The 60,948-nt window shown below is 34.8% G+C and overlaps 2 protein-coding genes and 2 pseudogenes across 2 annotated transcripts; 3 read left to right on the top strand and 1 right to left on the bottom strand.

Annotated features, from left to right (window-relative positions):
* Positions 1-2,871: 2,871 nt before the first annotated feature.
* LOC115977329 lies at positions 2,872-7,863 on the top strand (annotated as a pseudogene).
* Positions 7,864-12,395: 4,532 nt separating this feature from the next.
* On the top strand, positions 12,396-18,383 carry LOC115977316 (annotated as a pseudogene).
* Positions 18,384-39,768: 21,385 nt separating this feature from the next.
* Positions 39,769-46,032, top strand: LOC115977308 (protochlorophyllide-dependent translocon component 52, chloroplastic-like). Its single transcript, XM_031099095.1, has 7 exons — positions 39,769-40,459; positions 41,798-41,985; positions 42,345-42,434; positions 42,513-42,696; positions 42,832-43,020; positions 44,956-45,143; positions 45,519-46,032. The coding sequence occupies exons 1-7, from the start codon at positions 39,935-39,937 to the stop codon at positions 45,772-45,774; spliced, it is 1,620 nt and encodes a 539-aa protein (XP_030954955.1). The 5' UTR covers positions 39,769-39,934; the 3' UTR covers positions 45,775-46,032.
* Positions 46,033-53,603: 7,571 nt separating this feature from the next.
* LOC115977301 lies at positions 53,604-58,218 on the bottom strand. The gene is made up of 8 exons (XM_031099085.1): positions 58,068-58,218; positions 55,528-55,711; positions 55,179-55,423; positions 54,856-55,065; positions 54,629-54,721; positions 54,425-54,526; positions 53,980-54,333; positions 53,604-53,853 (listed from the first exon to the last, which is right to left on the bottom strand). The coding sequence occupies exons 2-8, from the start codon at positions 55,694-55,696 to the stop codon at positions 53,770-53,772; spliced, it is 1,257 nt and encodes a 418-aa protein (XP_030954945.1). The 5' UTR covers positions 55,697-55,711; positions 58,068-58,218; the 3' UTR covers positions 53,604-53,769.
* Between the last annotated feature and the right edge of the window lie 2,730 nt (positions 58,219-60,948).

The raw sequence follows: 60,948 nt of genomic DNA, 5'->3' as shown, positions 1-60,948 counted from the left end.
AAACAAATATTACTATAAAAAGTAAAAACACTATTTTCGAGGCCTTAAGGAAGAAATTCGCCTAAATTTTGGCAGCACTTATAGTAATGAGTTTGGATCAGAATGTCATTTTCCTTCAACCTGCTAAATTTCATGCAATTCCGACATTGTTGCCCTAGTGGCCTCTACTGACTCCCCCTTTAAGTTTGCATTGCGACTTCCTACGCCTTTGCTACTCCAAAAAAGTATGTGCTGTCTATTCTACATCACTACCCTTGGAGAGAATGGTTGTTGATTCAATTTCAAAACCACAAGCAAAGCCAGTAATCCACAGCCGCGCATTCACGTTTCACAATACTATGTCTACTTAACTATTAAGACAAATAATTCAATAGCTACTACCATTTCTAATAAAGCTTTCTGCATTTTTTTATTATTACTCAACAATTCAGAGCCTTAAGTTCAGTCACAAACTTCCACCATTCTAACAAAGTTTTGAACAGCCTCAAGTTTCTCACTTTTCTTTAGTTTTGAGCTGTGAAAGAAGCAGCCATGGAAGTTCTGAAAGCTTCCTCTTTTCCTTCACTTCACATGTACGTATACCACACTTCATAAAACCCAATTCATTGGGGAACCTTTTTTCATTTTGGCATTTGGAACCTCTGGTTACCAAAAAAAAAAAAAAAAACAATTTTGTGTTCAATTCATTTTAGGACCTTTGGCAGAGCATTAGAATATTCTCTTAGAATCTTCTAATCAATAGTTAGGCATTGCTTTAGATAGGCTAATAGTGTGTTGATGCACTGACAAAAAAGTGAACTAAACTACATCAGAATTTTGTATCTTTTGATATGACCCCAAGTGGATATTTGTATGGTTGATCTCTTTTAATATTATGATCTTTAAAAAAATGTAACCTCTCCTGAGACAACCATCAAGATCCAACAACATTGCATTCCAATAATGATAGTCACATACTACTTATTATACATTTACCATATACAAACTCCTTATTAAACATTCACTGTATAAACATTGTCACATGGACTAAAATTGTGTTTTTTTTCACAATTTTAAATTTTAAAACACAATTTTTTTAAATGAATAGCGTAATAATGTGCATGTAATAAGATTTTTCACATTCCAAAATTATACCTTGTAGCGGATATATATAGTATCTCTCTCACAACAAGTAGACCCCACCTATGTGTGTGACCAGTAGCGGAGCTAGGATTTTGATTCAGGGGGGGGGGGGAGATCAAAAGACAATAATAATAAAAAACCTAAAATCACTAATCGATATTAATAATAAAATTATAAACAAACAGTAATTGTCATACAAAATCTATTAAAATTAAACAATTGTAAAACATCTAATTTATAGTGACCGAAGATCAATCATCAAAGTAAGAAATTAATCTATATACATAAAGTTTAGAGATCTAATTTGATTCCTCAAAATAAATTTCAACTTTTCTCTATTCTTCTAATAATTTAAAATTTTTAATTTATGGTAGGAACTCAAATTTTGAAACTATGAAAATGCAAGAGATGAAGGAGAAAAAATTAATGGACATTTTAATGCTTTAGTACCACACAAGACATTTATTATTATTATTATTATTATGTGAAATTTTAGTTCCATGAGCTGAACTTGAAATGGAAAGAAGGAAAAAAGCAAGAATTTGCTGCAAACTAAGTTGTAGAAACTCTTGCAAAATGCACATATGTCAAGTAGTCACATGTGTGCATTTTTGCAGGAGTTGCTACAACTTAATTTACAGCAAATCCTTTTCCAATTTGGATAAGTGAAAAAAAAAAAAAAAAAAAAAAAAAAAAAAAATATTTTGTGTCAAGTGTTTGAAGTGGGAGAAGTTGTTTTAGTAACACCACACAGGGGCGGCTTGATGCATTTGGGGGCCTCAGGCGAAAATTGATCATCTTAATTTAGATGCAAAATTACTACTAATTAACATGAACTACATAGAAATTTTTTTTTTTGGGAATTTTTAAGACAGAAAAAATTTGACAAAATTTTTCATACTTGTTGATGTGGTAGATTAATAGTGGTAAGTAAAACAGTGGTGTTAGTGGTAGATTTAGATGAAAACTAGTAAAAGTTTGCTAATTAAACTCTTATTATTATTCTTTTTTTTTTAGAAGTGCAACATTCACAATATTTTTTACAACAAATCCTAGATTTTAAACTACTTTTTGTTTTTATTTGAAAATATCACTATAATTATTTTTTTGCCATCAACAATAGGTTGTAATAACTTGCTACTTAGCATTAGTTGTAAAAGTATTGTGAAAAATATTGTGGACGACGTTGCATTTTTCTTTATTTTTTTATTTGTTTTTCATCTAGTAAAAAAAATTATTTTATTTATTAATTATAAATAATCCTATTGGTTAAAATTTGGGGGCCTTTTTTTTACTTGGGGCCTTAGGCGGCCGCATTTTTTGCTACACCATAGAGCCGGCCCTGACACCACAAAATCTCATAATATTTTTACAATAAATTGAAGTATTAGTACATCATTGATCAGAATAAAATAAAATAAATTATTCTAAGATCTATCTCAACTAAAAACAGAAGTATTGTAAAAATATTGTTGAGGGAAAAATTTTCTTTGTTTTTCCTATTTTATGTCAGTAACATTACTCCAGCATATATAATGGACTTTTTAGGAGGAGTAGGGGGCAGGTGACCCCCACGCAGCACGCTCCCCTCTGGCTCTGCCCGTGTGACCCAACTACTATGAGATATGTTTCACATACTTGCTGCAAGGTATACTTTTTCCTCCCGCAGATGTAATACAACACCCCACTGACACTCACCCCTATTTGAGGAGCTGAGGAGGGTTATTACATTCACCCAGTGCAATTATCTCCCTATCACATGGAGGTGGACCCACAATGCACGAGGAAATAATACATTCATTTTGTGCATGGCGGTTTGTTGTACCCACCGCCATTTCTTGATTAAGGTTGTTCTTGTGATATAAAATAAAAATCCCTAGCGACGGCTTGCTGTAGATTCAGTTTCAAAACTACATGCAGGGCCAGCCAGCTACACGTTCACATATTCCTACCATTTTCATCTACCTGACTATCATACGCAAATAAATCAATAGCTAGAAATATTCAAATAAATTTTTCATCGTTTTATATTCAACAATTCAGGCCTCAAGTTTAGTCCACCATTCTAATAAAGTTTTGAACAGCCTCGAGTTTCTCACTTTTCTTTAGTTTGAGCTGTGAAAGAAAGTAGCCATGGAAGCTCTGGGAGCTTCCTCTGTTCCTTCTTTTCACATCCGAACGACACTTGATAAAACCAAATTGAGAAAGCCCATGTTCTTAAATTTTCATTTCAATCAAATACCCAGTTTATCGTTCTCATTATTCCACAGAAAACAATCGAAATTCAAGGTTTTTAACACCATATAATCCACGGTTTCAACAGAACCCACAAACCCACCTGAGCCAGTGTTTGAAACTCACGGTCAAGGTGAGAAATTTGATTGGTATTCACAATGGTGCCCTGTTATGCCAATCTTTGACCTGGACAAGAGGAGGCCACATGCAAAAAAGGTGATAGGTCATGTTGTGTTTGTGTGATGGGATAGGAATGAAGAAACTTGGAAAATGTTTGATGATAGGTGTCCTCATAGGTTGGCTCCATTGTCTGATGAGAGGATTGATAATTGGGGCAGGTTGCAGTGCGCGTACCATGGTTGGTGTTTTAATGGTTCTGGTAACTGCAAGTTCATCCCTCAAGCACCTCCTAATGGCCCTAAGGTAAAAGCTCTTGAATTCAAATCCCCTATGATAAGAACTTGGGATCAACATTTTGCAAATGCTTTTGCTGTGTTGTCATTCCTTTAACATATTTGGATAGGATTCTTGTCACATATGAATGGAAATTTTGGTATATGTTACATTTTATCCAATGTTAGGCTGTGACAAGATTCAAAATTTCGACACTTTACCAGTACCTCTCATTCCCTCCAAAGAACAATCAGGAAGGTAAAGAAGAAACCTTGAGATTGGATTTTTCTAGTTTGTATAATTGGCCAAGAGGTTTGTAACTCAACTAGTTGACACATTTTAGTGTTTCTAAGATATTCAGGGTTCAAATCTCATTTTTCCTTTGTAACTATTAAATTATTGCCTAATGTAATATAAGCCTAGTTATCCACTTACACTAAGTCAAAATTAAATGTGACATTCATATCCTCTATCTAATGGCTACTCTCAGCCTTCGTATCAACTTTCCATTAAAGTAAACGAATAATTTAAGAATAAAAAACTGTGCTTCACCAGAGTGAAAGGATATAATCATATCTGGTTGATTGGTATATTTTTCTGCTTCATCTTGTATACTTTCATCCATTTGTTGAATGTTTGTGAGGGATAAAGATATCTAGCACTCAACTCTTGTTATACTGTCTGTTCTACTCAATTTCTACTTGGCATGTGTGGCCCTTTTTTGACATTCTAAAGCTCTCTCTTAAATCACTGTTTTGTTTTATCTTATTTTATTTTCTTGTATAAATAGAAGGAACATAGCATGCCAATGTTTTAGCAGGAATATTGTACAATAGCAGATGGAATTTGGTTATGGGATTGTATGATGTAATTTGGCATCAATTGAAGCTAAAGTATTGTACATGTGCGATATCAATTAGCCAATGCAATTGGCGAATAACCTTCCCAAATAATTATGCAGGTGCATGCAGCCAAGAAAGCATGTGTAGCTGCTTATCCAAGTACTGTGCAGAACAACATAGTTTGGTTTTGGCAAAACTCGGATCCTCGATACAAAGATATTCTTGTGGAAAAGAAACCCCCCTACATTCCAGAAATAGATGATCCTTCATATACTAACTTAATGGGAAATAGAGATATTCATAATGGGTATGGTCTGCCACTATCTTCTGACAAAAACCTGTTATCTTGGAAAATATAAATTCTATTTTTTCTACTTATGAAACCATATCTGGCCTTTTTTCCTGCTATATGTTTTATAACTTTCAGGCACCTGTAATGCTGAAGGAAAAAGTATTAATATTTTATAATTTCATTTTGGCAAATGTCATAAGAAAGTTCATATCATTTTGATTGATTGTAAATGGCTTCTTCTTTCTTTTTATTTGGCATAAATATCATATGGAAGGTTTTCAAATGTGTGTATCACGAAAAGTTGGGCTCCTGAATTTGGGTTTTGCTTCTTTTTTTTTTTTATATCTTTCCTCCTTTCTCTTTAGCAGATCTGATTGGGAATATATTGATTTTTTACAAATTCAGATATGAGGTATTGATTGAGAATCTTATGGATCCTGCTCATGTTCCTTATGCACATCATGGAGTAAAGGAAATTCTACCATCCAAAAACAGTTAAGTTTTGAATAATCCTTATGTTCTGCCAATAAGTTTTGATTTCTTTATTTATGACTGAAACCAAGTTACCTTCACAGCAAAGGCTGATAGAGAGGGGTGCACACCGATTGAATTTAAGATTGAAAAGTTGAACGGCAATGGGTTCAATATAGTTCAGTTTCAGGAATGGAGCAGATGCACATTTATTGCCCCATACCTGGTTTATGCATCTCTTAAGCCTGAGGATCAAGCTAATGGATCTGAATCATCAGCTGGAACCAGAAAGGTTATCTATTAGATTGATTAATCTTTTATACATAGATGATAAACAAAATTTTTGGTTAATTCTTACTTATGTATTTCATTTTTCGTTCCTTAGTACTTCTATTTATGTAAATCTTGGTTGATGCAGGATACATCTGTGCAGAAGGAATTTTTTTTTAAAAATTTTTGCATTCCAGTTAGTCCAGGGAGTAGCAGATTGATATGGAGCTTCTCAAGAAACTATGGTCATTGGATTAATAAAGTTGTGCCACAATGGATATTTCATATGGAACAAAACCTGGTTATAGACTCTGATTTATATCTTCTACACATTGAGGTGACTCCCATCTCTTTGTATGTTATTGCAAGTTTCTTTTCTTTTCTTTTTTTCTTTTTTCAATCTAGGTAGCTGGTTTATTCCTTTATAATCACTTTTGCTTTTGATGGGTTACTATCGAAGTTACTGGTATAGGTTCACCAGATCAACCTTACTACAGATTCATGGGTTCTGCTATTTTAAAAGATAACAATGTAGGATATTATTCTCAAATATTTTACGAACCCAACTTGTAAGGTTTCCAAATGTAATTTGAGATTGAAAAAGAAATGACACTGAACAACAACCATATATCCTGTATTTCTTTCATATGTATACATATGATACTTCATTGATTAAAATATGTAGGATCTTCAACGTTTCAATTTAGTTATTATTCTTCTTGATTTTGCTATTACATTAACTAAGTTTTGAATTAGAATTTGGAAATATTATTATTTACTAGGCAGCACTAGTAGCTGACAAAATCAATTTCCAGTTCTATCTTGTTTCATAGGTTATTGCTTGCAGCAGAACAAAATTTCTTTACTATTATTATTTAATAAACACTGCACAGAGATGGTTCAATTTTTTAGAACATTCTTTCCATGTAAATGTCTAATGATTCTAATACAACTTCTTATATTTATTTTTTTCTGAAATTTAACTTTTTATATGAGGATAGAAACTAGAAATTGCTCACTGTGATTTACCCGGCTTTGATGTGTAGTTTAGTGTTTTTTTTAAACCAAATCTCTAGTATTTAGTCCAATCTCCAGCAAGAAGAGAAGCAAATTAGCTGTGACTTGTTCTTTAAATGTATTATATCACATAGATTTTAGTAGTGGCTTCTGACTCCTGAGTTCTTTCTATAGAAGCATAAGATAATGGATGTTGGTCCTGCCAATTGGCAGAAAGCTTGTTTTGTGCCAACAAAATCAGATGTGGAAAATGGCTAAACAAGTATGCTGGTGGTCAATTTGATTGGAGAGGCAAGTATAGTGGAGTTCTTCCCCCAACTCCTCCTAGAGAGCAGTTGATGGACAGGTAATTTATACAACTACCAATGTGGGTTCAAGCTAGAACTTGATACTTTTTTTGATTATCTTGAAATAGTATCATCTTTTTAGAACATTAGACAAGAGCATGGTAGATTTTTGTAGATGCATATAATAAATAGCTAAACATGTTTCTTGTTATCGGCAAGATATCATGTGCAAACTTTACTTACATCAACAACTTAAATAGTTGAAATTATCGTAATACCTTGAGACTTCTTTCTTTTTCTGTCTGTGGAAAGCGAAGGACACTGGCTGGAAAATATGGCCTAATTTGAGACCTTTTAGAAGATATAGGAAATTCCTAATCTGAACACTTCACACATATTCACCACTTGTCTCATTTTTGAGAATTGGTTCATAGAAATTATCTTTCACAATCTTCTTCAGGTACTGGTCCCATTTGGTGAACTGCACTAGTTGTAGTGCAGTATACAAAGGTTTCAATGTACTTGAAGTTGTCCTCCGAGTAGTTTCTGTTGCTTCAATTGCTATTGTTGTTGCAGCCAAGCAGGGTACAATCTCAGCAGTTGTGAGAACCACGATGGTTTTGATGTCAGTACTATTCTATGCATCTTCAAGATGGTTGGCTCGCTTCATCTACAGAAACTTCCATTACCAAGACTACGATCATGCTTTTCACTGATGGTCTAACTTACTGTCCAACCTTGAAACACCATATTCAATGGTTTAAATATGGCTTCAGCATAAATGTGTGTACAGTAAAGGTCAATGAAACTTGCATAAAGAAAAATATCACATTTCTAGTGTTTCTGTGTTTATTACTTGCTTGATGCTCGCCAAGAGTTCTGCAATTCAATGACATTACCCAATTATCTCCCAATAAGTAGAACTTTGGTTCAATCCCCCCCCCCCCTCTTTTCTTCCTATTTTCTTCTTATAGAAAACTTGATTGATGCTCTAATACATGTTTGCTTTCACGCAAAAAAAAACTTCATTTTTTAGTCCTCACTATTTAGATTTTTGTGTGTATGTGTGTGAGAGATGCGGGTTTTTTTTATAAAGTGATTATATAAAATATGCTTTGTTTTTCTTTGTCTGCTTTCTTCTTTTCCAAATATGTTCTTCTTCTTCTCCAGATCTATTCTTTCTTCTTTGTTTTTCTGTTTATATAAGCTTTACGGAACTTGAGTACGAGAGACTCAAGTTCCATGTGGATATTTATCCACATTAGCTTATAGAACTCAAGTCTTACAGACTTGAGTTCCTTCAATGAACTTCAGTCTCTATGACTCGAGATACTATTAAACTAATATTAATATGTTTGTTTTTGAGGTCACATAACGAAATTGTTGGTAAAATCGTATTAAAAGCCACACACACACAAAAACTCTCAATTCTCATTAGTAATTGGAAAAAAAATTCCTTAGCTAAAAAAAAAAAAAAATTATTTTGAATACGGCTTGTGTCCAATAAAGTGATGGAAATGTTGAGACTCGGACACATGTCCACATCCTAACTTGTTCATTATTGCACTTATGCACTAGACACTAGCATAACAGTTTGTACGAATTGAAATTGAAACACGTTTCAAATATCCTTAAATGCCCTGACAAGCAAAGTGCCAAATCCACTTGTGCAGAGGCTTGAAACTTTGAATAGAGATTGACTAGCCATCCTCTACCCATTGATTCAATTTCAAAACCACAAGCAGAGCCAGTGAGCCACAGCCACACATATAGACATGGCAATACGGGTCAGAATTTTCTTATCTCAAAAAATAGGGATTGACCGAGCTGACCCAAAAAATACTTGACCTGAACTCAATTTTTATGCGGGTCAATTCGACCCGACCCGAATAACCCGTGACCCGACCTGTTAAAAAAATTCACTAAAAAAATATTTTAATTACATTCTGATACTAGGTGCATAAAGCACAAAGTACCAAACTAATAATTAATATATTATAAAAAAAATGGCTATTTAATTCATCAAAAGTAGCACCAAGCCAAAAAAAAAAAAATCATCAAAAGTACCAATAGGAGCTAGCTAGCCTAGCTTCTGTGCTTGCCTTGCCTACAACACATTACAACTTACACAAGAGACAAGACAAGGGCTGGCCAAGGCTGTCAAGAAGTGAAGTGTCATCACTCATTAGTAGTAAAGACAACCATTTAAATATATATATATATATATATATATTGTGGGAGGGTTTCTTATCTCAGCCCCTAATTAGCAGGTATTGTCCGCTTTGGCTATGCCTCACAGTTTTGCTCAATCCCACATCAGGGAGAGATGCCTCCCACATGTGCCTTATGTAGTAGTGGTACACATGTCTTGGGCTTAAGTTTATAAGGCACATATAAGGCACATGTGGGAGGAGTCTCTCCCTGATGTGGGATTGAGCAAAACCGTGACGCATAGTCAAAGCAGACAATACCTGCTAATTGGGGGCTGAGACAAGAAACCCTCCCACATATATATATATATATATATATATATCTCATTCAGGATTCAACTGAGCTATATTAGAAGATAAGGAAGATGATGTAAGTGAATTGCATTTTGTTTGGTATACATTATGCTATGTTTTTTTAATAATAAAGATTGTAATGTTATGTGATATTATTTTTTATTGCAAATTTTTTTAATGATTAGAAATTTGATCATTATGAAAGTGGTTGTGGTGCCAAAACAAAAAAATCTCAGTTGGACTTGCATTTAGAAGAGCCTAGACTTAACAAAAGGCAAAATTCAAAGTTGGAAGTTCTCTCTTGGTGGAAAGAGCATTACAATCGGTTTCTAGAGCTCTCTTTAATGGCATGGGATGTCATGAGCATTCTGATAACCACTGTTGCTTCTGAATCAAGTTTTAGCACTAGAAAAAAATTCTTACTCCATATCGATCATGTCTTTTACCTAAGAATGTGAAAACTACGTTGTGTACTAAAAGTTGGCTATATGGATTTGAAGGTAATTTAATTTTTTTATAATCATAATTATACACTTTTAATTCTTTATTGATTTGCTTTCATGGTACATTAAATTATTTAAAATATTGTATTCTAGATGAAGATGCTGACGAAATAGGCCAACTTGAGCTACAATTTGCAAGTATGAATATTTGCAGTGCTGAATCTGCTACCAACATTGAGTAGATTGAGATTGAGGTGTAATTCTTATAAAATATTTACTTATTCTTCTTTACTTAATATGTTATGTTTATTTTTTAATATTTTTTTTGTTTAGTTTATCTTTCTGAGTAATCTAACTTTACTATTATTTTAAATGCAACAGGAACATGTGCATTTAAGAAGATCGATAATTTGCTACTTTGATGGCTTACTTGTTTTGTTTGTTTTAAGATCTATCTCTTTTTGAAGATGCAAACTTGTAATTATATGCATTTTGATAGTAAACTATTAACATTGAAGACTTTTTCCATCACGAATTTATGACTATAAATAATTTTTGTCATGCTCAAAACTATCAAAATTAGAAGGATATTAACAAGTAGCATTAAGTGCAATTCATTTGCTTAATTGATTTTATTTATTCTCTCTAAGCAAGTTGTCATTAATCTGTTTTTGTAATTGAAAAAAAAAAAAAAAAACTTGTTTGAAAAATACGAGTAAACCCGACCCGACCCGCAACCCGATTGATCCGTTTAAAAATGACCTGTGACCTATTTGACCCTCAAACCCGATTGACCCGACCCAACCCACCCATTTTGCCACATCTACCCACATACTCTTTTCAAGGTCCAGCTCCCCTCCCATTCAAAATTCTTCAGTTTTATCCAGTTTTTACCCGGATAAAGGACACGTGGCACATAAAACATCTAAAGGTCAAAAAAATGCCACATCAAAAAATTATTTATCTCCATCTTACCCACCCCTTTCACTCAGCAGCAACCTCCATTCACAAACCCACCTCCCCTGTACACCAACAATCTTGGCAAACAGATGTCAAGGAGCCATCAAAATGGTGTTGGAGGTGCCACCCACTAACACCCATGATGATTATCATCTCCTTAGAAAGGCCACTTGGTGATTGTCAATTTTCACTTTTTGCATATCACCAGCTTGCACTTTTTGGTCTCTGAGAAAGTGTAAGAAAAGAAATGAAATTGAAATCTTGAAACTTTTATCAAAAAATGGAAATTGAAATCCTGAATATGGGTAAGTTTCTTTCCTTTCTTACACTGCTTCCTCTCCACTTCTTCTCAAAGCCGCATAGAAGAACGTCCCAACTGTGGTCGGTCCTAGCAAAGCAACCATTTCCATTTAAGAAAACAAAAAATAAAAGTACAATAGCCGCAAAACCTTCGTAACATTGCTATTTGTTGCCATGGGTGTTAGTGGGTGGCTTCTCTGGCACCATTCCAATGGCTCTTTATTGTCCATTTGCCAAGATTGTTGGTGTACATAGGAGGTGGGTTTGTGAATAGAGGTTGCTGCTAAGCTGGGATGCACGGACGCGGCTCCGGACCCAGCACACTCGCATCCGACGCAGCAGGACGCGGCGACGCGGGAGGGACACCGCAGACTGTGCGTCCGTGCCGCGTCGTGCCACGTGGATTTCCCGACTCGCGCTGACATGGCTCAAATCGACACCGACTCGCGTCGATTCGGCTCCGACACATGTCGATTTGGGCCGAACCGGACGGATTCGCACCGATTCGGGCTGACTTGGATCGTATCGGCCGGATATCGGTGTGTTTCGGCCGGAAAAAGGAAATCGGCCGGTAAGGAAAAAAAAAAAAAAAAAAACTTAAACTTAAAAACACCGGTGGACTGGGTTGTTCTCTGTTTTTTTTTTGGAAGTGTTTTGTAACTCTCTTTTTGATAAATACAAAAACTCTTCTTTGTTTTTTGTGCCTCTCTCTTACCAAACGTGAGAGCCACATCTTCCTTTTTTTTCCCTTTTTTTTTTCTTTTTTAATGGGAAGCTACACGTGAGAGCCTCCTACTTTTTTTGTTTTTTTTTTTTTTACTTATTATTATCTATTTATTTTATTATTATTATTTCTATACTATTATTATTATTATTATATGAGTTTTCTATTATTATATAAAAAAGCATGCTTAGTAATATATTAAAAACATTTTTAATAATTTTTTAATCGTTGAGTCCCGCACCCGTACCCGCACCAGCACCCGAGTCCCAAAACGCACCCATGCTTCATAGCTGCTAAGTGAAAGGGATGGGTAAGATGGAGATAAATAATGTTTTGATGTGGCATTTTTTTGACCTTCAAATGTTTTATGTGCCACGTGTCCTTCATCTAGGTAAAAATCAGAGAAAACCGAAGAATTTTGAATGGGAGGAGATCCGGACCCCACTTTTCACATTTCTATATCTACTTAATTATCAACACAAATAATTCAATACCTAGTACCATTTCTAAACAAAGTTTTCTACTCTTTTTATTACTCAACAATTCAGAGCCTCAAGTTCAGTCACAAGCTTCCACCATGATAAAGTTTTGAACAGCCTTTTAAGAGGGCATTTGGATTCCAAGGAATCCTGCGTTCACGTTTTAGTGTTGCGTTTTCCTTTGTTTTTTTTTTTTTCTTTTGCCCGCATTTGTTGACTTTGGGAGACAAAATATACTGTTATGAACAGTATATATACAGTACATACACTGTTTATATATTAAAAAATATTAAAAATGGGTTCCACGATATTATTTACACATTTAAAAATTATTTTGCTACAGTGTTTCAATTTTCAGTTTCAGCAAAGATAAGTTCGATCCAAACGGAGTCTAAGTGTCTCACTTTTCTTTAGTTTCAGCTGTGAAAGAAGCAGCCATGGAAGCTCTGAAAGCTTCCTCTTTTCCTTCACTTCACATACGTACCACACTTCATAAAACCCAATTCAGAAGGCCCATATTCTTGAATTTTCATTTCAATCCAATACCCAGTTCATCTTTCTCATTTGTCGACAAAGGTTTCAACAGAACCCACAAACCCACCTGAGCCAGAGCTAGAGCTTGAAACTCACAGTCAAGGTGAGAAATTTGACTGGTATTCACAATGGTACCCGCTTATGCCAGTCTGTGACCTGGACAAGAGGAGGCCACATGCCAAAAAAGTGATAGGTCTTGATGTGGTTGTGTGGTGGGATAGGAACGAGGAAGTTTGGAAAGTGTTTGATGATAGGTGTCCTCATAGGTTGGCCCCATTTTCTGAAGGGAGGATTGATCAGTGGGGTAGGTTGCAGTGTGTGTACCATGGTTGGTGTTTTAATGGTTCTGGTGACTGCAAGTTCATCCCTCAAGCACCTCCTGAAGGCCCTCCAGTAAAATCTCTTGAATTGAAATCTCCTGTGTTAAGAACTTGGGATCAAAATTTTGCAAATGCTTATGCAGAGTTCTGATTCCTTAAATATAAATATATTTGGATACGATTCTTGTCTCATATGAGTGATAAACTTAGTATCTGTTACACTTCATTCAATATTAAGCTGGACAAGATTCCAAATTTCGATGCTTTACTTATGCCTCTCATCACCACACAGAACAATCAGTGAAGTAAAGAAGAAATTTTGAGATTGGATCTTTGTATTGTTTGCATAATAGAAATGATTGTATTGTAGCTTTTTCTCATCATAACACAAAGAAGCTTAATTCACTGAAAACTAGGTCACGTTTTACACTTTACTGTTAGGAAGATGACTCTGGGAAGCCTCAGACTGAGTAGTTAATGTAACATATAGGACACCTCCTAACCCAAAAGACTAATTCCTACTCGCTCCCGGGCTTTGATCAAGTAAGTAGCACTTAACTGTCACAATGCAACTGAATTCCTCCTTGGTTCAAACTAAGCTCTTCAACTAGCCCCTTCAACCACAGTGCTTCCTTTGCAGCTTCACCTGCAGCCATGTACAATTAGAGACCTAATGTGAATATAAGTTCCGTCATCCACTTATCCTTTTTAAGGATAAAATGTGGCATTCATTCCCTCTTTCTAATGGCTAACTCTCTGCCTTCTTGTCAACCTTCCATTAAAGTAAATATAGAAATAAATTAAGAAAATATGAAATTGTTCTTGACCAGAGTTAAAGTTTCTAATCATATCTAGTTAATAGTTATATTTTTCTGCTTCTTCTTGCGTTTTTTTTCATTCATTTGCTGAGGGATTAAGATTTGATGTAGCACTTAATTCTTATTTTATAGTGACAACTGTTCTACTCAAATTCTGATAGGAATGTGGGGGCCTTTTTTGATATTCTAAAGCTTGCTCTTACATTACTGTTTTGTTTTATCTTATTTTATTTTCTTGTAAAAATAGAATGAACAGAGTCAAACATTCAGGAATTATTTACAATAGCATAGGGAATTTGGTTTTGGGATTGTATAATGTGATTTTGCATCAATGGAAGCTAAAGGATTGTACACATACAATATCAATTGACCAATGCAATAGTGTTTAACATTTCCAAATAATTATGCAGCTGCACACAGTCAAGAAAGCATGTGTAGCTGTTTATCCAAGTACTGTGCAGAACAACATTGTTTGGTTTTGGCCAAACTCAGATCATCAATACAAAGATATTCTTATGGAGAAAAAACCCCCCTACATCTCAGAAATAGATGATCCTTCATTTACTAACTCAATGGGAAATAGAGATATTCCTTATGGGTATGGTCTGCCACTATCTTCTGACAAAAACCTGTTATCTTGGAAAATAGAGCCTCCATTTTTTCTACTCCTCAATATCTGGCCTTTTTCCTGCTATATGTTATAGAACTTTTAGGCACATGTAATGCTGAAGGACAAAGTATTAATAACAAGGTTTATATAGGCTAATGTCATAAGAAAGTTCATATCCTCTTGACTGATTGTAATTCTTCTTCCTTTTTATTTGGCTAAGTATCATATGGAAGGTTTTCAAACAAGTGTATCACTAAAAGTTGGGCACCTGTAATTTGGATTCTGCTTTTTCTTTTTATATCTTACCTCCTTACTCTAGAAAACCTGATGGGGAATATATCAATTTTGCAATTTCAGATATGAGGTATTGATTGAGAATCTTATGGACCCTGCTCATGTTCCATATGCTCATCATGGAATAATGCAAACTCAACAACCAAAAGACAGATAAGTTTTGAATAATCCTTATGTTCAGTTAATAAGTTTTGCTGTCCTAACTGATGACTGAAACCAAGTTGCCTTCACTGTGAAGGCTGATAGAGAGGGGGGCAGACCGCTTGAACTGATGATTGAAAAGTTAGACATCAATGGGTTCAAAACAGATCAGAGATGGAGCAATAGCAAATTTCTTCCCCCATGTGTGTTTTATGCATATACTAAGCCTGTGGATCAAGCTAATGGATCTGAATCGTCAGTGGGAACCAAAAAGGTTATCCCTTAGATTGATTAATCTTTCCTATATAAATGACAAATGAAACTTGCGAAATTTTTGGTTAATTCTTATTTATTTATTTCGTTTTTTGTTCCTTAGTACTTCTGTTTTTGTAAATCTTGGTTGATGCAGGAAACATCAGTGCAGCGGAGTTTCGTTTTAATTTTCTTTTGTATCCCAGTTAGTCCAGGGAATAGCAGATTGATATGGTCCTTCCCAAGAAACTTTGGTGTTTGGATTGATAAAGTCGTGCCACGATGGACGTTTCATGTGGCACAAAACCTGATTCTAGACTCTGATTTATATCTTCTTCACATAGAGGTGATTCCCATCTCTTTGTATGTTATTACAAATTATTCTTTTTAATCTAGGTAACTGGTTTATTCCATTATACATTACTTTTGCTTTTGATGAGTTACTATTGAAGTTACTGGTAGGATCAGTGGGTCAACCTTACTACAGATTCCTTGGTTCTGCTATTTTAAGAGATAACAATGTAGGATGTTACTCTCAATAAATTATAAATCCAACCTGCAAGGTTTCCAGATGTAATTTGAGAGTGAAAGAGAAGCAACACTGAATATACTTCGTTTTTTTGGGGAATGATTTGAACTTAAGAATCAACCCTCCTTACCCTGCCCTTTACAACTTGAGCTAAAGCCAAAGGATGGGAAAAGATAGTACCTGTTTTTCTTTGGAAGATAACATCCCTGACCTTTTTTTCACATAAATTTAGTGTTGTTAATTACTGTGTGCTCAACTTATTAGTATAAAAATTAATTTAATAGTTTGGGTTAATTGCGTAACTCAAATACCCCTAGGAACTTAACTGCATAACTCAAATAACCCCTACGAACTTATCCTTGAGAAATGGTTAAATGCTTGAAGCTGCCCCTTTCTTCCACTTGGGCTGCAGAAGATAGACTGCATAAATCTCATACTGACAATATTAGGGGAATTTCTTAGGTAAATGAGATGACACCTACAATATTTTACTCCATCATGCTCTATTAGGTCCCCACCCTTAGAGGCCTTGTGTACAGGTGAACTCTCATAGCCTTCTTAATAGAGTGAGCGTTGCTAGAACCTTATTTGGCCAGGAGAGAGAGAGAGAGAGAGAGTTGCTAAAGGCCAACCTTTACAACCATCAGAGCTCCTTCTGGCTCACTTGTCTTTCCTAATCCAATAAGCAAAACCCTTAAATTTATCCCGGAGAAAGGAAATTAGTAACTATAAGTTTCTAGTGGTACCAGACACCCCATTGGAAAAGTGAACAATTACGTGAAGATTGCTGTTCTGACTGGATACTTATCATGGAAGATTATAGCACTACTCCTTTTACTGCTTATCCATTTCACTCTCCCAATGAATACATCATGGATCATTTCTTTAGGCTGTGTTTCCTCTGTTTCCCCATAAAACAACCATATATCTTGTGTTTCTTTCTGATGTATACATATGATACTTCATTGGTTAAACTATGTAGGATCTTCAATGTTTCAATTTAGTTATTAATTTTCTTGCTTTTGCTAGTAAAACTAAGTTTTAAATTAAAATTTGGAAATATTTACTAGGCAGTACTAGTAACTGTCAAACTCACTTTCCAGTTCAATCTTCTTTCATATATTATTAGTTGCAGCATAACAGCAGTTCTTCACTATTATTATTTTCTAGACACTGCACAGAGATGGTTCAATTTTTAAAAATTTCATTCCATGTAAACGTCCAACAATTCTAATGTAACTTTTTATTTGATAGGATAGAAATTGCTCCCTACATATTTTTCCAATATGAAATTGTGATTTACCCTGCTGTGATGTGTAGTTTTCTTTCTTTTCCCACCAAAGCTTTAGTCTTTAGTCAAGTCTCATGCAAGAAGAAAAACAAATTGGTTGTGACTGCTGTTCTTTAAATGTATTATCACATTGTAGTAGTAGTATCCAACTCTTGATATCTTTCTGCAGGAGCGTAAGATAATGGATGTAGGTAATGCCAATTGGCATAAAGCTTGTTTTGTGCCAACAAAGTCAGATGCCCTTGTGATCGGATTTAGAAAATGGCTAAACAAGTATGCTGGTGGTCAAGTTGATTGGAGAGGCAAGTACAGTGGGGCTCTTCCCCCAACTCCTCCTAAAGAACAGCTGATGGATAGGTAATTCATACAACTACCAATGTGAATTCAAGCTCCAATTGGATTAAATTTTTTGATAATCTGAAAATTAGCATCATTTTGGAGAACATATTACAAAAGCATGATAGATCTTTGTAGAAGCATAGAAGCTAAATGGTTAAACCTGTTTGTTACTATCAGCAAGACATCAAGTGTAAACTATGCTTAAATTAACAGCTTACACTGTTAAAAATGTTATAATACCTTGAGACTTTTCTTTTCAGTCTGTAAAAAGCCAAGGACACTGCAAATTATTGCGTAATTTGAGACCTTTTAGAAGATTCAAAAAGTTTCTAATGTGGTCAATACATGCATATATATCTTTTTATGTGGTGGTCCTTAGTACTGCGTGTCTCATATATGAGAATTGGTTAATAAAAACTATCCTTCACAATCTTTTTCAGGTACTGGTCCCATGTGGTGAACTGCCGAAGTTGCAATATTGCATACAAAGGTCTCAATGCACTTGAAGTTGTCCTCCAAGTTGTCTCTATTGTTTCAATTGGGATTGCTGCTGCAGCCAAGCAGGGTGCAATTTCAGCAGTTGCGAGAACCACAGTGGTTCTGCTGGCAGTACTATTCTATGCATCTTCCAGATTGTTGACTCACTTCATCTACAAAAACTTCCATTACCACGGCTATGATCATGCTTTTCGCTGATGCTAGTCTAACTTAGTATCCAGCCTTAAAACACCATTTCTGGTGGTGTAAATATGGCATCGGCATAAATGTATGTGCAGTAAAGGTTAATGAAACTGGCATAAAGGAAAATCACTCTTTTGGTGTTTTTGTGTTTATATCTTGCATAACAGTTGCGAGGAGTCTTGTAACCCATTGACATTACTTGATTCTCTTAACAACGAGAACTTGGATTCAAATCCCAGCTTATTGTAAGTAAAAAACTTGCTTAATGCTCAAATACAGGTGTACTTGCACAGCAAGAGCTTTAAACTTCTACCTGTATCTTGCATGACAAGAACTTTAAACTTCATTCTTTGTACTTGTTCATTACTATTAAGATTTGGGAACATCGTTTTCTTATACATATTAGATTTATTTATTTATTAACAAGGAAACAAAAATAAATAAAAAATCATTCTACATAAAGCTACAATCTTTCCAAATGCCTCCAATTTCTTCCTTGCACATATAATGTTCCGTTATATGGGCCTAAAACAAACAAGAAAACAATGCAACACTCCTTTGCTGCTCTATGAACATTGGAGATAGTATCTCATGAGACAGTTTTATGATACCATCTCTCTGACAATATGTAGAAGTTGAGCTTCATTTGAGTATACCACAAAACCTTAGATAGAGATCTCGTGATAATTGTTATTTAATATTTTATTAGCCTAATATTTTCATATATTTTCTAAGATCTTATAAAATGAGATTCCAATATATATATATATATATATATTTCAAACAATTTTCCTATTTACATAATTACCTATGATGATATCGTGCATATCAAAATAGATCGTACATAATTACTTGAAATGGGTTCAAGTTACATCTTGTGTAACTCTTATAGATTTACACCTTTTTTACACCATAGATTTTTAAGATATCTAAAAGTTAAAAAAAAACACTATTAAATGCTATTATTTTCCACCTTACTACCCAATTAATACTCCCTCCGTCCCAGTTTGTTTGTCCTCTATTCCGTTTTATATTTTCTATTATTTTATTAGCCTAATATTTTCATATATTTTCTAAGATCTTATAAAATGAGATTCCAATATATATATATATATATATATTTCAAACAATTTTCCTATTTACATAATTACCTATGATGATATCGTGCATATCAAAATAGATCGTACATAATTACTTGAAATGGGTTCAAGTTACATCTTGTGTAACTCTTATAGATTTACACCTTTTTTACACCATAGATTTTTAAGATATCTAAAAGTTAAAAAAAAAACACTATTAAATGCTATTATTTTCCACCTTACTACCCAATTAATACTCCCTCCGTCCCAGTTTGTTTGTCCTCTATTCCGTTTTGGGATGTCCCAAAATAATGTCCTATTTTTAAAAATAAAAGTTATTAGTTTACTAATATTCCTATTATACCCCTGGTCCCCTACTGTATTTTCAAAACTATTTGAAAAGAAAACTAACAAATACTTAAAAAGTCAATCTAATTGAGGCACCTTTTTAGTTGCCTCATTAAGAATAATTCTTTTTAAAATTTAAATAAAAAAAGCTGATAAATTTATTTAAGGGTAGTTTTGTAAACTTATATATTTTTATAAGGCAAACAAGATAATAAATAATGTTCCCTTAAAAAGTTTCACTTTTCAAACAGAACAACCAAATTGAGACGGAGAGAGTACTAGCATTCTCTCTCTTCTTATTTATTGCTTTCCACCAAATAATATTTTCTTCAACACTGTGGGGACAAAGGCCCAAATTGAATATTGGGCCTTGGATCTCGGCCGAGAGCAAGGGTAGTTCGAGGAGGAATAAATAGTGATGAACTGTGCTGGACTCAGCACCTTTATATCCAATATACAAAAGGGAGGATGATCCGGGGAGGATTGTCTCCTTGGATAAGCTAAACACAAATTAGGTGTAGGTCTAAATAGTCAAGGTGACCTTCCAGGAAGCTCCAACAATAGAGGCATGCACCAAAAACGTACAAGAAGGTTGGGAGCCCCAAAAATATCTCTGGGAAAGCTGTTATCACTGCATTTAATGCTCTACAACTAACCCTCTGGCCGCATTAATGATGAAGTGATCTCTGAATAGTATTCCCTCAATCTTATAACCATCCCCAAGGACTTCTAGAGGAAAGTGATGGGACAATCTCCAGGATAAGCTCTCAGTCGTACACGCGTACGGCAGAGATAAGAGGATGTGTAGTATAAATTAGAATGTAAAACCCAAGAAAATGGGGAAGAAAAAGAATCTGAGAACATTGTAGCAATCAAACCTGCACTTGTCACTTGTTTAACTAATTGGAACTAGAAATTACCTCCTTGGACATTGAGTATATTCAGTTCAGTGTCTTCTGTGCTTGTTGGATCATCTTCTAACTCCAAATTAGCCGTTGTCTAGTCCATTGGGCTTAGTTCTTTGACCCACTCTCTACAAATTTATTGTATTGGGCTCATTAGACCAATCTCCCTTATCCTTTGGGCTTGATCTTCAAAATCGTGTCCCCACAATTGGCGTCGTCTGTGGGGAGAATTTGTGTATCAGTGAGTGCAACAGTTAAACATGGTGGGATCAGGTCCACATAAAGCAGAGTCTGCAGGTTCTCAACGATAGGACGATTTTCTTAACCTTGAATGGGAAAGAGATTGGGAGAGATATCGAAAGGGTAATGTGCATACAGCCCATACAAGCCTAAGCCATTCTCAAGTGGGAAGTCACATGTCTCAAAGGCAAGACAGTAATAAAGCCATGCAGCAGGAGATTGATGACTTAAAAAAGAAGCTACGTCGTGCGCAACAGGAGCGGTCCCCTTCCAGTTCTAATATGTCCTCTAATGATGAAGGGGGTGATAATTATAGGCAAAGGCCAAGAACTCCGCCAAGTGAAACCTTTTCTTATGAAGAAGAGCACCACCATAAACGCAAACACAAAAGCCCGTCTCATAAAGGCCTAGGAAACAACGCCATGAGCAAGGTTTTGAATCAAATCTCTAAGTCACCCTTCACACGCAAAATAAAAGGGGCTAAGCTTCCTCGGCAATTCCATCAACCTACGTTCACCATTTATAATGGTCGAATGGATCCTGTAGAATATGTGAGCCAATTTAATCAGAGGATGGCCGTCCATTCCCAAAATGAGGCTTTGATGTGCAAGGTCTTCCCGTCCAGCTTGGGACCAGTGGCGATGAGATGGTTTGATGGCCTAAAGCCAAATTCTATAAGTTCCTTTAAGCAGCTCACCCAAACATTTGGCTCGCTTCATCACGTGTAGCAGGGTTCCTTGGCCTTTGGACTCTCTACTGTCTTTGTCTATGCAAGAGGGGGAGACTCTGAAATCGTACTCAAACCAATACTGGGAGATGTACAACGAAATAGATGGCAACTTTAATGACGTAGCCATCAACACTTTTAAGGTCGGCCTCCTAGCCGAGCACGATCTGAGGAAATCTTTGACTGGCAAGCCTATTACCAGCGTATGCAAACTCATAGACCGAATTGACAAATATAAAAGGGTCGAGGAAGACCAGCAGCAGAGGAAAGGAAAGGCTAAGGTTATCGCTCAAGAGATGAGGGATTTCAGGTCGGACCAGTACAATAATTACCGACTGAGGAGGGACTTTGCAAGGCAGTTCGAATCTGCCGACGGGCAGGCAATTAATGTTGTGTTCCAAGAGCCAGTACACCAGGTTTTGGAGAAGATCAAGAACAAGTCATTCTTCAAATGGCCAAATAAGATGGCAGGAGACACCATGAGGCGCAATTAGAACCTATATTGCCAATACCACCATGAACCGAGACACACCATAGAGGACTGCAAGAACTTATGGAATCATTTGGACCAGCTAGTCCAAGAAGGAAAATTAAAGCACCTCTTGCATCATTCTAGTGGTCAACAAGGCTAGGCGAATTTGGAGCGTCGGAGAGACATTTCCTTAAGACCTCCTATAGGCATGATAAATGTCATTTTTGCTACTCCAGGAAGGATCGGTTCTTGTCTTTCCAGGGTAATATTTGTGGCTCGGTTGTCGACCAAGGACTATAATTCAGAGCCGAAGAGGTCTAAGGTGGATGTTCATCCGATTTTGAGTTTTTCAAAGGAGGATAAGATTGGTACCATACAACCTCATGACGATGCCTAGGTAATCACACTTAGAATTGGAGGGTATGATGTGAAGAGGGTAATGGTGAATGATGGTAGTGGTGCTGAGGTTATATATCCTGACGTTTACAAGGGGCTAGATCTGAGGCCCGAGGATTTAACGCCCTACAATTCTCCTTTGGTGAGCTTCAATGGGAAGACTGTCATTCCAAAAGGCCAGATTAGACTACCTATGCAAACTGGCTTGGAGGTGGATTTCATCGTGGTGAATGCTTACTCCCCTTAAATGGCCATCATGGCCAAACTTTGGCTTCATACATTAGGGGCCGTCGCCTCCACTCTGTACTAGAAGGTGAAATTTCCATCCGGGGGCCAGGTTATAGAGATCATTGGATGTGAATCCATGGCAAGACAGTGTCTGGTGGCTGCCATCTCACACTAGCCTGAAGCTGAGTCCTCGACGTCAGCCAAAAAAATATTATAGCAATCAAAAGACCCAGCATCGCCTGTTAATACACCTGCCGAGGAGGCAAAATGTGAAAATTTAGAAAAGGTGGTTATTAGTGATGATCCGGAAAGGTTCTTTCAAGTAGGAGCTCAGCTGCCTCCTTAAGAGAAGAAAGAATTAATCGGGTTTCTCAAAGAAAATGTGAATGTATTTGTGTGGGATGCTTACAAGGTTCCTGGGATTGATCTAAACTTCATCTATCACCATCTAAATGTTAACCCATCCATTACTCCCAAAAAGTAACCACCTCAACGCCCATCCAAGGAGCACGCTGACGCTATTAGAGACGAGGTAATGAAGCTTAAGCGAGCAGGGACTATGAGGGAGGTTTTTTACCCTGAATGGTTGGCCAATATTGTGGTGGTAAAGAAGAACAGAAAGTGGCGAGTTTGTGCACTTCACGGATCTGAATAAAGCCTGCCCAAAAGATTCTTTCCCTATGCCTCGAATAGATTAGTTGGTAGATGCAACCACGGGCCATCCTTGAATGAGCTTCTTAGATGCCTTTCAAGGATATCATCAGATACCACTAGCCCTAGACGACTAAGAAAAGATAGTTTTTGTCACTCCCATTAGAAACTACCATTACAAAGTGGTGCATTTTGGTTTGAAAAACGCAGAGTCTACCTATCAGAGGATGATGACCAGAATGTTCGAGTCACAGTTGGGTAAGAGCATTGAAGTCTATATAAATGACATGGTGGTGAAGAGTAAGGTGGTGTCCGAGCACATGAGAGACCTCAGAGATATCTTTGAAATTCTGAGGAAACATAAGTTGCACCTTAACGCTTTCAAGTGTTCATTTGGGGTAGGATCAGGCAAATTCTTGGGCTATATGGTAACCCACAGGGAAATTGAGGTCAGTCCCGATCAAATCAAAGTTGTCAATAGTCTACAACCGCCTTAGAATCCCAAAGAGGTCCAAAAGCTTACCGGAATTATTGCTGCCTTGAACCGTTTTATTTCTCGGTCAGCAGATAGGTGCAAACCTTTCTTCCTCTTAATGAATAAACGGAAGGGATTTGAGTAGACCGAGGAGTGCGCTTTAGCCTTCCAACAACAAAAAGAATATCTATTTCGGCCACTAATCATATCCAATCCTGAGGTTGATGAAGTCTTATTCGCTTATATCGCTATGGCCAAGCCTAATGCTAATATGAGTGGATAGTGGCATACAACGACCGTTTTATTATGTGAGCAAATCATTGCATGAAGCCGAGGTCTGTTATTTACCACTAAAGAAGGCCATCTTTAGCGGTGGTTTATGCTACATGAAAGCTTCTCCATTACTTCCAGGCACACACATTTATCATTCTAACCCAATTTCTGCTCAGATCCATACTTAGAGGAGTGCTAATTATACGGGGAGAATCGCTAAGTGTAGTACGATTCTGGGGGCTTTTAACATTAAGTACATGCCTCGTTCCTCTATCAAGGGCCAGGTCCTCGCAGATTTGGTGGCCAAATTCACTAAACCCTCGTTAGAAGAAGTAGCAGAAACATAAGACATGGATGGAAAATCAGTTGGTACAATCTCTCTACAAGGACCTGCATGCTGGAAAGTATATGTTGATGGTGCAACGAACCAAAGGGACTCTGGAGTAGGGCTAGTTTTGGTTTCTCCTGAAAGGATTACCATCTTCTAAGACTGGGCTTCTTGACCATGAATAATGAGGCTGAATATGAGGCCCTACTGGAGGGGATGTCCATGGTTCAAAAACTAGGCAGAAAGACAATAAACATGTTCTCAGACTTAATACTGGTCGTTGGCTAAGTGAATGGGGAATTAGAAGCAAGATATGAAAGAATGCAAGGATACCTAAGCCAAGTTAGGCACCTACAATCACATTTCGATTCTTTTAGCCTATTGCATGTCCCTAGAAGTGGAAACACACATGCTGACTCCTTAACCATGCTTGCCACCTCCTCGGCTCAGAGTTTACGCTGGGTCATCCTTGTCGAAAACTTGTGCAAACCCACAACGATGAAGAGAGAAGTGGTCCGTATCCACCAAGTTAGAGTAGGGCCTAGCTGGATGGACCCTCTAATACTATTTTTGAAAGATGACATCTTGCCCGAGGAGAAGCAGAGGCTGACAAGATACAGAGAAATGCTTCTCAGTTCTAGCTATCCGAGGACCAAAAACTATATAAACACTCCTTCTTTGGACTATACTTGCTTTGCATACACCCTAAGGTATCAGAACTAATCCTAGAGGAGTTACATGAAGGGATTTGTGGAAGTCACACAAGAGGCAAATCTTTATCTTATAGGGCCATCACCCAAGGCTACTGGTGGCCAAATATGCAGAAAGAAGCATAGGAATACGTGAAGAAGTGCGACCAATGTCAAAAATTTGCACCAAACATACATCAACCAAGAGGGGTTCTCAATCCACTGTCCAGCCCTTGGCCATTTGCTCAATGGGGCTTGGATATTGTCGAGCCTTTTCCCAATGCAGTAAGGAATAAGAGATATTTGCTGGTCGGTACGGATTACTTCACTAAGTGGATTGAAGCCGAACCCTTGGCAAATATCAAGATTGTGTACACCAAGAAGTTTGTCTAGAAAAACATTGTCACACGGTTTGGGATTCCTCATACCCTCATCTCGGATAATGGTCTCCAATTCGATAGCAAATCCTTTAGGAGATATTGCTGTGATCTGGGAATTACAAACAGATACTCTACCGTAACTTACCTCCAAGGGAATGGACAAGCCGAGACTATTAACAAAGTCATAATAAATAGACTCAAGAAGAGGTTGGATGATGCAAAGGGAAAATGGGTGGAAGAGCTGCCACATGTCCTATGGACATATCAAACTACGCCTCATAGATCAACCTGGGAGACCCCCTTTTCAATTACTTACGGAGCCGAAGCTATCATTCCCTTGGAAACTGGCTTCCCAACATTGAGGACTAGTTCTTTCAACCCGAGCAATAATGATGAATTGTTAGGAAGAGTGATGGAGATCCAGGCACCGCTTCGAAGGATCTCATTCAAGTACCAATTGAGCCGATTACAAGAGCACGAGTAAAGAAGTTGAAGGATGTATTCAACGGACTCATCCAAGAGTTATGGGCTCAAGCAAACTCGTGGAGGGCCATTGAGCATGATCCACGTGGACAACAAAAAATCGTCACCTTGATTCAAGTTCTAGAAGGATCCGGTCAACGCTAAGAATTGGCATGAAATATTTTGGGTCTATGTAAAAAACGTTATTCTAGGTTTAGGTGATTTATTTCCTTGTTTTTAGGTGCATTTAATGCTTTTTAGGTTAAACTTTATTCCTAATATGGTTAGGTATCAATTAGGAGTTATTTTAGAATATATTTTCTTGTCTGTCAAGTTTTAAGGAGCCCTTAAATAGTCATCTAAGTCTGTAAACGTTTTTCAGATATTATTGATAAAACTTGTGAGGTTTATTCTCTTTGGTTCTTTGAAGAACTACTCGAACTTATCGGGAATTCCAGTGGCGTTCATCTCGACTTATCAAACGAAGTTTCCGCCACCGTTTGTGGCGTCTTCCTTATACCGAGATTCTTGTTTGTCATAAACAACGAGTCGAGGTCTCCCATTTGAATCTATCCATAGAACGATCTTGGGTTGCCTTTCATTGTTGGGTTTCGTTATTCCTAACAGGGTTCACATCAAAGAGACCTAGATTTTATCAAAGAAAGAAGAGAAAGTGCAATGGTTCAACTAGCATATTACCAACAAAAACTCAAACGAGGTTATGATGCCAACATGAAATTAAGACTGCTAGCGGCTGGTGATTTGGTGCTAAGAAAGGTCCTAGGCACTACAAAGAATCTAGCATAGGGAAAGTTAGGACCCAATTGGGAAGGACCATATGGCATCACAGTGGTGGCTAGTATAGGAGCATATTTTCTTGAAGATTTAGATGAACATATAATACCACGCCCTTAGAATATAAATAACCTGAAAATGTATTATTATTAATGAAAATTTCCTTTATCAATAAGTTCTTTGGTTGTGTAAAGGCATTGTGCTTCTTGTTACTCAATCTATTCAAGTACTAAACAGAACCTAAATTTTGCATGACTCCTCGAACCACAAGTTTAGGGGAAATTAATATCTTCGGGCATCTATTCAAGTGTTAAATAGAACCTAAGTCCTGCATGACTCCTCGGAGTTACTTTTCTTCAGGTCAGGATTAGTGCACAATCCGAGTTCAGCAAGAGGAGGAGGGGGAGGAGGAAGATTGGTAGAAACTTGGGCCTTAAGGATTTCTATCGGAGTTACCCCCTTGTTCCTATTGGCAATTAAACCTCTCAAGCTTGACCTCTTCTTCGGGTCCATCTCCTCTCCTTCTTCAAAGCTTGTATTAACTAAAGCAACCGTCAATTTTGGCTGATGAACCATGGAGAGTCTGTCGGACTTGTTCTCAAAATCCGAGAGCTTCACATGCTTCTCTGGGGTTCTCTTTTCCTCTTCAAAGCAAAATCTGTCTATCTCCTCTTCAAGCGATAGACATAAGGAGGAGGCTATCTCTTCTACTGCTGTTGTTGCCGCTTCAAACGAAACTTGCCGAAGTGGTATCGCGAACAGAGGAGGGTTCTATTGAACGGGCAATACCACAAGTGGGAGATCCCACCGCGCTAGAAACCCAGGTTTGGAGACGTCTATTCGAGCGAGCCTAGGGTTACTTGCTCTTAATGCTTGGCCTGCGACCTAGTTGGTATATGCACAACAAAGGCTCGTAACCCAAGATAAGGTGAGCAGCTCGCAATTGATTATCTTCGCTCACGAATATTTCCGACCTTAGCAAAAAGTTGAGTCTGGGAATGTTAACCAAACTAAGCTTTGGGGCGATGTGATCTTTATCTATAAAAACATCCGAGAAGGAAATTGTGGTTAAATCAGTAATAAACACTATCTGAGAAGACAAATTGCTAAAATTAAGTAAAAGGAGAGCTCAGAAAACTAAGGTCCCGACTGAAAGACCTGATCCTAGGGTACCCCACCCGATGTTCCTACTCTAATTGGGCAGTGAAGACAGTCGTGCCATTCCCCGAAGATGACCAGATAATCATCCTTCAAGCCTTTGTTGGACTTAAGAAATCAAGATATCAATCTCACCTCATCGGATCGAGATTTGAGATAATATCCCCCGACAAAGGAATAGCACTCGAACAAATAAGCGACGTCATGCCATGTAAGACCGAGGTTAATTTGGTCATTTAGAGCATCTACACACCCTAAGACTCTAAACATGTTGGCAGTGCATTGATGGAGGCATAACCTATGGTTGAGCAAATAATCTATAGTTATCCTACCCATGGAAAGCATCATTCCTCCTTCTATAAAGACAATCTTGAAAGTTCAAAAACGTGTACAAAACACCTTTGAACGTTTAGACCCCCAAATTACAACTTAACCAATTCAAGCAATATGTCAAATAACTAATGTGCGGAAACTTAACATATGCTATAATATGGAATTGGTAAAAACTATCTAAGCCAAAACAAAATATAATCCACAGCAGATAATAAAAAGGCAAAGATAGAGAGGAAGGAAGATGCAAACACAAAGACAACACGCGATGTGTTATCGAAGAGGAAACCGAAGCCCTCGGCGTAAAATCTCTCCGCCGCCCTTCAAGCGGTAAACAATCCACTAGAAAATACAGTTGGGATACAAGGACAGCAATAGACCCTCCAAGCCTAATCTACCCAGTGCACCTAAGCCCTTCAAGCTTCTTGCTCCAACGAGGTTGCGCCGAACCTTTTTCTTTTCTAGCTTCCCGGATTCCGCTACTAGACCGTAGCATCAACCAATGAAGATTGGTTCCTTCCTAACTGCTTCCCAAAAATCCAAATAGCTGTCTCACAATGATGATGATGGTGAAAACCAGGTTTGGTATAATGCCTCTCAAGGATTTGACAATGGAGAGGAAGAGAGTTGAGGAATTTGAAGAGACTCTAAGGTATAGATTGTAGGTGAAACAATCTTGTTTTTCTTTAGGGTTTCTCTCTCAAAATTCTCTCTGGAAACTCCCTTTCAATCGTGGGTAAAAGGGGTATTTATACTGGAGTGGGAGAGGAATGTGAAACGTCAGGTTTTACAAAACAGGGGTGGCTCGCGGCTTGACCTCGCGGCTTGACCAAGTCGCGAGATCCAGTCGCGAGATAACCGTATGGCCAGTTGTCCTGTTTTGTCCTGTAGTGCTCCAGCTTGCATGACTGTTCATCTTCCAGCATGCTTGGCACGTGTGCTGCGTCTGGCGGCTTGCAACCACGAGTCACCCGCGAGTCCCAGCCGCGAGTCTCTGTTTTCTTGCACACTCTTGAGCAATCTTCACTCTATCTCACTCACTACCCTTACATCAAACCCACCTAAGTACAGGGTTACTAAATGCTGAATTATAAGCAAATTTGGCACGGAATAAAGCCAATTAGATGGTTGAATAAATTCAACCTTACAAATCTTTGGAATGACAACTTTGCCCACCTTTCTATCTGTGAGTACACAGTCTGGGGGACAATATTGTAGGCCTACTCCTTGGGGGATATGGTACTTGGCCCTAAAGCTCTCCATACTAGCTGGAGAATCTACTAAATACTTGAATCTACCCATCTAAATAAACGGAGATGACGCAGGAAGAAGTTTCTAAAAAAGAAAGAAAGCCGAGGAGGAAGGCCTAGAATATAAAGAAATAAGGATTTACGAGAATGAGTATGTGTATCTCTAAAGCTTTTAAAAGATTTTCAAAGAATTCTTGAGGGAGAGGTTTGGGAAGCTTTGTAACTTGGGAAGTTCTGTGAGTTGGAGTACTTAAAATCACTAGAGAGCTTGAAGATTGGTAAAGTAAAGGGAAAACAAGTTCCCTCGAGGCTTTATATAGGGAATGGAAATGAATGGGAGTTATCCCGCTCAAATTTCCAAGAAATGGCTCAATCGTTGGATCTGAGCTTCGCTGTTGGATCTGGGGAACAAGACGCTGCCTGGAGCAATTAATGATGCTTCGTGGGCTACAAAAGTCAGAAATAATCATGAGGCACATAAAACTACACTCCCACATGTACAAACAACAAAGTCAAATAGTGTTAGCTCTTGAAAAATCAAAATCCCACTTTTCTCCTAAGATGAGAGGGAAAAAACCAGAGTTTTAAGGGGCTATTGTGGGGACAAGGGCCCAAATTGAATATTGGGCCTTGGCCAAGAGCAAAGGCAGTCCGAGAAGGAATAAATAGTGATGAACTGTGCTGGACTCAGCACCTTATATCCAATATACAAAGGGGAGGATGATCCGAGGAGAATTGTCTCCTCGAATAAGCTAAACACGGACTAGGTGTAGGTCTGAATAGTCAAGGTGATCTTCCAAGAAGCTCCAGCAACAGAGATGTGCACCAAGAACGTACAAGAAGGTTGGGAGCCCCAAAAATACCTCCAGGAAAGCTGCTGCCACCGCATTTAATGCTCTGCAGCTAACTCTCTGGCCACATTAATGATGAAGTGATCTCTAAACAGTGTTCCCTTAGCCTTATAACCATCCCCAAGGAATTCTAGAGGAGAGTGATGGGACAATCTCCAGGATAAGCTCTCAGCCGTACACATGTAGGGCAGAGATAAGAAGATATGTAGTATAAATTAGAATGTAAACCCCAAGAAAATGGGAGAGAAAAAGAATCTGAGAACATTTTAGCAATCAAACTTGCACTTGTGACTTGTTTAACTAATTGGAACTAGAAATTACCTCCTCAGATGTTGAGTATATTCAGTTCAGTGTCTTCTAACTCCAAATTAGCCGTTGTCTAGTCCATTGGGCCTAGTTCTTTGACCCACTCTATACAAAATTATTGTATTTGGCTCATTAGACCAATCTCCCTTATCCTTTGGGCTTGGTCTTCAAAATCGTGTCCCCACAAACACAATCTAACAAAAAAATTAAAAAATAATCTAATTTTCATTGATTTCACAAAACTACCCAAAACAAGAGTCAACAAATGACTTTCAACTTGCTCTTTAAAATAAATAAATAAAGGAACTTAAAAAAAAAAATTTCAAATAGCCTATCATACACTAAAGGCAAAAAGCACCTTTTAGTCCTTACATTTTCAGGGGAATCCCATTTTAGTCCCTACATTTTATTTTTACTGCTTTTAGTCCCTATCCTGAAAATGCTTCCCGTTTTGGTCCCTACCTTTACATCAGAATCGGAAAAAGCTGATGTGGCAAACGGTAGGAATAAATAATACTAAATTAAAGTTGACGTGGCCTAAATTAATAATAAAAAATGTTTTTTGGCATTAAAAAATGCCACGTCAGCATTTAAATTAAAAAAATTAAAAACAGAATTAAAAACTAAAAATCATATGAATTGAGATTTAAGTGTGTCTTGAACAAGAACAACAAGAGCACAAACCCCGATCCAAGAACACAAACCCAGAAATTAAAAAAAAAATATATATATATATATATATACACATACACTTAGAAAAAACCAAACAAGCTAATCTCTCTTTGCACTGATCTCTGTTACCGTCGAGGACGCCATCAAGGATGCCGTCGAGGACACCATCGATGATGTCGTCGGGACGCCATCAAGGACGCCGTCGCCACTGTGAGGACCCAGTCGAGCTCGCCTCGTCGTCGAGCTTTGATTTTCGCTGTCGCTTTGCTCTCATCTCACCCTCACACCATGTGGCTTTTGCATCTTTGATACCCACATGGTCTAAAGCAACTTTCTTTTGTTTCTGTGATCCTCTTAAGTAAAAATTTAAAAAGAAAAAAAAAATCCTAGATTTCATTTTGACTTTTTTATTTTTTTCGTTTACTTGATTTTTACTTCGCACATGTTTGTCTTCTAATAAGTACATGGTAATATTTTTTGTATGTAAAAATGGGTTCATTTTGTGTTTTAAGGATGGGAGTTTAGTGATCTGGTTTTGGGTATAGATTTGATTGAATCTATGTGCTGTTTTTCTTTTTAAATAATAAAGGTAGTTAGAAATTAACCCTTTTGAGTTTTTACTTTTATTTTTGCAAATCTAGTGGTGATTTTGGTTTGTTGGGAATCGAACAAGAGGTGGGCGGCTACTATGTCGTCGCTTGGTAGAGAGCTCGTGTTCTTGATCTTACAGTTTCTAGATGAGGAAAAGTTGAAAGAGATTGTTCACAAGTATGCTTCTAAGAGTTTAGCTTGTTTGGTTTTTTTATTTCAGTTTTTTTTGCTTTATTTTTTTTTTTTTTCAATTTTGTGTTATTGGATCTAGGTTTGTGTTCTTGTTCAAGACACACTTAGATCTCAATTCATATAATTTTTATTTTTTAATTCTGTTTTTAATTTTTTTATTTAGTTAAAATTAATAAATTAATTTTTTTAATTTAAATGCTAATGTGGCATTTTTTAATGCCAAAAAACATTTTTTATTATTAATTTAGGCCATGTCAGCTTTAATTTAGTATTATTTATCCCTACCGTTTGCCACGTCAGCTTTTTCCGTTTCTGATGTAACGGTAGGGACTAAAATGGAAAGCGTTTTTCAGAATAAGGACTAAAAGCGGTAAAAATAAAATGTAAGAACTAAAATGGGATTCGCCTGAAAATGTAAGGACTAAAAGGTGCTTTTCGCCTACACTAAATTGAAAGTTTCTGTACTCATGTGGCTGGTGTTTATTGGTAATGCCATTCGGATGATCTTATGGTTTCTTAGAAAGTTTGGATACATTAAGGAGAAAGTGAAAGAGAATATTATCGTGTGCATTTTTTTGATGTAGATTGGGAGTAATTCCTTTGATGTAGATTTTCGTTTGCATTTTTTTTTTTTTTTTTTGGTTGCTGTGTACAAGAGAATATTATCATTTATCAAAGTAGTTTGTTTCATAGACCCTGAAAGATGTTTCATATGTTCAACAATTAGTGTATGATAGGCTATTTGTAGTTTTTTTTAAGTACAGAAACTTAAATATAAGTTTAGTGTATTATAGGCTATTTTAAGTTTTTTTTTTAAGTTCCTTTATTTATTTATTTTAAGGAGCAAGTTGAAAGTCATTTGCTGACTCTTATTTTGAGTAGTTTTGTGAAATCAATGAAAATGGGATTATTTTTCAATTTTTTTTGTTAGATTGTATTGGAGAAAATATTATTTGGTGGAAAGCAATAAATAAGGAAAGAGAGAATGATAGTATTAATTAGGTAATAAGGTGGAAAACAAAAACATTTAATGTTGTTTTTTTTACCATTAGATCTCTTAGAAATCTATAGTGTAAAAAAGGTGTAAGTTTATAAGAATTATACTAGGTGTAACTTGAACCTATCTCTAATTACGTACAGTCCCTACTATATTACCTCTAATATTTTTTGGGGTATGATATACCTCATAATCCTAAACATTTATCTCAGAATAATCAGTTTGTACATCGCTAGCTGTGATTATAGTAATTAAAATAAATGGTTAGGGTGGATTGTTGAAGGTATTATTATAACTCAAAATCATAAAAGTACTAAAGAATTGTCCAATTAGCTATATTAACTTGATATTTATTCTTCTCACAAAAAAAAAAAAAAAAAAACTTTATATTTATTATGAGATTGCAGATAGTTTCACTAATATCTCAAGTCTTTAAAAAAATTATATAAAATAAAAAATTGGTGTCTAAATTCTTTGAACATACTTACTCCCTAGTCAATATTTTTAAATGGTTAGGGTGGATTGTTAAAGCTATTATTATAGCTCAAAATCATAAAATTATTAAAGAATTATCCAATTAGCTATACTTATTATGAGATTTCAGGTACTTTCTCCAATATCTCAAGTCTTTTTTTTTTTTTAAATATCTAGAATTCTTTGAAAATCCTTACTCTTGACTCAATATTTTTTTGTTCTCCAATATCTTGACTACAATAGTTTTTATCGATACTTTATAGTTCTTGATTTTTTTTAACTAAAACATATATCTTGCTTAAATTTAAAGGCAAATACTTGTTGCACATACATTAATGCATATATCTTTACACACAAGAAAAGAAAAAAGAAAAAAAAAAAAACAACAACAACAACAACTACTACTACTAAAATTTAAAAGTGTACAAAATGTGTGCATTAATGTGTGTGTAATAAACACTACTCAAATTTAAAACCTTGGCAACTAAGTACTTGTGGTTGTATGTCACAGTATCACATATGCAACGACTTGTCTTCTTTCTCTTCTTCCTTTTTTTTTTTTTTTTTTTTTTTTGAACTTTTGAAACAAGTTGACCATAGTTAAGAAGGGTTTTACTTTCCCAACTCATGTTTGCTAACCTTGTTGATTGACTCTCTATGTACTCTCATAAATTTTGAATGCATTGCGCTTGCCAGTGATATGTATAGAAGAGTTGAAAAATAACATTTAATCCAACAACCCCTTTAATCTTAAAGTGGGGATATACGAAATCAAATTGCGTTTAGAGATAGGATCACTAGCACCCTAGTGAATTGGAATTAAGAGGAACACAATCTATCAGATTGGTCTGTAAATGGTTTTTTTATGTTGTTAGATTATAAACAACCATAATATATAAATTCTTAAGATCAAATCTTAGTATAAAGGCACTTAATTCTTATAGAATTGGTTTTTCTCTCTTGACCCTCTTTTCTCTTTAACTATTCAGTGTATGTGATAGGGTAGTTAAATTCCTTGTACCCATAACCTCCACTTGCCACTCAAAGTTGGAGTTACTTAGGAAACTTACTTCTCCATTAACCAATATTTTAAGGACATGTAACATCTTATTAAACCATAACATATACGAAGCTATCAAATGGATATATTATCAAATGGGACAATTTATTCTTACATTCTCTCACTTGACCCATATGATAACTTATGTCAAGGCTTAATAAGATTAACTATTAGGTGCACAATGGTACATATCCTCTTACTTTAAATTGGTCATCATAATACTATAATTAAACAACCCACTAATGCGAGTCATGATGATTCCATATCAATTATACGACATAGTTCCTTCTATGTACTAAAACACTAGCAACCTGCTTAATATGGCCTATCAATGAGAAGTGACTTAAAGGGTCCAACAATAATGTCACTTTTGTTAGAGACTATTCCTGTTATTATTCATTCATTATCATATATGTATGTACATAAAATAAAACATGAATAATCAGAAACACATTTAATGAGATCTCTAACTGTCAAAAGCATAAAGTATTATTAAAATAACAACCATCATGTTCTACATTCAAGACCTATTCAATCAACGTGTTCCTTAAATGTTTTAGGAGGTATCCCCTTTGTCAATAGATCTGCAATCATAAGTTGTGTGCTTATGTGTTCTATTGACACTCGTTGTTTCTGAATTTCTTCCTTAACCATAAGGTATTTCAATTCCATGTGTTTCGCACCATTAAAATACTTATCATTTTTAGAGAAAAACACATATGCAGAATCATCACAATAAATTTTCAGTGGCTTAGAAATAGAGTTAATAATTCCAAGTCCTAGGATAAAATTCTGCAACCACAATCCATGAATCATGGCCTCAAAGCATGCCACAAGTTCAGCTTCCATGGTGGATGTAACAATAATAGTTTTCTTTAAACTTTCCCATGATATTGCTCCTCCATCTAACATGAACAAATAACCAAAAGTGGACTTTCTACTATCAACACATCCAGCAAAATCTGAATCTGAGTAACCAATGACCTCAAGATTATCAAATCGCTTAAATGTGAGCATGTAATCCTTTGTGCCTTGCAAGTATCTCATCACTTTCTTTGCAACTTTCCAATGATCCAATCCTGGATTGCTTTGGTATCTTCCTAGCATACCAACTACAAAGCTAATGTCAGACCTTGTGCATGTTTAGGCATACATTAAACTTCCTACTGAGAAGCATTAGGAATTCCTTCCATTTTTTTTCGTTCCCATTCATTTTGTGGGCATTGCATAAGGCTGAATTTGTCCTCTTTTTGAATTGGGGCAATCCTAGCAGAACATTTCTCCATATTGAATCTCTCTAGAACCCTTTTCAATATATACTTTCTGAGACAACCCTAACAGTCCACATGATCTATCTCAAAATAGTTCTATTCCTTTCACATAAGTTGTCTCACCCATATCTTTCATTTCAAAGTTCTTAGAGAGAAACTTCTTGGTTTCATGTAATAAGCCAAGATCACTACTAGCAAACAAAATATAATCACCATACAAAATTAAAAATATAAATTTACTCCTACCAACCTTCAAATAAGTACACCGATCAACAGTGTTTTCCTTAAATCCAAAAGATGTAATGGTATCATTAAACTTAAGATATCATTGTCGGGAAGCTTGTTTAATTCCGTATATTGACTTCTTAAGTTTGCAAGCTAAGTGTTCCTTACCCTTAATGGAGAAACCTTCAGGTTGATCCATATAGACATCCTCCTCTAAACTCCCATTCAAGAAAGCAGTTTTCACATCCATTTGGTGTAACTCCAAATCATAATGAGCTACCAATGCCAAAATGATTCTAAGTGAGTCCTACTTGGATACAAGGTAGAAGGTCTCTTGGTAATCAATGCCTTCTTTCTGAGCGAAACATTTGGCCACAAGTCTAGCTTTAAATCATTCGATATTGCTCTTAGAGTCATGCTTGATCTTGAAGACCCACTTACTACCAACTTTCTTGTTTCCTTCAAGCAATTTGACGATGTTAGGATATATGTGATTCATATTAGGAACATTTATTAATATTTATGTAGTTGGCTAATCCTTTGACAAAACGCATTTTACTTGTAAATGGGTAAATCTAGGACGTGTTTAATACTTCAAGAAACATGTTGTTCAAGTCTAGTATTAAAGTAATGAAGATTGGACCAAGAAACAAGTGAAGAAGGACTATTCATTAAAGCTGGACAGAAGTATGTGACTGATCACACCGCAATGGTGGAAAGTAGGAACAAACTTAGATCCACTCAATTCCCTAGGATGGGACCTAAACGAAGGCCTAGGCTGAAGAGTCTTTTTCTCCACCTTTTGGTTTCTTTTGTGTGGAAAAATGTACACCGATTTGTCTTTGGAGATAGAACTCACACTAAGCACCAAATCAGGCACCACAACATGATTGCAACAAAGGTTTTCTTCATTTTTTGCAATATGTTCAGCAATCAAACACTTGGCATGCATCTTAAGAGATTCATTTTCATATTTAAGATCATCTACTAGTTTGTTAGACAAAACAAGTTTAGCATCCAAGTTCATATTCAAACATTCAAACTCCTTTAGTTTTTCAAGAGAATGTTCAGCAAGTTTTTTATACTTTTCAACCAATTTATTGGATTCATTGTGCTTAGCAATTAAATCATCCTTTTCACAAATGAACTTGTTGAAATTCTCATGAAACTTCTTAGCCTTTTCTTCAAGAATTTGACATTTGGAATATCAACAACACCCACAGATTCATGTAACATGTCATCACAATTATGAGGATTAACACTCATAGAGGCATTTTCACAAACACATGGCATGTTACACCCAACAACATCCACAATATCCATAAAAGCATACAAAGCACTATCCATGGTAATATACACAAGGGATCAAGGATCACACTTAGATAATGAAACCAAAACAAGTGTACCCGCTCTGATACCAATTGAAAGCTTGAATTTGTGCCAAAACATGAGCTTGATTAGACCTCAATTTTAAAGTTATGGTTAGATTATTTTTACTCTAACTTATCTAAGTGCGGAACAAGAGTAAATGAAGCGCAACAAACCAATAACTTCTCTAGTGCATAAACATAAACAACAAACAATAAAAGTAAAGCACAAGGATAAGGGAAGAGAGATGCAACCACAAGATAACACCAAGACGTGTTATTAAAGAGGAAATTGAAGAACTCGACGAAAAACATTTCTGCGACCCTCCAAGTCGAACTTGATCCATTAGAGAGACTACACGAATAACAAAAGACCGTCCAAGCCTAATCTACCCAATGTACTTGAGCCCTCCAAGCTCCTGCTACCAATGAACTTCTCAGAGTTGTGTCTTCTCTAGCTTTTTGGATCCTGCAATACGCCCGATTGCATCTGCCAAGCCTCACCGACTTCTTTTGGTAAATCCCCAAAGTTTCACAAGCTCTGAAACACTCTCTACACTCTGAATAGGAGTAGGTTGTGTTTGAGTACAAATCTTCTCTCAAGGTATGGCAATAGAAGAGGGAAAGAGTTTCTCACTAAGAATGAGTAGCTCTCTCTCTAAAAGATGGGTGTGTTGTGTTGTAGAAAACCTATCTAGGGTTTTTCTTTCTAAATAACCTCTTATACTTTGGTAAGTAATGAGGGTATATATAGTATGGGTGAAGGGTAAGAAAGTCACACTTAAAATCCTTCAGGCAAAGAGTTTCACAAGTATCTCGCGAGTTGACCCTTCTCGTGAGACACTCACGAAACTAACAACCTAGCACAACTCTTCAGCTTCTAGCATGTGCTTCTCATGTGGCTCTTTCGTGGGTAGGCTTCTCGCGAGACACTCGCGAAATCCACTTGTTCATCCAATACATGCTCGATTCTTCACCAACTTAATACTAAACCCAATACAATAAAATCCCACAAAATACAAGGAAAAAAATTAAAGCAATTACAACAATTTTTATCATGGAATAAAGCCAACATTAAAACATAATTGTAAATCACAACTTTACACTATTGCTTCAATTGCTATTGTTACTGTAGCCAAGCAGGGTACAATCTCAACAACTGCGAGAACCACGATGGGTTTGATGTCAGTACTATTCTATGCATCTTCAAGATGGTTGGCTTGTTTCATCTACAAAAACTTCCATTACCAAGACTACAATCATGATTTTAGATGATGGTCTAACTTACTTTCCAACCTTAAAACACCATATTCAATGGTTTAAATATGGCTTCAACATAAATGTGTGTACAGTAAAGGTCAATGAAACTTGCATAAAGAAAAATATCACTTTTCTGGTGTTTCTATGTTTATTACTTGCTCAATACTCGACAAGAATTCTGTAATTCAATGACATTACCCAATTATCTCCCAATAAGTAGAACTTTGGTTCAATCCCCCCCCCCCCCCTTTTTTTTCCTATCTTCTTCTTACAGAAAACTTGATTGATGCTCAGATACATGTTTGCTTACAAGGGAAAAATAAAAAAATAAAAAAAATAAATAAATAAAAAAAAACTTCATTCTTTTACTTGTTCAATTTTTAGTTTTCACTTTTTAGATTTGCGTGTGTATGTGTGTGAGGGATGCGGGTTTTTTTTTTTTTTTAAGTGATTATAAAAATATTCTTTGTTTTTCTTTGTCTGCTTTCTTCTTTTCCAAATCTGTTCTTCTTCTTCTCTAGATCTATTCTTTCCTCTTTGTTCTTCTATTTAAGCTTTATGGAACTTGAGTATGAGAGACTCAAGTTCCATGTGGATATTTAACCACATCAGCTTAGAAAATGAATTGGAGTCTCTATGACTCGAGATACTATTATACTAATATGTTTGTTTTTGAGGTTACATAACAAAATTGTTGGTAAAATCGTATTAAAAGCCCCACACCACCAAAAAAGAAAAACCCTCTCAATTCTCATAAGTAATTGGGAAAAAAAAATGGTTCCTCAGCTAAAAAAAATCAATTTATTTTGAATACGACTTTTGACCAATGCAGTAATGAACATGTTGAGATTCAAATACATGTACAAAACAGAACACTTGCATTTTAACCTGTTCATTGCCCTTGCGCACTAGACACTAGCATGACAGTTTGTACGAATCGAAAGTGAAACACGTTTCAAATATCCTTAAATGACCCGACAGGCAAAGTGCCAAATCCACGTGTGCAGAGGCTTGAAACTTTGAACACACAGATTGACTGGCCATCCTCTACCCATGGAGAGCATGGCTGTCGATTTCAGTTTCAAAACCACAAGCAGAACCAGTGAGCCACAGCCACACATTCACATTTCACATTACTATATCTACTTAATTATCAACACAAATAATTCAATACCTAGTACCATTTCTAGACAAAGTTTTCTACTCTTTTTTTTACTCAACAATTCAGAGCCTCAAGTTCAGTCACAAACTTCCACCATAATAAAGTTTTGAACAGCCTCAAGCCCTCGAGTGTTTCTCACTTTTCTTTAGTTTGAGCAGTGAAAGAAGCAGCCATGGAAGCTCTGAAAGCTTCCTCTTTTCCTTCACTTCACATAAATACCACACTTCATAAAACCCAATTCAGAAGGCCCATGTTCTTGAATTTTCATTTCATTCCAATTCCCAGTTCATCTTTCTCGTTAGTCCACAAAAAACAATCAAAATTCAAGGCTTTTACCACCATATCATCCACGGTTTCAACAGAACCCACAAACCCATCTGAGCCAGCGCTTGAAACTCACAGTCAAGGTGAGAAATTTGATTGGTATTCACAATGGTACCCAGTTATGCCAGTCTGTGACCTGGACAAGAGGAGGCCACATGCAAAAAAAGTGATAGGCCTTGATGTGGTTGTGTGGTGGGATAGGAATGAGGAAGTTTGGAAAGTGTTTGATGATAGGTGTCCTCATAGGTTGGCCCCATTGTCTGAAGGGAGGATTGATCAGTGGGGTAGGTTGCAGTGTGTGTACCATGGTTGGTGTTTTAATGGTTCTGGCGACTGCAAGTTCATCCCTCAAGCACCTCCTGAAGGCCCTCCGGTAAAATCTCTCGAATTGAAATCTCCTGTGTTAAGAACTTGGGATCAACATTTTGCAAATGCTTATGCATGGTTCTGATTCCTTAAATATAAATATATTTGGATAGGATTCTTGTCTCATATGAGTGATAAACTTAGTATCTGTTACACATAATTCAATAAAAAGCTGGAAAAGATTCCAAATTTCGATGCTTTGCTTATGGCTCTCACCACCACACAAAACAATCAGTGAAGTACAGAAGAAATTTTGAGATTGGAACTTTGTATTGTTTGCATAATAGAAATAATTGTATTGTAGCTTTTCTCATTTATATGATCTCAATGCATAACACAAAGAAGCTTATTCACTGAAAACTGGGACACGTTTTACACTTACTGTTGGGAAAAAAACATGTTTTACATATAGGAATACCACTAAACCCAAAAGACTAAGTCCTACTCGCTCTTGGGCTTTGACCAAGTAAATGGCACTCTAGCTGTCGCTATGCAACTGAATTCCTCCTTAGTTCAAACCAAGCTCTTTGACTAGCCCCTTCAACCGTAGTGCTTCTTTACAGCTTCACCTGCACCCATGTACAATTAGAGACCTAATGTGAATATAAGTTCACTTACCCACTTATCCTTAGGATAAAATGTGACATTCATTCCCTCTTTCTAATTGCTGACTCTCTGATTTCTTGTAAACCTTCCATTAAAGTAAATATAAAAATAAATTAAGATAACATAACATTGTTCTTGACTAGAGTTAAAGTTTCTAATCATATCTAGTTAATAGTTATATTTTTCTGCTTCATCTTGTATTTTTTCATTCATTTGTTGAGGGATAAAGATTTGATGTAGCACTCAATTCTTATTTTATGGTGACAATTGTTCTACTCAGTTTCTGCTAGGAATGTGGCGGCATTTTTTGATATTCTAAAGCTTTCTCTTACATCACTGTGTTGTTTTATCTTATTTTATTTCCTTGTTTATATAGAAGGAACAGAGTCAAACATTCAGGAATTTTTTTACAATGTCATATGGAATTTGATTTTTTTTTTTTTTTTTTTGAGAAACCAAACCCGAAGGTCTGCTATATTGAACGAAAACAGAGACTACAAAATATCATTAGAAACCAGAGGAGCTATTTCGCTAGGAATGGATTCTATCCAGACCTGAAGCTCATTACTAGACTTAGACATTCTAGCAAGATAATGGGCAACTAAATTGCCTAAACGTGATTTTGCATCATATGGGATTGTGTAATGTGATTTTGCATCAGTTGAAGCTAAAGGATTGTACACATACAATATCAATTGACCAATGCAATAGTGATTAATCTTTCCAAATAATTATGCAGGTGCACACAGTCAAGAAAGCATGTGTAGCTGTTTATCCAAGTACTGTGCAGAACAACATCGTTTGGTTTTGGCCGAACTCAGATCCTCAATACAAAGATATTCTTATGGAGAAAAAACCCCCCTACATCTCAGAAATAGATGATCCTTCATTTACTAACTCAATGGGAAATAGAGATATTCCTTATGGGTATGGTCTGCCACTATCTTCTGACAAAAACCTGTTATCTTGGAAAAATAGAGACTCCATTTTTTCTACTCAGTCAATAGCTGGCCTTTTTTTCTTGCTATATGTTATAGAACTTTTAGGCACATGTAATATTGAAGGACAAAGTATTAATAACAAAGTTTATTTTGGTTAATGTCATAAGAAAGTACTGATTGTAATTGTTCTTCCTTTTTATTTGGCATAAGTATCATATGGAAGGTTTTCAAATGTGTATCACTAAGAGTTGGGCACCTGTAATTTGGGTTTTGCTTTTTCTTTTTATATCTTACCTCCTTACCCTAGAAAATCTGATGGGGAATATATCAATTTTGCAATTTCAGATATGAGGTATTGGTGGAGAATCTTATGGACCCTGCTCATGTTCCATATGCTCATCATGGAATAATGCAAACTCGACGACCAAAAGACAGATAAGTTTTGAATAATCCTTATGCTCAGTTAATAAGTTTTGCTGTCCTAACTGATGACTGAAACCAAGTTGTCTTCACTGTGAAGGCTGATAGAGAGGGGGGCAGACCGCTTGAACTGATGATTGAAAAGTTAGACATCAATGGGTTCAAAGCAGATCAGGGATGGAGCAATAGCAAATTTCTTCCCCCATGTGTGTTTTATGCATATACTAAGCCTGTGAATCAAGCTAATGGATCTGAATCGTCAGTGGGAACCAAAAAGGTTATCCCTTAGATTGATTAATCTTTCCTACATAAATGACAAATGAAACTTGCGAAATTTTTGGTTAATTCTTATTTATTTATTTCGTTTTTTGCTCCTTAGTACTTCTGTTTATGTAAATCTTGGTTGATGCAGGAAACATCAGTGCAACGGAGTTTCACTTTAATTTTCATTTGTATTCCAGTTAGTCCAGGGAATAGCAGATTGATATGGACCTTCCCAAGAAACTTTGGTGTTTGGATTGATAAAGTCGTGCCACGATGGATGTTTCATGTGGGACAAAACCTGATTCTAGACTCTGATTTATATCTTCTTCACATAGAGGTGATTCCCATATCTTTGTATGTTATTACAAATTATTCTTTTTAATCTAGGTAATTGGTTTATTCCATTATACATGACTTTTGCTTTTGACAAGTTACAATCAAAGTTACTGGTAGGATCAGTGGATCAACCTTACTACAGATTCCTGGGTTCTGCTATTTTAAAAGATAACAATGGATGTTACTCTCAATATTTTATAAATTTAACTTGCAAGGTTTCCCGATGTAATTTGAGAGTGAAAGAGAAGCAACACTGAATATACTTCATTTTTATGGGGGGGGAAAGATTTGAACTTAAGAATCAACCCTCCTTACCCTGCCCTTTACAATTTGAGCTATAGCCAAAGGATGGGAAAAGATAGCATCTGTTTTCTTCTGGAAGATAACATCCCTGGCCTTTTTTTCACATAAATTTAGTGTTGTAATTTACTGTATGCTCAACTTATTAGTATAAAAATTAATTTTGTAGTTTGGGTTAGTTGCACTTCCCTCCTTAGTTATTGGGTCCATTTCAATCTCCCATAAACTTTAAAATCGACCAATGTCCCTCCTAAACTTTTTTAAAATTGGCAAATTACCCCTGCTGTTACTAAATTCTGTTTCTAATTTCCAATACTTGAGCCAGGCACATTGGTCAATTTTAAGGGTGGGGAGGAGTGCAATTATGAATTAACCCAAAAAGTTTTCATTTTATTCTTTTGTTTTCGAGATGCTATTTGGGTCACTTGGTAGTATTGTCACAAACCTGGGTTCAAGAGTCTAGACTCATGGGTTTGAGAACCATCTTAACTGCGTAACTCAAATAATCCCTAGGAACTTATCCTTGAGAAATGGTTAAATGCTTGAAGCTGCTCCTTTCTTCCACTTGGGCTGCAGAAGATAGACGGCATAAATCTCATACTGACCTTGAGCAATTAGGGGAATTTCTTAGGTAAATGAGATGATACCTACAATATTTTAATTCATCATGTGGAGATGATAATGTTTTATTTGGTCCCCACCGTTAGAAGCTTTGTGTACAGGTGAACTCTCACATTTTTCTTAATAGAGTGAGCGTTGCTAGAACCTTATTTGGCCAGGAGAGAGAGAAAGAGTTGCTAACGGCCAGCCTTTACAACCATCAGAGCTCCTTCTGGCTCACTTGTCTTTCCTAATCCAATAAGAAAAACCCTTAATTTTATCCCCAAGAAAGGAAATTCGTAACTATAAGTTTCTAGTGGTACCAGACACCCCATTGGCAAAGTGAACATTTACATGAAGATTCCTGTTCTGACTGGATGCTAATCATGGAAGATTAAAGCACTACTCCTCTTACTGCTTATCCATTTCACCTGCCCGATGGATACATCATGGATCATTTCTTTAGGCTGTGTTTCCTCTGTTTCCCCCTAAAACAACCATATATCGTGTTTCTTTCTTATGTATACATATGATACTTCATTGGTTAAACTATGTAGGATCTTCAATGTTTCAATTTAGTTATTAATTTTCTTGTTTTTGCTAATGAAACTAAGTTTTAAATTAAAATTTGGAAATATTTACTAGGCAGCACTGGTAACTGGCAAAATCACTTTCCAGTTCAATCTTCTTTCATATATTATTAATTGCAGCATATCAACAGTTCTTTACTATTATTATTTTCTAGACACTGCACAGAGATGGTTCAATTTTTTAAAACTTTCATTCCATGTAATTGGCCAACAATTCTAATGTAACTTTTTATTTTATAGGATAGAAATTGCTCCCTACATATTTTTCCATTATGAAATAGTGATTTACCCTGCTGTGATGTGTAGTTTTCTTTCTTTTCCCACCAAAGCTTTAGTCTTTAGTCGAGTCTCATGCAGAAAGAAAAACAAATTGGTTGTGACTGCTGTTCTTTAAATGTATCATCACATTGTAGTAGTAGTATCTGATTCTTGAGATCTTTCTGCAGGAACGTAAGATAATGGATGTAGGTAATGCCAATTGGCATAAAGCTTGTTTTGTGCCAACAAAGTCAGATGCCCTTGTGATTGGATTTAGAAAATGGCTAAACAAGTATGCTGGTGGTCAAGTTGATTGGAGAGGCAAGTACAGTGGGGCTCTTCCCCCAACTCCTCCTAAAGAACAGCTGATGGATAGGTAATTCATGCAACTACCAATGTGGATTCAAGCTCCAATTGGATTAAATTTTTTGATAATCTGAAAATTAGTATCATTTTGGAGAACATATTACAAGAGCATGATAGATCTTCGTAGAAGCATAGAAGCTAAACGGCTAAACCTGTTTGTTACATTGTTAAACATGTTATAATACCTTGAGACTTTTCTTTTCTGTCTGTAAAAAGCCGAGGACACTGAAAATTATTGCGTAATTTGAGACCTTTTAGAAGATTTAGAAATTTTCTAATGTGGTCAATACGTGCATATATATCTTTTTATGTGGTGGTCCTTAGTACTGCGTGTCTCATATATGAGAATTGGTTTATAAAAACTATCCTTCACAATCTTTTTCAGGTACTGGTCCCATGTGGTGAACTGCCGAAGTTGCAACATTGCATACAAAGGTCTCAATGCACTTGAAGTTGTCCTCCAAGTTGTCTCTATTGTTTCAATTGGGATTGCTGCTGCAGCCAAGCAGGGTGCAATTTCAGCAGTTGCGAGAACCACAATGGTTTTGCTGGCAGTACTATTCTATGCATCTTCCAGATTGTTGGCTCACTTCATCTACAAAAACTTCCATTACCACGGCTATGATCATGCTTTTCGCTGATGCTAGTCTAACTTAGTATGCAGACTTAAAACACCATTTCTGGTGGTGTAAATGTGGCATCGGCATAAATGTATGTACAGTAAAGGTTAATGAAACTGGCATAAAGAAAAATCACTCTTTTGGTGTTTTTGTGTTTATATCTTGCATAACAGTTGCGAAGAGTCTTGGAACTCATTGACGTTACTTGATTCTCTTAACAACGAGAACTTGGATTCAAATCCTAGCTTATTGTTAAGTAAAAAACTTGCTTAATGTTCAGATACAGGTGTGCTTGCACAACAAGAGCTTTAAACTTCTACCTGTATCTTGCATGACAAGAACTTTAAACTTATTTTTTTTACTTGTTCATTACTATTAAGATTTGGGAACATCATTTGCTTATACATACTAGATTTATTTATTTATTAACAAAGGAAGAAAAAAAAAATCATTGTACATAAAGCTACAATCTTTCCAAATGCCTCCAATTTCTTCCTTGCATAGATATGCAGCACATATAATGTTCAGTTATATGGGCCTAAAACAAACAAGAAAACAATACAACACTCCTTTGCTGCTCTATGAACACTGGAGATTGTATCTCATGAGACAGTTTTATGAGACCATACCTCTGACAATATGTAGAAGTTGAGCTTCATTCGATTATACCACAAAACCTTAGATAGAGATCTCGTGATAATTGTTATTTAATATTTTATTAGCCTAATATTTTCATATATTTTCTAAGATCTTATAAAATGAGATTCCAAAATATATATATATATATATATATATTTCAAACATTTTTCCTATTTACATAATTACCTATGATGATATCGTGCGGTATCAAAATAGATTGTACATAATTACCTATGGTCCCTACTACATTACCTCTAATATTTTTTGGGGTATGATACACTCATAATCCTAAATATTTATATTGGGATAATCAGTTTATCCATTGCTAGCTGTGATTATAATAATTAAAATAAATGGTTAGGATGGATTGTTGAAGGTATTATTATAACTCAAAATCATAAAAGTACTAAAGAATTATCCAATTAGCTATATTAACTTGATATTTATTCTTCTCAAAAAAAAAATTATATTTATTATGAGATTGCAAATAGTTTCACTAATATCTCAAGTCTTTAAAAAAATTATATAAAATTAAAAATTGGTGTCTAGAGTTCTTTGAACATACTTACTCCCCAGTCAATATTTTTAAATGGTTAGGGTGGATTGTTAAAGCTATTATTATAGCTCAAAATCATAAAATTATTAAAGAATTATCCAATTAGCTATACTTATTATGAGATTTCAGGTACTTTCTCCAATATCTCAAGTTTTTTTTTTTTTTTTTAAATATCTAGAATTCTTTGAAAATCCTAACTCCTTACTCAATATTTTTTTATTCTCCAATATCTTGACTACAATAACTTTTACCGATATTTTATAGTTCTTGATTTTTTTAACTGAAACATACATCTTGCTTAAATTTAAAGGCAAATACTTGTTGCATATACATTAATGCATATATCTTTACACACACACCAAAAAAAAAGGATAATTACAAATTACCCACCAGTGATTTAGCTCGAATTTAACTTACCCATCTGTAATTTCATTTTTGACACTTTACCCATCTGAAGTTACTTTCGTTTAATCTCTGTTACCCACCTCTGTTAAAAATAAGGGTAAGTATGTAATTTTGTTTTCTTTTTATGTCTCTCTCCTCCCAAAACAAAAAATTTTACTAAAAAACAAGACAAACAACATCTAAAAGTTAGGGTTTTCACTCTCCTGAAGAAGACTAGAAGAAGATCAAAAGACAACTATGCTTGGTGGCGAGCTCGTTTAACCCAGGATTTGTTCTTTAAATAGATTTTGATCCTACCCTCAATGTGCCTTGGTCTTGATGCCATGTATCTTTCACTGATTTTTGTGAATAAGCCAAAGGTTATTTTTCTTTATTTCCATGACAGATGGCAAAATACTTTACAGCTTACCGGATTGATCACATATTGGGTTTCTTTCGCTGGGAGATTCCGTAGCATGCTATGACAAGTCTAACTGGAAAATTTTGACCATTGATCTCTCTGAGTCAGGTAAAGTTATGCTTGCCTAATCAAAAACAGCTTTTTTACTTGGAGAATAAATAAATGTAGAGCATGGTCTGTGTTAAGGGAAGCAATAGTTTTTAATGTTATTTTGGTGAATTTACACATTTTGATGCTTCTTCTGTAGGAAGAACTTGAAAGAGAGGGAATATGGGACGTGTTTGATCTAATTTCTTGTTTGATTTTTTTGAAGAAACTTGTTAGAGTAACGAAAAAATTAGAGGTGGGTTACGAAGCATAAACGGAATGAACCACGGGTGGGTAAAGTGTCAAAAATGAAACCATGGGTAGGTAAGTTAAATTTGGGCTAACCCACAGGTGGATAATCTGTAATTATCCAAAAAAAAAAAAAAAAAAAACAACAACAACAACAACAACAACTACTACTACTACTAAAATTTAGAAGTGTATAAGATGTGTGCATTAACATGTGTGTAATAAACACTAAAATTTAAAACCTTGGCAACTAAGTACTTGTGGTTGTATGTCATAGTATCACATATGCAACGACTTGTCTCTTCTATTTATTTTTTCTTTTTCTTTTTTTCTTTTTTTTGAACTTTTGAAACAAGTTGGCCATAGTTAAGAAGGGTTTTACTTTCCCAACTCATGTTTGCTAACCTTGTTGATTGACTCTCTATGTACTCTCATAAATTTTGAATGCACTGCGCTTGCCAGTGATATGTATAGAAGAGTTGAAGAGTAACATACAATCTAACAACCCCTTTAATCTTAAAGTGAGGATATAAGAAATCAAATTGCATTTAAAGATAGGATCACTAGTGCCCTAGTGAATTGGAATTAAGAGGAACACAATCTATCAGATTGGTCTGTAAATGTTTTCTTTATGTTGTTAGATTATAAACAACCATAATATAAATTCTAGGATCTTGAATTATCATGATTTCACTACTATACAATTAATTATAAAACTCACCTTAATCCATTGCTAAAATTTTCTTAAGATCGAATCTTAGTATAAAAGGCACTTAATTCTTATAGAATTGGTTTTTCTCTCTCTGACCCTCTTTTCTTTTTAACTATTCAGTGTATGTGATGGGGTAGCTAAATGTCTCTTTTATAGGTAGAGAGGGGACCAAATTCCTTGTACCCATAACCTCCACTTGCCCGTCAAAGTTGGAGTTACTTAGGAAACTTACTTCTCCATTAACCAATGTTTTAAGGACATGTAACATCTTATTAAACCATAACATATATGAAGTTATCAAATGGATACATTATCAAATGGGACAATTTATTCTTACATGGTCAGTGTTTCTACTTGTAATTTTCATCATATTGTGACTCATTGTTGAAGTTGTGCTGGTGCATGTTACTACTAGCTTTCCATATTCACAACATACAAAAAACCTATCTATACAATTATTATTCATTTAAAAATTCTCAGTATATACTAATATAGCTTAGAAATATTTATGAATTAAGCATATATAAGGCTTGATATCTTGTATTAAGATGGTATATTAACGACATGTAAACTTGTAAAGTTGCAATAGAACATGGAAAACTAGTTGGGTCTTCATGGCCTAGTTGTTATGCCAGGAAATCCCAACCAAGAAGTCAACCACGTAGAAGTTGTATATGCAAGTCGATAGCTGCATGCTTTAGCTTTGTATTTGTCTGCCATATTAGCATGCAATAGATAGCATTGTGAAGACTATTATAGAATCATAAGAGCATTCACAGTAAAGTTGATAAATATTATAACTTTTAGCAACTCAAAACACTACTTTATCTATTTTAACACTACACTTATAATACACCGCACAGCAAAGGTTTTTTTTTTTTTTTTTCCACTTCATTAAAATATTATTGGGTAAACTACGTTTTTTATCCCTATCCTATACGCCATATTTCAATTTGATCCCTAACCTTTTAATTGTTCAATTGTGTCAATTTAGTCCCTAACCTTTCAGTACCATGTCAATTTGATCCCTACCGTTATCTTTTGGATGAAAATTGATGACGTGTGTAATGGACAAAATAAAAAACTAGCTTCTGTTGATGTGAGAATAAACTAAAATTTTATTTTGGCTATTTGTCATGTCAGCAATTTTCATCTAAAATATAACGGCAGGGACTAAATCGATATGATACTAAAAGGTTAGGGACCAAATTGACACAATTGAAAAGTTAAAGACCAAATTGAAATATGGTGTAAAGAATAGAGACCAAATATGTAGTTTACCCAATATTATTGCTTTATTATTTTTCAATTCTTTTTTATTCTTATTCGTCTCTCTCTCTCTCTCTCTCTCTCTCTCTCAAACAAAAACAATCCACTGCAAAACCGCCAGCCACCACCCACCACCTAAGCCACCATCACTACCCCATTAGAAAACCCAATCTACCACCCAAGCCACCACCACCACCCCATCAGAAAACCCAATCCACCACCCAAGCTACCACCACCACCATCAAAAAACCCAATCCACCACCATTACCCCATCAAAAACCCAATCAACCACCCAAGCCACCACCACCACCCCATCAGAAAATCCAATCCACCACCACCACCATCAGAAAACCCAATCCACCAACCATCATTAGAAAATCCAAGCCACCACCCACCACCATAAACTAAAACCCACCCACCCACCATCCACCATTGCAAACCCCAACCCAAAATCAAACCGATAACCACCACAAAATCCCACCTTTCAAACCCAAACCCAAATCAACCAATAACCAAGCACACAAAGAGAGAGACTTTCGGCCACATCAAAAGAAAATTTTAAATGAAAACTAAAATAAAATAAAAATAAAAAAGGAAGAGAGAAACCGCTGCCTGCCGCCCATCCCTAATCTAGACCACCAAACCGCCACCGTTGTCGATTTCAACCACCACCACAAGCTCACGCCACATCGATCTCATCTATCCTAATCTCACATTTTGCTAAGTTTTTAAGATAGATGAGGTAGGGGAGAGAGGAGAAGAAGAGAGGAAAACAAAACAAAACAAAAATAAACGGGTGAAGAGAGAAGAAAGAGATAGAAAAGAAAAGTTTTTTAAAGAAAATAGGAGAGAGAAAGAATAAAATATTATTATTATTTTTAAGTTTAGAGCTACAATAAACTACAAAAGAATCAAAAATAGCAGCTTACTGTAGCTCAGTTGTCATTTTTTTTTTAAGTATAACATCTTTTCTGTGGAGCACATTTGGAAGTTTTAGTTGCTAAAATGGCATTATAGCAATTATACCTCTCTTTTGTTGTGAGTGCTCTAATGGGAATGACTTTTAAGTGTAATTCATTGAAATGTAGTGTTCTTATTAGCAAAAGAATGAAAAAAAACAATTCTCATTTTCAATTTTATTATCTAATAAATTTTTCTATATTCTAATATTTATATTTAGATTATAATTCTAAAGAAAAAATAAAAATATATATTGTATTTCTAAATATTATTTATTATTTATTATATATATTATATAGGATTAAATTTAATTCGTGCAAGACTTCTTAAGAAATTACCTATTCATAAAAGTATGGATTACTATGTGTCGAACGAACCAATGATTATTCATGAGTCCATAATGGAATCAATTACCTACTGTTTACAGCTACCTACTAGGAAATGTTATGGTAAAACTTCGTTTAAAACGGTGTGGTAAAAAGCAACATGCAACTTGAGGGATTTGGCTAGGACTACATAAAAACTAGGTTTAGATAACGTTTGTAAAACGTCACAAAAAAACCAAAAAAACATCACTGTAGACACAAATGGTCTATCGCGGCTTTTTTTCTTTTTTTTTTTTTTGCGTAAATGCACTTTTAGTCTCTACATTTTGCACTTTTTCCATTTTGGTCCCTACATTTTATTTTTACCACTTTTAGTCCCTAAACCAATTAACGCATAATATTTAAGTCCTTACCGTCAGCCAACTAACAGAAAAAACTAACGTGACTAACGTGGGCATTAAAATATTATTAAAAAAAATTATTTTGTATTTTTTAAATGCCAAAATTAAAAAATAATAATAATTACTCAATTTTAATTAAAAAATAAAATAAAAAACAAAAAAAATTTATTTTCTTTCAAACAAAAATTTTACTTTCTTTTAATTAAAATGAATTTTTTTTATTCCAATCTTTTTTTTTCAAAAGAACATTTAACAAACAAAACCCTTTTCTCTCTCTATTCTCAAACTCTCTTTCTCCTCACCCTCCATGGATGGAAAGTCTCTCTAATCTCAAAATCTCATCTTCGCTGATCCGCCAAACTCCTATCTAATTCAAACTCTGACTTACCCAAACTCTCTCTAATCTCATTTAAGACTCAATGATGAGGTCACCGCCATCAAACTCGTTCAAGACTCAATGATAAGGTCGTCATTGCCATCAAAGAAAGAAAACCCATCAACCCATCAAACCCATCAAGAAGGTCCGCCGATTAGGTGTACGAAACCCCAAAAAGAAAACCCATAGTTTTGTTTCTGTGTAGTTCTGGTTCCGTTGTACAAAATCCAGTCACCAATTCGATATTGGAGCCCAGATCAGTGGTTGTGAAGCCGAGATCAGTGGTTCTCACACCTCTTTCTACCTCACCCGATATTGACCAGCGGCAAGCAGATCAAGAGGCTAATCTTTGAGATTTTGATCATGAAGGCCGTAGGGTCTTGATGCCGTGAAAACAATGGGAAAATTTTGGAGGCTTGCATGTGGGTGTTGTGAACATAGACCAATGGTTGGGTCCGCTGATGATTTTGGCTTAGATTGTGATCTAGATTTCGTTTGTATTTGATCTCTATTTGTGATCTGGGTCTATGTTTGTGTTTGGTCTCTCTTTCTTTTCTTTTTTTTCGTTTGTGTTGTTGTAATCTAGGTTTGAGTTTTTGGTTGCTAGATTTGTGTTCTTGGTTGCTAGGTTTGATCTGAGAAGAACACGAAAAACAAGTTTTAATGTTCTTATGAAAAATAATAATGATAAGTAATAATGTTCTTTCGCTAGGTTTCTATTCTTTTGCTTAGGTTTGATTCGATGGCGATCTTCTGGAAAAAAAAAATATATATATATATATATATTGGAATAAAAAAAAATCATTTTATGTAAAAGAAAGTAAAATTTTTGTTTGAAAGAAAATAATTTTTTTTTGTTTTTTTAATTTTTTTAATTAAAATTGAGTAATTAATTTTTTTTTTAGTTTTGGCATTTAAAAAATGCCAAATAATTTTTTTAATAATATTTTAATGAACACGACTTTTTCTGTTAGTTGACTGACAGTAAGGACTTAAATGTCACGCGTTAATTGGTTTAAGAACTAAAAATGATAAAAATAAAATATAGAGACCAAAATGAAAAAGTACAAAATGTAAGGACTAAAAATACATTTACGCCTTTTTTTTTTGGACGACAATCCAAAACATTGCTATAGCACTGTCACAATAAGTCTAGTGCAACGTTGTTTAAAAAGTTGCTTAGTGTTCAAAAACCTTTAGTGACATTTTCAAAATCACCACTAAATAATATGACATTTATACATTTAGCAACATTCCTAAAATACAGCAAATAATCAATCCTATAAGCATCGCTAAAGCACTTATGCCACTAAAACCTGCTCATATAAAACTTTTTTTTTTTCATTTTTGTCAAACAGACCTATTGATCATCAATATTCCACAATAACAAATGTCCAAACTAGCACATATTAACCATAGATTCAAATATATATATATATATATATATATATAGTACCAATACATAACATATGTCTAAAGTATCATCTTAAATTTAACAAAACACTTGTCTACTTACACAATAAAAACAACCACCAAAACTATGACAATATTATAAACAAAATACAATACTTCCAAAATAAATGTGGTTGCTCAAGACAACTATGTAATAGTCCATAGATTCCTTAAAATACTGCATTTACCGCGAGAAGCTAGTTTCTTGATGAGATGAAGCTTGTGATCTATGAGGAGTTGGAGATTGTTGATCTAAAGCAAAAGCACCCTGAATACAAATTAAGAATAGCTAATAAGTTAATAAAGAAATCATATTGAGTAACACAATAATAGTAGCCATAATTAAAAAATGTAAACAGTAAATATACATTCTTAAACCATTAAAATTTAATACCCGACTAACTTCTGAAAATTGATTTTGCATTAGTTGCATCATGCTAGCCATTTGGGTCATTCGCTCCTCCAAGTTATCATAGCGAGTTATTTTCTCCGTCAACAAAGCCACTTGACTCCTTAACTGAGTCACTTCAGCATCCCTTTCTTGGCTTCTTATTTGAGTAATTGCAGCAGCATTCTTAACAGTTCGTCCACTTGGGGTTGGGCCAAATCCCACACCCCGAACACGACCATTGCGCTCATTACCAAACACTTGAGAATATATATCATCTGGTGCCCATGCAATACTACCAGTGAGATCAGTTGATTGCAAACGATTTGAGGGCTCACTCATCAATTCATTGATTTTTTCCTAACAATCAAAATTCAACACAATAACATATTAGAAAGTAACAATGTTGATAGATTCAATATTACACTTGGTAAATCATGATATTACTTACAATGTTGCTTTCTGCTTCAGGGTTAACAGGAGCACCATCTTTACGAAGATGGAGTTTTAGGTATAATTCTGCACGCTCTACGGGATGCCCAAGTGTTGTTACCTACATTATAATCATTACATTTATTTAATTAGGAATAATGGTTTCATACAAACTTAAGAACAATCTAATAAGTCATTTACAAAATAATTATTAAGTCATTACCAATTCTTCAGAGTACGAAGCAAAGTTTTTTGAACCACCAGTATGTAAATTTTTTTGTTTGGAACGAATGTTCTTGTTCTTCAAAGCTAGATCCTGCATTCAAAAAAATTTACATACTTAAACAAAATATTATTTGAATATAATTTTCAAAGTAGATATTTGAATGTGTGGTCAATAATTAAGTATATCAATGTAGAATAATTTAGCATATCAATGTCAAACAATACCTTTGTTTTTGGTAAATTCCAATGTTGAACAATGGCTTCATAATCTTCAGGATTTACATTTGGTGGCACTTGTGCTCTATTTCCGCTTCCTAGAAAATACTTCTTCTTCAACCTTGACTTGTGGTTCCTCCAACAAGCCGCAACTGTTGACAATGTCATTAGCTTCATTGCCTTCAAACGAGTAGGTTCTTCAGGCAAACACCATTTTGACTACATGCAATAGTTTAGTTAGAAAATTACAAAATTTATATCAAGCTAAACACTCGTGTAAAACTTAGTACAAGATAGAATAATACAGCTATATATTATAACTTCCTTAATACCTGAACAAGATTCCATATCTCTTCTTTAAATTCATTTGGCATTCTTGTCCAATTCTCATATTTAATTGGGCACATTTGGGGTTTTCGTGCAATTGTACCCAACCAACCTGTGAAGTGCCTCCCTACCTTCTTAACTGGCTGATTATTACTAGTTAGTGGCAATTCAATCTTTTGATTTTCAGGGAGATTCCAAATGTATGCATACTTGCTAGGACCACGAGTAACACGTTCAACAAGTGGCACAACTGTAATGGAAATAAAATAATCAAAACCAATGTGATGCAATAAAAACCTGTGTCAAACAATATTAACCACGATCAATATTTGATCTTAGAAATATATAAAATACCAGCATTTGGTGCAGTTGATGAATCAATTGTGGATGATTGGCCCACTTCTTGTTGTGACCCATGATCCGTATTGTCTGTAGAAGCTTGTTGTGACGGACTTCGTTGTGACGGCCTTCGTTGTGACGACCTTACCGAAACGTCACGTATAACTCTACTTCTCAATTTCATTTCTACCTTCAAGAACTAAAATAAACAAATAGGATTTACGATTTCTAGCCATAACACTATTCACACAAAGAAAGGTCTTGGGCCTCTAAAGAAATAAGCAAAAACCACATTTACACTACATAAACACTTAGTTTCATAAACATACAAATAAGATAATGCATAGCCTTAAAACTATACCGCAAACCATATCAAGTCTATCCATATCTTCATTCGCACAAATAGACTAAGTCTTGAAGCACTTAAATCTAATAAGAAAAATCTATGCAAATAGAAGTACACATAAGCTTAAAGGTTTAAAACACAACTACATATACACTTAGTTTCATAAACATGCAAATAAGGGACCCGTTTGGTAACATTGTTCTAGTAACATTTGTATTTTTTGGAAATAAATGTGAATGAAAAAGTGATTAAAATACGTGTAATATTGTTTAAAAACTAAAAACTGTTGCTTAAAATGCCATACCAAATGGCCCCCAGATTACACATAACCTTAAAACTAATAAACAAACCATATCTAGTTTATACATATCTTCATTCACACAAATGGACTAAGTCTTGAAGCTCTTAAAAAATAAGCAAAAACTATGCAAATAGAAGTACTCATGAATTTAAAGGTTTAAAACACAACTTCATAAACACTTAGTTCCAAATCAAATTTATATTCACATATACAAACCATATCAAGTCAAATGGACTAAGCCTTGAAGCCCTTCAATCTAATAAGCAAAATCTATGCAAATAGGAGTACACATAAACTTAAAGGTTTAAAACACAACTACATAAACACTTAGTTTCATAAACATGCAAATAAGATTACACATAACTTTAAAATTAATAAACAAACCACATCTAGTCTATCCATATCTTCATTTACACAAATGGACTGTCTTGAAGCTTTTAAGAAATAAGCTAAAACTATGAAAATAGGAGTACACATGAACTTAAAGGTTTAATACACAACTTCTTCATAAACACTTAGTTCCAAGTCAAATTTATATTCACATATACAAACCATATCAAGTCAAATGGACTAAGCCTTGAAGCCCTTCAATCTAATAAGCAAAATCTATGCAAATAGGAGTACACATAAACTTAAAGGTTTAAAACACAACTACATAAATACTTAGTTTCATAAACATGCAAATAAGATTACACATAATCAAACCTAATAAACAACCATATCTAATTTGCATGTTCGACATGTGAAAAAAATGAAATAATCAAATAAATATATCTCAACAATATCCATCCAAATTTTTAAAATTAATAAACACTATCAATACCAATTGAAACCACCTTATAACACCATGCAAGCCACTTGCTTGCTCCAACTCAATAATCCACCACAAAACAATTATCAATATCACAATAAAGAATGCTTACAAGTATTGAAATAAAAAATGTAATCAACAAATATAACTCAACAATATCCATCCAAATTTTCAAAAATAAATAAACACTCTTAGTATCAATTTAAACCACCTTATAACAATATGCGAGTCATCTGTTTGCTCCAACTCAACAATCCACCCCAAGTTTACCCAAAAAAAAAAACAATCCACCCCACAAAATTATCAACATCACTATATAGAACGTTTAAAAATGCTTTTAAGTATTGAAAAAATAAATAAAATTCAACAATATCTACCAAAAATTCAAAAAATAATAAACACTCCCAATATAAATGTAAACCGCCTTATAACACCATGCAAGCCATTGGCTTACTCCAACTTAACAACCCACCACAAAACCAATTATCAACCTCACAAATATAGAATTTTACAAATATTTAAGCAGAAATTACTTACTATGCACACGCCAAGCACACACTTTTTTATAATACATAAATAAATAAAACCCAAACTTATCACAATCTTTAACCTGCAAAAGAAGAGTATAATTTATAAGGAGTTTATAAATTATATCATCGTTACTAGCAATAACATTTACTAATCAATATTCTCTCTTAATACTCAAAATAAATATCTAAAATATTTTAAATTATTAAATAAATTTTTTGGTTTATAGCAGCGTTTTTATAGTCTTTGCTGGCGTTTTAAACTAGCTTCACAAAAAAATAGATAAACAAATAGTAGACAAAAAAGTCATCACCTGACCAAGATCTTTTTAGAATCAAAGAATCCCCAACAACAAACCGCTCATCATCATCATCCAAAACAATCAATAACTTAAATTTACTAAATTGAACAAATAATTCTAAAATCACACCAAAAAAAAAAAAACCATAACAATTCATTAAATAAAATAAACCCATATTTACACTTAGTAGAAAAAAAAAAAAAAAGCCACAAAACCCATATAACTTTCACCAATTCCAAACCCAAATTTCACAAAAGTCAAAACTTACAGTGAGGGAAAGAGAGAGAAGGGCAGACGGTGGCTGGTCTGGACTGGGCTGGGCGGCGGCGACGGTAGCTGGCCCGTGAGAGAGAGAGAAAAGGTGAAAGTGAGGGTTTTGTTGTGAGGGAGCGAGTGAGGTTGGGGGAGTGCTCAAAATATTTTTTTAAGTGGGTGATGTTTTAAGTGGGTGGGAAAAACGAAATTTTTTGCGGGAAAGGCGAAAAAATATTCTTGCTGAAAATTTAATATTATTGCAGCGGTTTCCAAGTGTTTAGAGGATTTAATAAACTAGTTATGACTTTTTAAAATGTTAAAAAATACTCCTAACCTAATTAAGTTATTTTTATTTTTAAAAATTAAAAAAAAATTGGGTTAAAATTTTAATTCAACAAAATTAAAAAAATATATCTGATAAAATTTTTTCCTAAAAATTAGAATCATATTCTTTATTTAAATATATCTTATATACGTTTGATAAAAAAAATTAATAAAAACTAGCACACACTAAAACGAGCAGTATACTACATTTCAAATCCTAAATTTTAATTTCTTAAAAATTTCTTCCAATGTAACCTCACTAACTATAAATAAATTAAAATTGAAAAATTACATTAAACTCTAAATAAATAAAAAAGAGTCTCATTGCACATGAGATCTCTATTTATTTAGAAAATTAGTTATGCCTTCAATAAATGTAAAAAATACTCTTAATCTAATTAGATAATACTTGTTCTTAAAAAATAAAAAAATATGGTTAAAATTGTAATTCAACAAAATTCAAAAAAAAAAAAAAAAAAAAAACTTCCCGAAACTTTTTTTCCTAAAAATTAGTACACTCTTGATCTAAACATGTCTCGTATACATTTGATACAGTTTTTTTCCCTAAAAACTTGCACACACTAAACCCAACAATTTATTCCATTTTAAATTCTAAATTTTAGTTTTATAAAAATCTCTTCCTAACCTCACTAACAATAAATAAATTCAATTGAAAAATTATATTAAACTTAAAAAAAAAAAAGGTTTCTCATCGCCCGTGCAGAATGCGTGTGATGAGACTAGTAGTTTATAAAAGTGTTGCTAAACATAATAGACAAAATTTGCTAATAGCACCATTTTTGGAAAAAAAAAAAAAAAAAATTGGTGAATAGCTGAATTTAAATAGTTAAGTTTGATATTTTTGAAATTCGAATTTGACAAATTCAGGTTAGAATTAAGTTGTCGTTCAACCAAGGATTTGCGTCTTTGATTATGATTGTCATTTTGGTTCTCATGAAAATCGTATGCCCCAAAGAATTTTATCAGTTGATGCCTGATATAAGAGAAAGTCCGACACAACTTTTGTGTACCGCCACAACTTTTGTCTTTTGTCACAACTCTAATCAAATGTGGTCCTGAAACAACTATTGATATTAAAGTAACCAGAAGCAATCCATGAACTTTGCAACAGTTCTTCTCCTGCTTAATGCAACTACTTGGGTTAGTAGAGGAAATAAATACATCTTCTTCTTCCTCTTCTTCTTTTTCTTTTTTCCTTTTTCTTTTTCTTCTTTTTTTGTTTTTTTTTTTTTTTAATTATGGAAAACAAGATAACAAAAACAATTTTACATTTTGGTCGCCTCAATTGAGCATTATTCAAGAAACTTGAAAAACCAAACAGCAAAGCAAATGGATCTTTCAAGAAAGCGCCATAACTCTAACCCTAAAAAGGCTTAAAAGTCTAATAATCCCCAACAACAACAACAACTCAGATTATTTGTATTGTTTGGACTATTGCGGCTTTCTAAAAATTCTATTGCAGCAGTTTTATAAAACTTCACTATAGTTTATAAAGTTGTTGCTAAACATAAAAAGGCAAAATTTGCTGAATAGTACTATTTAAAAAAAAAAAAATGAATAGTATACGACTAAAGTTAATTAGTTAAGTAGACTGTTTTTAGAATTTGAGTTTGTGAGTTTAACAAACTCGAGTTCAAAAAACGGTCTACTTAACTAATTAACTTTATCCATGTGCTACTTTTCTAAAAACATATTATTTGGCAAATTTTGCCTACATTAGTGTGCGTTTGGCACAAATTAAAAAGCCAGCTTATTTTACTATTTAATTTATTTTTGTTACTATTCATAAGTTCCACTGTACTTTTTAACACTATTCATGAGTTCTAATGTACTATTTCAGTTAACTTTTATCTTTATCTATAGTACTTTTAATAAAAAAGTTTCAATTTCAGTAAAAGTTTGAATTTTACAACTTGTTAGTGTATAGCTTAGTCTAGTTTAGTCCATTGGGCTTAGCCCAATATACTGTACTTGTACTTTACTTATTTTACTTCTACTGCACACATACCTAATCTATATAAAGGCTCTCTATTGTACATTATTTTACACATTAAATATACAGACTATTCAGTCTTTCTCTCTCCCTTTACATTGTTAACACAACTATTGTGTGGAATATAGTGACATTAAAAAAGGCAGCCTAAACTCAAATTTTTTGTAGTTGATTATTTTTTGAGGGAGAACCAAGCAATGTCATTGAGTCACAGAGTTCTTAACCACTTTTAAATAACTAAATAAGTTATGTAATTAAAATACACATTGATAACTGTATAAATTATTGATTTGGAGGAAAACTGTGTAGTTTTCAAAATTGGTGGAGTTTTTTAACTTAAAAACAGATCAATATCAAGCCAGCTCACAAATACACATGCAGATTTAACCTACAGTTCTCCTACAAGAAGAATTCAAATGGAAAATTAAGTGAAGATTAATTTCCACGTTAGATCCTCACATTAGCCGGTGGAAAATAGGGTGGATATGAGGATTTATGCGGTATCTTTGAAAGTTTACCAATTATTTTGTTTACAATACCTAATGCTTTTTCAATA

Source organism: Quercus lobata, chromosome 1 (assembly GCF_001633185.2).
Source record: "Quercus lobata isolate SW786 chromosome 1, ValleyOak3.0 Primary Assembly, whole genome shotgun sequence".
Lineage (NCBI taxonomy): Eukaryota > Viridiplantae > Streptophyta > Magnoliopsida > Fagales > Fagaceae > Quercus > Quercus lobata.
The sequence above is the reverse complement of the archived record's forward strand: the minus strand, read 5'-3'. Positions and strand labels throughout refer to the sequence as shown.

What these genes read in the sequence shown, in the direction of transcription:
- LOC115977308 (XM_031099095.1), top strand. Translation starts at nt 39,935, where the DNA reads ATGGAAGCTCTGAAAGCTTCCTCTTTTCCTTCACTTCACATAAATACC. An exon ending in AATAGAGATATTCCTTATGG is followed by an intron (nt 41,986 to 42,344) that starts GTATGGTCTGCC and finishes TTGCAATTTCAG; the next exon opens with ATATGAGGTATTGGTGGAGA. An exon ending in AAAGAACAGCTGATGGATAG is followed by an intron (nt 45,144 to 45,518) that starts GTAATTCATGCA and finishes AATCTTTTTCAG; the next exon opens with GTACTGGTCCCATGTGGTGA.
- LOC115977301 (XM_031099085.1), bottom strand. Translation starts at nt 55,696, where the DNA reads ATGAAATTGAGAAGTAGAGTTATACGTGACGTTTCGGTAAGGTCGTCA. An exon ending in GGAATTTACCAAAAACAAAG is followed by an intron (nt 54,722 to 54,855) that starts GTATTGTTTGAC and finishes TTTTGAATGCAG; the next exon opens with GATCTAGCTTTGAAGAACAA. An exon ending in CTGAAGCAGAAAGCAACATT is followed by an intron (nt 54,334 to 54,424) that starts GTAAGTAATATC and finishes TTTGATTGTTAG; the next exon opens with GAAAAAATCAATGAATTGAT.